Source organism: Chlorocebus sabaeus, chromosome 24 (genome assembly GCF_047675955.1).
Source record: "Chlorocebus sabaeus isolate Y175 chromosome 24, mChlSab1.0.hap1, whole genome shotgun sequence".
NCBI lineage: Eukaryota > Metazoa > Chordata > Mammalia > Primates > Cercopithecidae > Chlorocebus > Chlorocebus sabaeus.
In genome coordinates, this window is record NC_132927.1 from 83,136,201 (window position 1) to 83,208,289 (window position 72,089).

The window sequence follows — 72,089 nt, forward strand, 5'->3', positions numbered from 1 at the left end:
TTGATTTCAAGCTGCATTAGATTCCAGTACATAAATATGTGCCAAACTATTTAATTGTTCACCAGTAACAAAAGGTGATTTGTTTTCTCAGTTAATGGATTTTATAGAGAAAAGCAGCTCCTCAGCAAGGGAATGTAAAAAATGAGTAAACTATGATATTATCCTGATCTCATTAACAGCAAACATGAAAAACTACAAATAAAGAAAAAACATTCAACATATCTGAGTTGATACCATAGAGGAAAAGAAAACTCTGAAATCTGAGGAGAGGAGCCTGCAGAGAGAACCACATATTAGTGTACCTGAGGTGGATACCACGGGATGGTATTTAAGATAGGAGCAGGCCGATATGGAAATATTCAGAGAGTTGCTCGAGGATGCATGTGCTCATGCTGTTAGACTGTGAAGCTCCTAGTGCTTGCGGGCTTTTCCTACAGAATTGTTATTAATTATTCTTTCTGCACTTTATGCAAATGATCAGGCCAACCATAAGACTAAAGTTTATTTTGAAAACAACTCAGACCTATAATGATTACATTCTGACAAAAATCAGAACTGGAGAGAGAAAAGTTATGTTTCAAAACATCATACACTTGTCTTTAAATTCTAATCTCTTCAGTTGTTTTAAGTATGTGCCTCCATTTTAGACTAACTTTGCCTGTTCCTGTGAACCAACCAATGACCTCCGGCTGCAGCTCAGACGAAACAAAGGCATGGAGAATATAAACATCTGCATCAGCATTAAACAAAGGCATGGGGAATATAAACATCTGCATCAGCATTTTAGTTCTGAGCAATTATCCTGCAAATCATGCCAGGTGACGGGAAGAAACAGGGTGCCCCTAATCCAGAGGTATCTTTGAGAAAATAAGTGCAAGGGAGCTAACAAAAGCCCAGCCCCATGTCCAAACCTCAGCAGGCGTTAACTACAGCCCAGTTATCTGGGCATGTAGCAGCCTTGGAATTTTTTTTCAAGCTGTCCTTACCACCTTGTTTGGTTTTGATACATGTGTTCTAATAACCCAGTTTGTCTCTTCTCACCTTCAGGCCATCCAACTCCAAATGGTCATGCTGTGCAGGAAGCATGGTGCCAGCATCTTGGTGAGGACCTCAGAAAGCTTACAATCATGGAGGAAGGCAAAGGGGCAGCAAACAAATTACATAATTAGAGCAGGTACAAGAGAAGAGATGGGGAAAGTCCTAGAGTATTTTAAAGAACTAGATTTCACTTGAACTAAGCACAAACTCAATTGTCACCAAGTGTGCTGCATAAAGTCATTTACGAGGGCTCTGCCTTCATGACCCAATACCGCTCACCAGACCCCACCTTCAGCATTGGCAATTACATTCATAATGATTCGTAAGCAGAGCCATTTCTGGGAGTCATGGGTTTCCCCGAGAGGTAGCACTCACTTGCACAAGACTCAATTATATTTTGCAGCTTCCTTGCACAGCACACACAGCACAGAAATATAGGAACCTTCCACTCAATCCACCCTTCCTCTCTCCTTCACTCAGAGACAGGCTTCCCTCATATACGATCAACTTCCCAGCTTCATTCCACTCCCTCTGCATTTTCTCTCAAAGGGCTGGATGTTCTTCTTCTAAAAATTCAGGGAAACTTCATTCCGTCTTGGAGGTTTCTGCTTAGAAAACCAATAATAACACAAATGTTACTTGAAAGGGGTCCCAATTCAGGGTGAATACGCAGAGTAAAATGAAAGCGAGTTTATTAGGAAAGTAAAAGAATAAAGAATGGCTACTCCACAGGCAGAGCAGTGGTATGGGCTGCTGGTTGTCCATTTTCATGGTTATTTCTTGATTATATGTTAAACAAAGGACGGATTATTCATGAATCCCCCAGAAGTTTCCAAAGCTGAGTATTTCTCCCCTTTTTTAGACCATCTAGGGAAACTTCCTGATGTTGCCATGGCATTTGTAAACTGTCATGGCGCTGGGGGGAGTGTCTTTTAGCTTGTTATTATAATTAGTGTAAAATGAGCAGTGAGGACAAACAGAGGTTACTTTTGTCACTGTCTTGGTTTTGGTGGGCTTTGGCCAGCTTCTTTACTGTAATCTTCATCAGTAAGGTCTTTATGACCTGGATCTTGTGCAGACCTCTTATCTCATCCTGTGATTAAGAACTCCTTAGCTTACAAGGAATGTAGCCCAGCAGGTCTCATTCTTATTTTTCCTAGCCCCTATTCAAGATGAAGTTGTTCTAGTTCCAAAGCCTCTGACACAAACAATGTAGTGAAATATTTATAATATGAGCATCATTATATTGCCAAATATAAAATAAAATATCATAATGGCAACAAACAATTTTATGTGTCACCTTGACTAGACCACTGTCTCATCTACTAAATCACACACTAACCAAGGTGCTGCTCCCATGGCAAAATACAGGGGTTAGTAGAGCCTGCCATTATTCTTTCTTAAGTCATGAAGAGTGTTCTAAATAATCGAGGTGGGGCTGACTCAGTCAGAGCATAAGACGATGGGGCTCCGTGGTGAATGGCAGATGCAGGTCTTCCCAGGAATTCCAGCCTGCCTTTCCCGATGACCAGCAGTATTGATCTTAGGCTGCCTAGCCAGACCCTACAATTACTATTATCCAGAGCTCACAGCACCATGGAGTGTCCATCTTCAGCTCTCCTCAAAGTCACAGGTGAGAGTCCAAACTCTGTGACAGTGTGAAAAGCTCTACGTCAGTATCCCATTGGAGAAAACTAGTATTATTCCCTTCATGACTAATGTCCACTTCATTTTCCAAATGTCTCCATTCACAGAAGACAGCAGGAGAGTGCAGGCAAGGGTGAGTGAGAAAGTCCCCTCAGATTACCCAGGTCCTGCAGACCTGAGCCCTGGGATTTTGACTACAGATAACACATACTCAGTTTTCAGGGAAGAGAAGAAGAAAGGGAACTGTGAGAATCAAGTCTACAGGGAAGGAAGATGAATTAGCAGAAAGAGAGTCCACTGAATCAGTCTGAGTCAGATGTGCCCAGTTTTACAAGACGAGGGGGAATAGCTGTGAAAACCATGCGGTTTTAAGGACCCTGATTCTGGGTGAGCATCTCTCTTGGCTCCCATCAGAACTCAAAGCCTGTTCTAATCAGAGATTCCCATGGAGGTCTCTGCCCTGAGTCTAACTGGAAAACACTCTTCAGGTTCCCCTGAGCATCCTCAGGACTTTTATCCTGTTGACCACGAAATAATTATTTCTGCCCCCAAAGTGACACTGTGGGTTCTGTGGAGGTGAGGATGTGTCCTACTGTAAAAAACAAAACAAAACAAAACAAAAAAAACAGAAACAAAAAGGAAGAAGAAAAGTTTTGCATTTACAGACGTGAACTGTTAGTACAGATTGTAAATCTGGAGACGTTCCCTGGGGAAATTTGACAATGAGGAGCCGCAGACCATGACAGGAAGCCAGGCCTTAGCAGCACCGGCTCCTGCCCTGGAGACAGCCCCGAGCTCAGTGTCCGGGCGCCCCCTGGTGGTCACGGGGACCCCTGCAGGGAGGTTTGTGTCGCGGGCGCCCCCTGGTGGTCACGGGGACCCCTGCAGGGAGGTTTGTGTCGCGGGCGCCCCCTGGTGGTCACGGGGACCCCTGCAGGGAGGTTTGTGTCTGGGCTCACACTGACCTCGCCTCACTGTGTCTCTAGTACAGTAATACACGGCCGTGTCCTCGGCTCTCAGGCTGTTCATTTGCAGAGACAGCGAGTTCTTGGCGTTGTCTCTGGAGATGGTGAATCGGCCCTTCACGGAGTCAGCGTAGTATATGGTTTTACCAGTGTTACTAATGGATGAGACCCACTCCAGTCCCTTCCCTGGAGCCTGGCGGACCCAGCTCATGGCATAATCACCAAAGGTGAATCCAGAGGCTGCACAGGAGAGTTTCAGGGACCCGCCAGGCTGGACCAAGCCTCCCCCAGACTCCACCAGCTGCACCTCACACTGGACACCTGCAAACAAAGAGACATCCTGGTCAGAAACTGCCACACAAACCCACTGTTTCTCTCACTCATATCCACTCACACTCAGTCTCTCTAGTTTTCCCTGAATCACCTTTTAAAATAGCAACAAGGAAAACCCAGCTCAGCCCCAACTCCATGGTGAGTCTTCTGTGTTCAGGGCTGATCCCGAAGTGGAAATGCCTTGGAATCCAGGGCTAAGGCTCCTCTCTCAGAGCTGCAGGGTCAGGGTTCGGTTGGTTTTCATCAGTAGAGGGAGGGCCCTATTTGCATGTCTCCTAATACATAACAAGCTCTAGGTGGGACGCTTGAAGGCGACAGTGCCCTGCAGAAGTTTTATGACAATGTATTTGGAAAATATGCTGTCTTATGAAACTGTGCTGTGATAAACACTTTGCCATGATCACCCTATTTCATTTTTAAATATTTGTGTAAGCTATGTTACGTAGCAGTCAGTATTTTCTCCATTTACGGATGTGGAAGTGAACCCACACATGGAGAGGATTCTGTGTACATCTAGGAGCTCATGTCTGGAATGAGTGAACCCCAGTAACTCGCCCCGTGCTCCTCATCACTGGCTGTGACTGCTCCTTAACCAACTCCAGGACAAAGCTGGATGTGTTAGTGTTTTTATCAGAACCCACTTTCCATAATAAGAGCACATGTGGTTTTGCTGCACTCCTGCACTTGCCTGAAAATATGGAGAGAACTAGGGTCCAGGCACATTAATTTTCAGGTACTTCTGACAGTTAACTTATTTTTTCTGTCTTTCTAAGTTTCCATTTGTTTGCTTGTAATACATTTTATGATGCTTAATTGAAAGGTAATATACCTCACACATTTAAAATGTACAATTAATAAACACGATGTGACTGTCATCATTATCAAGAGAGTGGACAAGTGAATTCTTCTCAATATTTCCTCTTGTTCTACTGTATTCCTCCTCCTCTCCCCTTCTACCATTTCCCCAGGCAACTACTGATCTTCATTATGTTACTTTAGATGCATTTTTATTTATCAGAATTTATAAAAATGAAATAACATAGTATATATTCTTATTTGTTTGACTTATTTTACTCAACATAAATACTTAGATATTTTACCTTGTTGTTCTGTGTCTCAGGCATTAATTTATTATAAGTGATGGGTAGTATTCCAGTGAACACATTTACCATAATTTGTTTTTCTATTAAGCAGCTTAACAATATTTACATTCTTTTATTACTCTGGGTCTTACTAAAAAATCTTCTACACAGCTTGGAAATGGACATAGATGAATAATATATTTTACTTATTTTTTCAACAACAAGATCAACAATAACACATAGACAGAGAAGCTGGAATTTTTCAATTTTTTTTGGAGACTGAGTCTCACTCTGTCACCCATGCTGGAGTGCAATGGTACGACTTGCAAACTCTGCTTCCTGGGTTCAAGCGATTCTCCCTTCTCAGCCTCCTGAGTAGCTGGGATTACAGGTGCGCGCCACCATGCTAGGCTAACATTTTTGTATTTTTAGTAGAGACAGGTTTTACCATGTTGGCCAGGCTGGTCTCAAACTCCTGACCTCAGGTGATCCATTCACCTCGGCCTCCCAAAGCGTTAGGATTACAGGTGTGAGCCACTGCAACCAGCCAAATTTTTTTTCATAATACTTTAGATACTTGAAGTTTTAACATAAACATCAAATGTGAAATCTAGGGAGAGACAAGTTGAGACTTGTTGAGAGTAACAAAGCTGGGGTATGAGTTCAGTAGAGGCAGCATATGTCTAAAATGTAGGCTGCTACAAGATAAAAACACACTTATGCATTGGATTGCTTGAAGTCAAGTGTGGTAAATGTGCTATAGTGTGAATTTCTAAGAGACCACATCCTGAAGAGCTTTCCTATCCTATTGAATCCCTTTCCCCCAGAATGGGGACAGTCAGAGAAATCTTTCAGTCCCAATGTGTCTGTCTAGGAGGGAAAAAGTGCCCACACTTCTGAAAAGCATTCAGACCCACCCCACTGGAGAACTAAGAAATTACTCTGCAGGGGCAAGCCACCAAAAGCAGTATCTTGGGGGCACCGCTTAGGAACTGAGATGGGAAAAGGGGTCTTCACCTGAGTTCCATTGTGAACTACCTCCCCTCTCTTTCTTATTTAATCAGAGCCCTAATCTGCAGTTCAAGTCAGCAAATCTGGAAGGTGATAACACCAAAAGAGAACATTGGAGCTGTGGGAGGGAACAACTGGGGAAAACAAGAGGACTCCACCCCGGGGGAAAGAGCAAGAACACACAGACGGACATCTCATCTGGAGGAAGTTCAGAAACCCTGGAAAGCTGACACCCAGACTCAGGATCACAATATGAACCCAGGAAAGGTCAGAAAATCTCCCTTTATTCTATTGCTTTCCACTAGTTTCACAATTGTCACTTAAATAACATTTTAATCCACCTAAGGGAGCTGAACATGATTCTCTGGAAGAGGGAACAAGGTGAAGTGGCAAAACCAAGCAGGAAAGAAAAACAAGCTATCACTGGAGGATCTGAAGTCTCTGGTGGACACAGAAGAACAGATTTCAACTCTGACGTCCACTGCAAAAGAAAATGTCAAATGTAGCTCTGAGAAGATTCACAGACACTTCCACAATAAAGTCCTGGCAAAGATAAAGTGTGATCCAATACAGGCAGAAAATGCATAAAATGAAATAGTAGACCAATAACAACTGTCCATCCCAACATGTGTGGCTGTCAACAGTTATTACGTACATTAATGAGAAATACCAAAGTTGTAATAAATGAATGATCAGTGTGAGATTTGTAAATGATACAGATATTATAATGATCTAGTTAAACAATATATGTAAAGTAGCTCTAATTCATATGCAAGAATCTCTTAAAGCAACTGTGAACATAATGCAGGACTAAATAGGCAACTGAAATATCAAAATACTAAGAAGAAATCAAATGGAAACGCATAAGAAATCAAAAGGAATGCCGTATAAACATCGAGCAAGCTTTGGGCACAGTCCTCAGTAGAGCTGGCTCAGCTTTTAAATGAAGCCATGTGCTTAAAATGTCACTAGAAATTTCACGAAGTAAATTGCAAAGAAAAGAAAGTGAAGAAAGAAACCAAACATTAATATCAAAATTATAGTATATGTATATTTTAAATCTGAGAAGGAGAAATTATAAATACAGAGAAAATATTTGAAAAAATAATGGCTAAGAATTTTCCGCATTTTGTGAAAGACACTGAACTACAGATCCTAGAATCACAGAGAACCCCAAGCAGAGTAAACACAAACCGACACACACACACCATACATACACCACGGGCAGAGTGGTACACAAGAAAAAGCTTACACATCACAGACAACACACACCTTTCCTGAACTTTATTCATCCTACTTAGTTGTTTTAAAACTATTTACATTTTTAGTAATAAGTAGTAGTCTAAAATTAAAATATATTATTGTATGCCTAAGTCTGTCTATACTTAGCATGATCAAATACACAGTTTGGTGCAAATGAATGTAACTACATTGTTAGTTAATTCGCTATTTCAAAGAAAAATGCTATTTATTCCTGTCTCTGTGTTGAATCATCTGTAATGTACACCAATGAAATTATTTTTAATTAAAGAGTGTTTTAAGTGGGCATATAATAACTATTTATACTTATGGGTACATTGTAACATTTCAATACATGTGTGCCTTGAGGTATGACCAAAATCAGAACAATGAGCCAATTAATCAGCTCAGACACTAACATTAATTTGTGTTGGTAGCATACAAAGTTCTTTCTTCTGATTACGTGTAAACAGAAAACGTACAATTTGTTGTTAGCTGTAATCACCATACTGTACTGTGGGACACTACAGCACATCCCTCCTGTCTACCTGTGATTGTGCGTTTGTTAACGAAACTCTTCTTATCTCTCAGTTTCCCCCCATTCCCAGCCTCTCATAACCACTACTCTACTATTTACTTCTGGAACATCAACTTCTTAAAAAATTCCGTATAACACAGAAACGCTGTATTGTCTGTGTCTGGCTTGTTTCACTCAAGGTAATGGTGTCCAGTTCCATCCATGTTGCTTCAAACGGCAGAATTTCATTGTTAAGGCTGAATAATATTCCATTGTGTAAATATATCACGTTTTATTTATCCGTTCAACTGTTGATGGACACATACATTGATTTCATATCTTAGCTATTGTGATTAGGGCTGCAGTAAACATAGGTGTACAGGTATCTCTCCAATATTAGTTTTTTCTTTTAATTGTTTAAATAAGTATATGCTCAGCAGTTGGATTGCTGGATTATATGGTAGTTCCATTTTATTTTCCCTTGATGGCTGTACTAATTCACATTTCCACCAGTGGTCTATAAGAGTTTTCCTTTATAGGCATCCTGGCCAGATTTTGATATTTATTTATTGTCCTTCAGACAACAGACTTTCTAGCCGAGATGAAGGGTGAAAAGACATCTTATTGTGAATTTGCATTTTCCTGAATATTATCTACGTATGATCTGTTTGCCCTTTGCATGTCTCTTCTTTTCTTTTTTTGATGGGATTTTCACTCTTGTTGCCCAGGCTGGAGTGCAGTGGTGCGATCTTGGCTCACTGCAACCTCCACCTCCCGGGTTCAAGCGATTCTCCTGCCTCAGCCTCCTGAGTAACTGGGATTACAGATGTGCACCACAACGCCCAGGTAATTTTGTATTTTTAGTAGAGACAAGGTTTCTCTATGTTGGTGAGGCTGGTGTCAAATTCCCGACTTCAGGTGATCCGCCCACCTCGGCCTCCCAAAGTGCTGGGACTACAGGCGTGAGCCACAGCACCTGGGTTTGTCCAGGATTTTTCGGTCCTTCAGAGAATTGAACAGTCATCTCCTCCCCTGTTCTCACCAATTTTCATATTTGTGTGTGACCCTTGAGAATGTCATTGCCATGTCTCTACATAATAGGAGTCCAATCTGGCATGAAGCTGACGTGCTGGGTGTGTCAGTGTAGAACTGGGCAAAGAAACTGCCTGCATACATGAACTGTTGCATTATCCAGGCCTGGAGCTTCTCACGTCTAGGCTTTGCATTTTATCCGTGATTTCCTCTGTTGTTAGTCAGTACAAATGTTATTTTTAACTTTCTACTGAAATAGCCTCACATAATAATCTAGAGGCATAAAGATTTAAAAATAACTTATTTGGAAATTAACCCAGGTTCCAGGTGAGGCCATAGTTAGTTTGTGGTGATAGTGAGACAGGGAGAAGTATGGCTGGAAACTATGACTGTGCTCATAAATGCTTCATGTTAATAGGGAAGACCCTGGACATACAAGGGAATTAGACACTCCCACTGATAACCTCGACCTAATATAATTTTGTGAATCATGCTCAACAATAAAACTCTAGGTTTTTGACTAAAATTGATGTTACTAATGTAAGCTTTTCCTTAGAACACAGTCCTTTATCTGATGTAAAATCAGCCCGGATGGCAGAAGTGATTATATTTATTAGAATTTTCCAATTTGTCAAACTAGAAAATAAACACGTTTGAGAGCAGTGCATGGCATTGGGTTGCTTTGTGAACAAAAGAGCATCTCACATACTCTGGAACGCCCACCAAAATGGACAAGTTAGGGGACTCTTAGATGCATTCCTTTATCCCAGATTCTGGGCAAATATAAAGGCGGAATTCAATGCAAAAAGTGGTAACACTGAAGCTAAGAAAACTGCCGCCCCAGGTCATATCCTCAGAAGATAAAACTGCTGAGAGAGTCACAGATGTTATCACAAATATCAATGCTTAGCCCCGATTTTAAATAAAAATGAATGAAAATATCTAGTTATAATCTTTGCTTAGATAATTTGTGCCATATTATTACAAACGAATATTTTTTGTATTTCAACTCTACAATTTATAGACAGATTGGTTATCCGATTAAATGAACACTTTGAGGAATCAGCAGAGGTTGATTCTTGATGAGGTGTGACGAGCTAGCCACAAAATCCTGGGAGAATCCTAACATTGGGACCGAGACAGAATCGAGCCACAGGGCCCTTTGGACACATTTAGGTAAACTTTCCTCTATTTCCACCCTTAAGGGGATGTGAATATATTTTATTTATCATTTATCTGTGTTCTCTGTGTCTTGAAATAATTCTTTGACAAAAGGCTTCAGCCCTTTCAGTTGATTAAAAGCTTCTGCATTTTGTGTTTTTAGCCTGTGACCTGCCAGATTTTGCATGAACTGAGTGAAGCCTGGGTGGATACAAGAGAGAAGGGGATAAAGAGAGGTGGATTACTGAATTCAGATATATAGTTATATAGGAGAAATAAAACCTAAATGTCTGATAGATCAGTAAGGTGACTATAGTTAACAATAATCTAATGTACGCATTAAAATAGCTAGAAAACAGTCATTCCAATGTGCCTAGCATAAAGAAAATATACATGTTTAACATGATAGATATATCAATTCTGATCTGATCTTTACACGTTTATAAATGTATCAATATATTACATGTTCCCATAAAATAGGCATGTCTATTATGTGCCAATAAAATAAATAAATAATCTTTGTGGCATGTTTTTACAAAAATGTTAAAAAGCTCTTCAGTTTATATAAAAATACAAAAGCCCTTAAATAGCCAAAGTAATTTTGGGCAAAATTTAACTCATATTCTGTAATTTCAAAATCAAATCTATATAAATCAAAACCGTATAATGCTGACATTTAAACAGACATATAATCCGATGGAACATTGTGGACATCCTGGGAATCAACCCATTCCTTCCCAATAAACTGATCTTTGACAAATTGCCAAGGACACACAATAGAGAAAAAACAGTCTCTTCAACAAGTGGTGTGAAAACTGGGCATCCATATGTAGAAGAAAAAAAAATGGACCTTACCTCACACAATACAGAGAAATCAGGTAGAAACGGATTCAAGACTTAAAAGGACCTGAAAATGTGGTACAAAGGTATCCATGTATGGTTTTGAACAAAATGTAAATTAGTACAGCCATTATGAAAAACAACATGAAGATTACTCAGTGAATTGAACATAGAATACACCCACTTCTGAGTATGCATCTAGAGAAAATAAAAGAAGTGTGTCAAGTATATGTTCATTGTGAGATTATTCCCAATAGCCTAGATATGGAAAATAAGTCAATATCCATCTATGAACGAACAGACAAAATGTGGCTTACACCTACATAAAAGTGAACGTTATTCAGCCTTTGAAAACAAGGAAATTCTTACATTTACAACACATAGGGAACATTATGCCAAGTGAAATAAGCCAGACACAGAAAGACAAATGCTGCGTGATCTCATTTATATGTAGAATCTAAAATATTCAAGCTCTCCGAAGCGGAGTAGAATAGTAGTTCCCAGGGATTGGAAGGAGGAAAAAATTGGGTGATGTTTGTCAAAGGGTGAAAACATTAAGTCGATGTGGTTTGGCTCTGTGTTCCCACTCAAATCTCATGTCAAATTGTAATCCCTGCATGTTGAAGGAAGGGCCTAATATAAGGTGACTGGGTCATGGGGTGGCCTTCCTCTTTGCTGTTCTCCTGAAAAAATTCTCAAGAGATCTGATGTTTTAAAAGTGTGGCACTTCCCTGCTCACTTGCTATCTCTCTCCTGCCACCATGTGAAGAAGGTTCTTGCTTCCCCTTCACCTTCTGCCATCATTGTGTGTCCTGATGCCTCCCAGTAATACTTCCTGTTTAGCCTGCAGAACTGTTAGCCAACTAAACCTCTTTGCTTCATAAATTACCCAGTCTCAGGTAGTTCTTAATAGCAGTGTGAGAATGGACTAATACAGAAAATTTGCACCAGGAGTGGGTGCACCAGGAGGGACAGGACACAGGACACTTGCATTGCTTTAGCAAAAAGACTAGTGGCATTTTGCCCCTGCCCTAGAGGTCTGAGAAATGTTGAACTAGGGAGAGATGATTTAAGGTATCTGGCAGAAGAAATTTCTAAGTAGCAAAGCATTCAAAATTTGCCCTGGCTGTTTCTGAAAATATAAGTCATATGCATTCACGAAGAGATGGTCTGAAATGTGAACTTAGGTTGAAAAGGGAATCAGGGCATAAGAGGTTGAAAAAAAAATTGCAGCCTGTCCATGTGGTAGACAAGAAGATCCCATTTCTTGGGGAGCAATTCAAGCTGGCTGCAGAAATTTGCGTTAAGTCATGAGGAGCCCAAAGGGATAAATGTCTCCAGAGCATTTCAGAGATCTTTGCTGCAGCCTCTCCCATCACAGGTCCAGAAGCTCAGTAGACAAAGATGGTTTCATGATCCAGGCCCAGGACTCGACTGCTCTGTGCAGCCTCGAGACACGACAGCTTACATCCCTGTCCCTCTCATGCCAGCCATGGCTAAAAGGAGCCAAGGTACAGCTCAGGCCATTGCTTCAGAGCATGCAAACCCTAAGGTTTGCTTCCTTCCACGTGGTGTTGAGCCTGCTGGTGCACATAAGGCAAGAGTTGAGGTTTGGGGACCTCCTCCTAGATGTCAGATGATGTAGGAAAATGCCTGGATATTCAGGCAGAAGTCTGATGCAGGGGCTGAGCCCTAATGGAGTATCTCAACTAGGCCAGTGTAGAAGAAAAATATGGTGTTGAATCTCCCACACAGAGTTCCCACTGGGGCACTGCCTAGTGGATATGTGATAAGAGCGCCACCTTCCTTCAGACCCCAGAATTGTAGATCTACAACAGCTTGCATGGTGTGCCTGGAAAAGCCATAGGAACTCAATGGCAGCCTACGAGAGCAGCCATGGGGACTGTACCCTACAGAGCCACAGGTGGAGCTTCCCAAGGCCTTGGGAGACAACCTCTTGCATCAGTGTGTCCTGGATGTGACACATGAAGTAAATGGAAATTATTTTGGAGTTTTATGACGTAATGACTGCCCTGCTGGGTTTTGGACTTGCATGGGGCCTGTAGCTCCTTTGTTGTGGCCAATTTCTCCCATTTGGAATGGGAGCATTTACGCAGTCCATGCACCCCATTGTATCTTGGAAGTAACTTACTTTTGATTTTACAGGTTTATAGGTGGAAAAACTTACCTTTTCTCAAAGGAGACTTTAGAGTGTAGATTTTTGTGATAATGCTGAAATGAGTTAAGACTGGAAGACTGTTGAGAGGGGATAACTATATTTTGCAATGTGAGAAGGACATGAGATTTGTGATGGGCCAGGGGTGGAATGACATGGTTTCACTCTCTGTTTCCACCCAAATCTCATGTCCAATTTTAATGCCCAAGTGTTGTAGGAAGGGTCTGATGGGGAGTGATTGAATCATGGGGTTGGCCTTCCCCTTTGCTGTTTTTGTGATAGAGTTCTCACAAGATCTCATGGTTTAAAAGTGTGGCACTTCTCCCCTTGCTCCTTCTCTCTCTCCCCTGCCAGCATGTGAAGAAGGTCCTTGCTTCCCCTTCAGTTTCCATGATGACTATAAGTTTGCTGATGCCTCCCGGTAATGCCTCCTGTTAAGCTGGTGGAACTATAAGCCAACTAAACCACTTTTCTTCATAAATTAAATTTCTCAGTCTCAGGTATTTCCTTATATTTGGGTGAAAATGGACTAAAACACAGGTTGAAATAGTTCTAGAGATCAAACATACAGCAATGTGACTATACTAATGAATACTGTAAAACGTATCTTTCGCCAGAGAGTAAATCTTAGGTGTTTTTTTCACACACACACAATAAATTAAAGGCACAAAATGATAACTCTCTGAGATGATAGGCATGCCAATTACCTTGATCATGATGAGCATTTCCCCAAGTATATCAAGACATCAAGTGGTGTACCTTAAATACATACAATTTTATTTGTCGGTGATAGCTCCATAAAGCTGAAAAGTTATAATGCATGCTTACATTAACACATATTTTATCAAAAACATGTGAGAATATAAACAGAATAACTTGTATGAAGATATTTATAATAGTTTTGTTTATGATATTTTTATTGGAAACAAATTTAAATTCCATCAACAGGAAAATGGGTATATATAGAGTCACTTATTCACTTAATGAACCAATTTATTTATTTAATAAACTGTCATTTATTAATGTAATGGACTGATTCAGACATGAAATACCTACATGTGTATGAGTACATATGTATGTATTTATACATGATGACAAAACCTTGATAGATGCAATTACATGAATGAACCTCACAAATAGCAAAAGTAGCCCCTTACAAAAAATGATCTATAATATTTGATTCCATTTATATGAACTTCAAAACAAGAAAAATGGAGCTATAGTGACTGAAATCAGAAGATTTTTCTATTTGCATTTCTGTAATGATTAATGATGCTTAGCATTTTAAAAATATGTTTGCTGGTCACTTGTATGTATTCTTTTGTGAAGTGTCTGTTTGTGTCATTTGCCCATGTATTAGTCCATTTTCAAACTGCTGATAAAGACATAACCGAAACTGGGAAGAAAAAGAGTTTTAATTCGACTTACATATCCACGTGGCTGGGGAGGCCTCAGAAGCATGGCAGGAGGCAAAAGGCACTCCTTAGCTGGTAGTGGCAAGAGAAAATGAAGAAGAAGCAAAAGCAGGAACTGCTGATAAACCCATCAGATCTCGTGAGATTTATTCACTATCACGAGAACAGCACAGGAAAAATGGGCCCCCATGATTCAATTACCTTCCCCGGGTACCTCCTACAACATGTGGGAATTCTGGGAGATAAAATTCAAGTTGAGATTTGGGTGGGGACACAGACCAACAATATCAGCCCATTTTTAATAGGGTTATTTGTTTTTGCTTCTTGATTTGCATTTAAATTTCCTATAGATTCTGGATATTGGGACTTTCTTGGATGCAACATTTGTGAATATCTTCTAACATTTTGTAGGTAGTCTCATTATTCTGCTGATAGTTTTGTTTGCTTGTTTGTTTGTCTGTTTGTTCATTTTGCTGAGTGGAAACTCCTTAGTTAATTAGGTCCCACTTGTCTATTTTTGTTTCTGTTGCAATCACTTTTGGATACTTAGCCAAAAATTCTTTGTCAAAGCTGGGGTCGAGAAGAATATTTCCTAGGTTGTCTTCAAGGATTTTATGGTTTGAAGTCTTACATTTAAATAGTTCATCGATTTTGAGTTAATTTTACATATGTTGAGGGTAGACGTCCGGCTTCAATCTTCATCTTATGGCTAGCCAGTTGTCCCAGCACTATTTGTTGAACAGCACCATTTATTTACTTCCTTACTGCTTGTTTTCGCCTGCCTTCTCAAAGGTCAGATGATTGTAGCTGTGCAGCCTCAGAAGGTGCAACCACTCAGAATGGCTGTCACTAAAAAGTCAAAATACAATGGATGCTGGTGGGGCTGTGGAGAAAAGAGAACACGTATACTGTTGATGGGAAGAAGAATTAGTCTTGGCCACTTTGGAAAGCAGACTGGAGATGTCTCAAAGAACTTAAAACAGAGACACCGTTTTACCCAGCAATCCCACTACTGGGTGTACACTGAAAGGTAATCAAATAATTCTTTATTTCTGCACACATTTGTCAGAGCCCTCAAACTGTACATTGAAGATCCAGGCATTTTTATGTTAATTTTATCTAAAAAAAAAGTACATAGACAATTGTAGGCAATATTTTATAATGAAATTAAAACCTTCATAAAATATATATGAAAATTCAAATACAAAATGTAAATGTGATTTTTACAATAATTATTAAAATGTATTCAGCTATACTAGAATAAAATCCCAGAAATAAGAAAGATAAAAGTGATATATTTAAATGAAAAATTAATAAACACAAATTTCACAGATAATTATAACCTGTCTAAAAACATGTGGAACCTTTTATATTATTAGTTATGCAAAATTCAAAAACTAGTGATATATTTGAACCTGTTTTATCAGGAAAAATTACAAATATTTTGTGTAAAATCATAACTGGGACAGCCAACAGGAAAATAACAATATTTGCAAGCACATGTTTTAAATGTTAATATATTCTCATTGTTGGCCCAGTTATTAGAGCTGAAATTTGTAATTATATCATGGATTTGTTTGAGTCCTTGGAAAAAAGAATTTTAAGAGATGACTTAGAGTAGAGGAATAATCTCCAATACGGAGATATTAGTATCTCACCTGTAAATAAATTGAAAGTACATAATGTATGTAAAGTCCTGATAAGAAACCCTGTCCCATGGAAAAGGGCTTATCCTATTTGGTTGTGATACATTTACTGTTAAAATTATCACCTTCGTGATGTTTTGGAAAATTAAAGCAAAGCGTGATGAATTGAAGGTGATGTTGCTTGTTTGGTACAACAGCGGGGTGCAGATAATGAAGAGCCCTATGATCCCAAGGAGATGGCCTAATCCAAGGAGAGGGAGGCTCCAGGTCGTGTGGACTCACACTGGGCACCTGCTTCTGCCCGTCCCGCAGCCACTCCCTGAAGCCTTCAGGAGACAGGGGTGCTGATGGGCCCTTGAGACGATCCAATGAGATCCGGAAGTGAAGAAAAAGATAATGATCTGGGATAGATTTTAAAATTTAAAATAGAAATTTTATTGTAAATTCACAAATTACTGTTGTTTATATTCACAAGGTAAGAAGCAATGTTATGATTTGTGAATATAATGTGGACTAACTAAGAAAATTAAGAAATATAATTATCATTTATCACTTCAAATTCTGATCATTTATTGTGACATTTCAAATGTAGTCTTAGCTCTTTTGAAATGAACAATATAGAACTTTTAAATTAGCAAATATAAATCAATTCACGTAAACAAGTAAAAATAACAAATCAATTATGAATTACTCTAATAATTTATATGTTTGTCATCATTAAGTTTGTTTCTTTAGGACATATTTTCAGAATTATTTTATCGGAATGTTTAATATGAATACCTACACGTATATGCATAGGTCTGTGTATTTACGCATCTTTCTTTTTTCTTTTCTTTCTTTTTTTTTTTTGAGATAGAGTCTCACTCTGTCACCCAAGCTCGAGTGCAGTGGCCCAATCATGGCTCACTGCAACCTCCACCTCCAGGGTTCAAGCAATTATCCTGCCTCAGTTTCCCGAGTAGCTGGGATTACAGGTGTGAGCCACCATACCCGGCCTATACATCTTTCTGTGTGTATAAATATATGTCCCTATAGCTATGCAGTTGCTAATGTCAACAAATGTTAATAAAAGTCTGGAAGAATCAGTGCAAATAATTAGCAATGTATATTTCTTGAAAGTATGTATTTTAAAAATCTATATGGAATTTTAATAATATTTTAACACTAACGATAACAAATTCATAATAAATACAAGTAATGAAATATCACAGCCTAGAATGCTCCAGAGTTCTGCAAATACAAACCTGACTTTTCCAGCTGAGGACAAAGGAAACCTCCCCCTGCACCTGCTCCTGGGACCTGTCCCGTCCTCAGTGGGTCCCGAGCGCCCCCTGGTGGCCGCGCTCGTCCCTGCAGGGGGGTTTGTGTCTGGGCTCACACTGACCTCGCCTCACTGTGTCTCTAGTACAGTAATACACGGCCGTGTCTTCGGTTTTCAGGCTGTTCATTTGCAGAGAGGTGATGCTTTTGGAATCATCTCTGGAGATGGTGAATCTGCCTTTCACAGACGCGGCGTATTCTGCTGTCCCACCGTAAGCTTTGCTTCTAATGAAACCTACCCACTCCAGCCCCTTTCCTGGAGCCTGGCGGACCCACTGCATGTAGTGGTCACTGAAGGTGAATCCAGAGGCTGCACAGGAGAGTCTCAGGGACCCCCCAGGCTGAACCAAGCCTCCCCCAGACTCCACCAGCTGCACCTCACACTGGACACCTGTGAACACAGAGACACCAAGGTCAGAAACTGCCACACAAATCCACTGTTTCTCTCACTCATGTCCCCTCACACTCAGTATCTCTAGTACACCGTGAATTACCTTTTAAAATAGCAACAAGGAAAACCCAGCTCAGCCCCAACTCCATGGTTGGTCTTCTGTGTTCAGTGCTGGTCACGAAGTGGAAACTCCTGGGTATCCCAGGCTGGGTCTCCTCTCCCAGAGCTGCAGGGTAAGGGCTGGGCTGGATTTATCAGCAGAGGGAGGACGGTATTTGCATGTCTCTTACTATATAGCAAGCACTGGGGTGGGACGCCTGAGGAGAAGGCAGTACCTGGATAATATGACTGTGCCTTGCAGGAATTTGGTGACAATGATGGTATTTGGAAAATGTGTTGTCTTATAAAATCATGCTGTGATAAACACTTTGAACTGATCACCCTATTTTATTTGTACATACTTGTGTAAATTATGTTTTGTCACAGCCAATGGTTTCTCCACTTACACATGTGGAAGTAAACCACACATGGAAAAGGTGCTCTGTATGTGTCTAAGGGCTCAAGTCTGGGATGAGTAAGCCCCGGTACCTGCGCCTGTGCCCCACTTACTCCCTGAACCAGCTCCAGGACAGAGCTGGGGGTGCCTAGTGTGGTTGTGGAACCCACTTTCTGTAGTGAGAACATGTGTGATTGTGCTGCATTCTAACAGTCACCTAAAAATACAGTGAGAACTAGGGTTAGGCTAATACATTTCTAAGTATTTTTGAAATTTAACATACATTTTTTCTATCTTTCTATCACTCCTTTCTTGTCTAAGTTTCCAGTTGTTTGCTTGTGATACATTTTATAAGTTTAGTTTACATGCAATAAACTTTCACATATTTAAAGTGTACAATTGATAAACATGAGGTAACCGTCATCATTATCAAGGTGGACAAGAGAATTCTCAGCATTTCCTTTTCCTCTTCTATATTCTTCCTCCTTTTCCCTTTCTTTCTTCTACCATTTCCCTGGCAACTACTGATCTTTACATTGCTGCCAAGTCATTTTTATTTATCAGAATATATAAAAATGAAATAACATGGTATATATTCTTATTTGTTTGACCTACCTTAAGTGATTAGGTATTTCATCTTGTAGTTGGGTATAGCAGACTTTTAAAATTGTAAATATTGGGTAGTATTCTAGCAGACAAATTTATCATAATTTGTTTTTCTATTAAGCAGCTGAACAGTATTTGATTTTTTTTATTGTTCTAGGTCTTACTAAAGATCTGCTATAGAGCTTGGAAATGTACATAGAAAAGGAATGTATTTTTTCTGATTTTTACAACTGCATCAACAATAACGGATGAATACAGAAGATGGAATTTTGCAAATTTTCTTTAATATTTTTGATATTTAAAGTTTCAAAACAAACAACAAATCTGGAGTTTTGGGAGAAGTAAGTTCTTGTAGAGAGTAACAAAGCCAGGGTTTGAAATTAGCTAAGGCAGAGTCTGGAATATGAAATAGAAGCTATTACAAGATAAAATACAAATATATATTGGATTGTTTAAAACTATGTGTGGTGAGCATGTTATAGTGTGAAATTTTAAGGGACCACATCCTGAAGAGCTATCCTATCCTCTTAAATCCCTTTGCCCAAGAAAGGGGAGAGTCACGAATCTTCCTTCCCTGAAGTGTCTGTCAGGGAGAGAACAAGAGCCCACACTTCTGAAATGTGTTCAGCCCAACTCCCTTATTCCCGTTACAGAACTAAGAATTTACCCTGCAGGGGCAAGTCGCTGAAACCAGAATCCTAGGTGCACTTGTTCAATGCCTCAGGAATTGAGATGGTAACACCAAAGATCTATTGAGAAGCAGCTCCCCTGTCTTTCTTATGGAATCAGAGCCTTAGTCTGCAGGGCAGGGCAGCAGATTTGCAAGGTGATGACTCCGATGGAGAACACCGGAGCTGTGGGAGGGAACACCTGGGGAAAACAGGAGGACTCTACCCCAGGGGAAGGGCAAGGACACACAGACCAGCATCTCATCTGGAGGAGGGTCAGGAACACTTGTAAGGTCACATGCAGACCCGGGGTCACGATGCCTTCCTAGGAATATGGACCAAGGAATATGGACCTGGGAATATGGACCCTTTAGTCTAATTTAGAAATTGTCAGTTAAATAAAACACTTGAGTGCACCTGAGGGAACTGAAAGAGATTCTCTGGAGGATGAAACAAGGTGAAGAGACAAAGTCAAGCAGAAAAGACAAGGAAGGTATCATTGGAGGATCTGTAGTCTCTGGTGGGCATAGAAGGAGAGACTTCAATTCATTTTTGAAACCTTTATATCAGTTGTTAGTGATTTATGTGATAAAATAGTTGGTCTCATCAATGGCATCATATTATCCTCATCAGGGATGAGGGTCCATGTGGTACGTGGTGCAGTTCTGGTCATGGAGGCAGAAGAGATGCTCTGTTGAGGTGTTCCTGGTCCTTCAGAGGAGAATCGCAAAAAAGTCTCTTCTCCACTTCCAGACAATCTATAGTATGTGTGTGTGACCCTTGGGAATGTTGGCCCCATGTCACAGTATGACAGGAGTCCCCTGGGGTGTGAAGCTGACTTTCTGGATGCATCAGTGTGGAAAATTGAGAAAAGAAACTGCCCGGGAAGATGAACTGTCAAATTATTCAGTCCTGGAGCCACTCACTTCCAGGCTTCCTGTTTCACCAGGTTGTGATTTTCCTCATTGTTTAATCAGCCTAGGTTGTCTTTCTTCATTCTCTGCTAAAATAGGCACACATAATAATCTAGAGGCTTTGGGGTAAATAAGTAACTAATTTCAAAATTAGAGCAAGTCCCAAGTGAAGTCAGTTACCGTGTGGTTAATAATGTGGTAGACAGGAGACATGGCTGGATACTAAGAGAGTGTTCACGTCTATTTTATATTAGTTAGCAAAATCTTTTGTATATCCCTTAGGTAATACGCCCATTGCGACCTTTGATTTAGCATTATTTCTTGATGAGTAACACCTAAATAATAAGTGTGGTGGTTATTAAACCAATAATTTATATTACAAGTACAAACTTCCATTTGGGATCTATTCCTCTACCTGATGTAGAGGAATCTGCCCAGAAGGCAGAAGTTATTGCACTTACAGCTTGTTAATTAACCAAAGGACAGGATTAAATACAGATGTTTTACTGTAATGCAGAATTTTAAACTGTGCTGCAAGCAGAGGTTTTTAAATCTTCTGGAAGCCCCATCAAAATGGACAACAAGAAAATACACTTTTAAATAAATTCCTACATTCTAGAGACCTGATATATAAATTTGAAACCAAATGCAAACAAAGAGAAAAACAAAAATCTAGCATGGAAACTAGAATAATGTTATGGTGCATCATGTCTCCAAACACAGTCTTAACCTGGTGCATAATATTATCTAAACATGGAGGGCATTGCCACTGTTCATATCATACAGAATCAATCCCACTCACAATAATCTGGATATGTTGAAAAATGGCAAGTTTAAATAAAAAATATTTAAAAACTAATAAAATATGGAAACTCTCTTGGCCAAGAGTTATCCCACTAGCATATGGCATATCAGGACACATCAGTTACTGCCCTATGACTTGGGAGCTGGAAGATTCAAACATTTAGAAATTTTACCCTCATTGCTCACCTTTGTTCTATTGCATACATGTGTTACACAACATTGAAAATAATTTTTGTGTTATACTTACTCCATACACCAAAAGTTTAAGGTTGACTTTTTATGTCATCTTTTCACAGTATTTTGTGATCTTCAACCATGATATTATGTCTATTGGAACAAACATCAGAAAAAATATTGTGCTGTTGAAACATTTTGGCATAAATCATATCAGGCACTATTAACCAAAATACAGCAGAAAAAAATTCAGGGAGTCAATTATTGGGTTGATATTTTGCAACTAAAGGATCCATTCAGACCAGATGTGGTGGCTCATGCCTGTAATTCCACCACTTTGAGAAGCAAAACCAGGAATATCACATGAAACCAGGTGTTTGAGATCAGCCTGGGCAACATAGAGAGATCCCATTTCTATGAAAGAACTTTTTAAAAAATCAGCTGCGTTTGGTTGTGCACCCCTCTAGTCCTGGATACTCAGGAGGCTGAGACCGGAGGATTGTGTGAGCCAGAACTTCAAGGTTACAGTGAGCTGATTGTGCCAGTGCACTCCAGCCTGTGTGACAGAGTGAGGCCCTGTATCTAACTATAATAATAATAACTAAGAATTTTACATGATTGTACCTGTGTGACAGAGTGAGGCCCTGTATCTAACTATAATAATAATAACTAAGAATTTTTCATGATTGTACCTGTGTGACAGAGTGAGGCCCTGTATCTAACTATAATAATAATAACGAAGAATTTTACATGACTGTACCTGTGTGACAGAGTGAGACCCTGTATCTAACTATAATAATAATAACTAAGAATTTTACATGATTGTACCTGTGTGACAGAGACCTTGTATCTAACTATAATAATAATAACGAAGAATTTTTCATGATTGTACCTGTGTGACAGAGTGAGGCCCTGTATCTAACTATAATAATAATAACGAAGAATTTTACATGATTGTACCTGTGTGACAGAGTGAGGCCCTGTATCTAACTATAATAATAATAACTAAGAATTTTACATGATTGTACCTGTGTGACAGAGTGAGACCCTGTATCTAACTATAATAATAATAACTAAGAATTTTACATGATTGTAAGGCACCTCAAATAGAAGATACTAAACTGAGTAGCCTCAGGATTCCTCTGATGCTTCTGATGTTTTGGAGCAGACAACTCACCTAAGACGTTCCGAATAAGCGGGTGATTTTTCGTAGTGAAAGGTCTCCACACAAGACATTGGAACAGGACCCTTGTCTAATCCCCTGTCATTTTCCTCCTCCTTTTCATTATTAGTTGCTTATTCTTTTTTTTTTTTTTTTTTTTTTTTTTTTTTTTTTTTTTTTTTTTTTTTTGAGGTGGAGTCTCGCTCTGTCGCCCAGGCTGGAGTGCAGTGGCCAGATCTCGGCTCACTGCAAGCTCCGCCTCCCGGATTTAGGCCATTCTCCTGCCTCAGCCTCCCGAGTAGCTGGGACTACAGGCGCCCACCACCTCGCCCGGCTAGTTTTTTGTATTTTTTAGTAGAGACGGGGTTTCACTGTGTTAGCCAGGATGGTCTCGATCTCCTGACCTTGTGATCCGCCCGTCTCGGCCTCCCAAAGTGCTGGGATTACAGGCTTGAGCCACCGCGCCCGACCTAGTTGCTTATTCTTATAATCAGTCTTCTCATTTTTTTGTAGACCTGGTTATTGTCCACTCATATTGGACACTGATTTTTTTATTAATGATTTTTATAATTGCTACATAGAATAAGTCATCAGACTATTCTTTTGCTACTGATAACTTAATGCTTATTCCTCCATCGTCGCCCTTCTTTCCAAGATGAATCTAGTTGGGAATCACAGGAACTCCCTCATTTGATGCCATTTAGAGGTTCAAACCCCACAAACTCCTTTCTGTGAGTGAGACCCCTCACTCTGCCTCCACCACCAAACCACTAGAGCAACCCTGAGCCAGTCTCCTTTCTTGTTCCATTGAGCCATTTTGGACATTCCTGAGAGACCAGCACTAATCTCGGCAGACACCTCCAGAGGTAATCAACCTTTCCATATGCACATGGGGGAGTGTGCGGCACCCACAGATGTGACGTCCACACGGCATTTTAGTTGTGATCTCCTGATCTTTTTATGGTGTCAACTAGAACAAAAGCTGTTAGCTTGGTGTCACGGCTCCTAACCGCAGGACACACCTGTTCCCTGAACCAACTCCAGGACAGAGCTGGACATGCCTGGTGTGGTCTGATTAATTCCCGTTATGTAATGAAATCATGACATTATTTTCTTGTATTCTAGTGTTTCCATAAAATTATAGGTAGACTTAGGGTTTATTCATGCATATGTTCAGGAGTCTTTGATTTTTTGTATATATTTAATTCAATCTTTAATTCTGGGCTGAGAAATTTAAAATTTCTTGAGGTTTATGAGTGAAGTCCTTATGCCATTGTTCTGTGATTTTATTTTTTTATTTCTCATATATTTTATTCATCTCTGTCTCATTTTCTACCAAATTATAAGTGTTTAAATTTGTAATATTTTAATGAGGCAAAATCAGCAAATAGTAGCCCTCCCACAATGTGCACCATTTGACAGATAGTGACATAACCGTTACCTTTCTCAACATAGAAAATACTCAACTACCCTCAAAATATCCTTTGGTTTTCCTATAACTCCTGCTTCCTACACCTTCCCTTCTCACACCACATCCAGAGTCAATTACTGGTTTTCTTTATGTAACTTTAGTTTTCATTTCATATAATTTATAAAAATGGAATCGTATGTATGCACTTGTATTTTTTTGTCCTTTTTTATTCATCATACCTACTTGTGAATTCACCCTTGCTGTTGAGCGTATCCAGCTGTACCTGATTGTAACAGTGGGTGTTTTTCCAGTGAATGAATTTACCACAATTTGTTTACTGATTCAGCTGCTGATTGATATTTGGATTGCTTTCAGTATCTGGGTATTATTTAAAAAGCTGCAATCACCTTAGAGAAGTACACAGCTGAGAAACACAACGTTCTTATTCTTACAACAATATGAACAGCAGCTAAACTGGAAAAGCTGCAGTTTAATCAATTGCCTTCAACACATCAGGTAATTGAAGTTATGCAATTCTGTGTATGTGAGTGAGTTTGTGAGTGAGAAAGAAGGAGGGAAGAAGAGAGAAAGAAGAGAAAGAGATCCTACACAATTGACCATGATTTATGAGGTGATCAAATAAATACAATGACTTAGAGTCTTCATGAAAAAGGTCCGCATAAGATGGAGAGGACGACTCAATGCACCTACATATGGTTATATATTTATATAAATGTCATTTCCTAATAATACAAGGAATCATGTACGTGAGAACAAACACAGTGGCGGGTGTCCAGTGGTGAAATATGATGGCGATGCAAAAACCCCATCTCCAGCACCTTTTCTCCCCATTGCATCTGACTTGATGTGTGTCCTGAGCGCCCCTTAATGTCCTGAGAGCCTCCTGCCATTCCTGAGCTGCCCTGCAGGGAGGTTTGTCTGGGCTCACAATGACGTCCCCTCGCTGTGTCTTTTGTGTAAGAATCCGTGGTTGTGTACTCGTTGCTCAGGGAGCTCAGCTGTAGGAAAAACTGTTTTTTGGATGTGGATCTGCAGATGGTGACTGGACTCCTGAGGAGTGGGTTGGAATGTGCACTCCCTCATGACCTGTGCACCTGATTCACTCCAGTCCCTTCCCTGGGGGGCTGATGATGCAGCTGTGGCAGGAAGCACTGGTTGTGATGGAGGAGCAGACACAGCACAGGTGAGGGAGAGGGTCTGTGAGGGCTTCACCAGGCCGGGAGTGCACTGGGAATCATAGTTGTTGGCATGCACAGGTTCTGAACAGCATGTTGGAATTCACAGATATTCACTTTTTCGTAAGAATGGGGAGCTCCCTGTGTGGATGAGAAGGAGGAGCTCCCTGTGTGGATGAGAACGAGGAACTCCCTGTGTGGATGAGAAGGAGGAATTCACTTTTTCCAATTTGGGGTCCCCTTGAGCAAATAGTAGATTCTGAGGTTAGAATTAGACAAATATTTGGTCACATTTTTTCTTCAAACTTTCAACCAAATAGGAAAGATAACCTGCTGTCAGGAGAATGGGCATTGGATCATTTCCTCTATCTATGATAATGCTGATTTTCAGAATCAGATTGTCCTGTGATAGCCTAAAGCGTGTCATAATCCTGAATCCACAATTAGACCTGAGCAGCAATCACGGACAGTGGAAGTCGCCTCACATGAGGAAACATCTGACTCTGCAAAGCTGCACACGGGGGTCTCTGCAGGCCCTTGGTTATACAGGAACAGCTCCTCCCTCAGACTGAGAGTGAAGACAATGTGCTTTTTATCTGGGGAACATGATGGTTAGTGTGTGGAAAGAAGCAAACTCACTCTAAACCATATATTTATACTTGAACAGAAAGCAAAGTTTACAAGAAACAATGAACTTGGGGTAAAGTAGGAAATTACAGTTGTTTGCAGGCCACCTGCTTTCTTCTCCATGTCATCTAAGAGAACCAAGGAAAATCATGTTTCTTATGTTCATTTCCATAAACGGTGTTTCCACCCTAAGAACACACCTCTGATACCACCAACATCAGGGAGCACCTGGACCAGGCACCCAGCACAGCTCTCTGACATCATCACTCAGGTTTTGACAAAGAGACACATCCTGGAGCTCCTCCCAAACAATGACTGTGCACAGTGAAGATGCGAAGGTGTGGCTGCTGCTGGGCACATGGGGGATTTCTGATGGACAGCTATGCTCTGGGAGGAACCAATGGCCTTGATGGAATTAGCTTGGACCACAACGTAGTTGGGAAGCTCCATCAGACTCCCACCTTCTCCAGCACTCGTGCCACTGCACTCCATCCAGGACCACAAGAGCTTAACTCCATCTTACAAAACAAACAAAAAAATGGTAGCTCTGTGAGAAGATGGATATACAAGTTACCTTGACCATGATGGGCATTTCACAATGTGTATCTGATATGGTTTGGGTCTGTGTCCTGGCCCAAATCTCACGTTGTGTTATAATCTTCAATTGAGAAGGTGGGACCTGGTGGGAGGTGACTGGGTTATGGCGTGGGCCTTTCATTAATGGTTCAGCACTGACTCCTGGTGCTGTTCTCATGACAGTGCGTGGGTTCTCAGAAGACCTGGTTGTCTAACAGTGTGTAGACCTTCCTTGCTTCCTGTGGTTCCTGCTCTGGCCATGTGATGTGCCTGCTCCCCTTCGCCTTCTGCCATCATTCTAACTTTCCTGAGTCTCCCCACAAGGAGAAGCCACTTCACTTCCTGTAAAGCTTGCAGAACCGTGAGCCAACTGAACATCTTTTTTTCTTTTTTCTTTTAACCAAATTACTCAGTTTCAGGCACTTCTTTACAGCACTGTGAGAATGGACTAATACAATACCAAAACATCAAGTGGTCACCTTAACCTGTACATTTTTTAAAAATACTTTATTTCTACCTCAATAAAACTGAAAAAAAATTAAACTTACTCAAAGAAATACATACTTCATATTTTCTCAATAAAAGGGAGACAACATAGGAAAACTTACACTAAGGTATCTTTAACAGCTTTGCTTATAATATTCATAAACTGGAAACAAATTTAAAGTCCATCAACAAACAAAATAGATCAATACATTGTCATATATTTACTTAATGGACTGTCTCAGATATAAAATCACTCTCCTTCCTCCCTCTCTCTCTCTCCACATATACATGAAGACTTTGAGGTTTCATATCAGTCAGTCCATTAATTGAGTAAACGACACTATGTTGATCTAATTTCGTACATTAAATAGCATGAATTAACCTAAAAAATAGCAAAGTAGCCCCTTACCAAGAAAAGGTCTATAATGTTTGATTCCATTTATACAAAGCTCAAAACAGGGAAAAAAATAGATCTATAGTGTCAGAAATCGAAACCTTTCCCCATGCAGGATTTGACCACAGACACGAAAAAGACGCGCGTTGAGGGGATGGACTTGCTCTTCACGCTGCCTTAGGTGTTCAGTACAAGGGTATTCACATTTGCCAGAAACTCTCTAGTGACCCATTTCATTATGGATTACTCTAATTTATATTTAGTTCATCATCAAGTTTAATTCTTTAGGACATGTTTCAGAATGATTTTATTATAATGTTAAATAAAAATGACTACACATGTATGCAAAGGTTTGTGTATTTACACGTATGTCTATAGATGTAAATTAATGTCGCATAAGTATGTGGTTGCTGATATCAACAGATGTTAATAGAACTCTAGAGGAATAAGTGCAAATTATTAGGAAGAATTCTTTCTTGAAGTTATGTATTTTTTAAAAAATACCCCTACATATAACTGTAAAAATTACTAAAACACAAATATCAATTTAAAAAACATGTGATAAATAACCGTAATAAAATATCGCAACCTTATGAGGCTCCAGAGTTCTGAAAACACAAACCCACCTCCGGCAGCTGAGAAAGGAAACCTCCCCCTGCACCTGCTCCTGGGACCTGTCCCGTCCTCAGTGGGTCCCGAGCGCCCCCTGGAGGCCCCGCGCGCCCCTGCAGGGGGGTTTGTGTCTGGGCTCACACTGACCTCCCCTCACTGTGTCTCTAGCACAGTAATACACGGCCGTGTCCTCGGTTTTCAGGCTGCTCATTTGCAGATACAGTGTGTTCTTTGAATCATCTCTTGAGATAGTGAATCTGCCTTTCACCGATGCGGCGTATTCTGTCGCGTAATTGTTAGATTTGCTTCTAATATAGCCAACCCACTCCAGGCCCTTCCCAGAAGCCTGGCGAACCCAGCTCATGGCATAATCACTGAAGGTGAATCCAGAGGCTGCACAGGAGAGTCTCAGGGACCCTCCAGGCTGGATCAAGCCTCCCCCAGACTCCACCAGCTGCACCTCACACTGGACACCTGCAAACACAGAGACACCCTGGTCAGAAATTGCCACACATATCCACTGTTCCTCTCACTCATGTCCCCTCACACTCCACATCTCTATTTCTCCATGAATTACCTTTTAAAATTGCAACAAGGAAAACCCAGCTCAGTACAAACTCCATGGTGAGTCTCCTGTGTTCAGTGCCGATCACCAAGTGAAGACAGCTGGAAATCCCAAGGCTGGGTCTCCTCTCCCAGAGCTGCAGGGTCAGGGCTGGGCTGCTTTTCATCACCCAAAAGTGGGGTCTTATTTGCATGTCTCCTACTATATAGCAAGCTCAGGGGTGTGACGCCTCAGGAGAGGGCTGTGCACACAGTAGATGAGGGTGTCCGGGGGAGATTGGTAGTGATCCTATCATTCAGGAAAATATAATTTCATAATATGTGATTGTACCTCGATATTCATTTAGCAGTCATCATCTAATTTCATTTTTATGTATTTGCACACTGTATTTCCCCTTATATATTTCTGAAGTCCCTTGGCTTGTCTGTTTGAGTGATGTATCTTTCCTCGACACTCTGAAGGGTATGATGTCATCGTTCACAGGTGCAGTCCTGGATGTACACGCAGTCTCCACGGAAACGCTGTCATTTGGCAGTGTTGCTTTTGACAGATTTATTACCTCATTTTTCCGCTTGACAGTTTGTGTCTCTTAACATCCCATCTATTCTGGCAAGGGGACACTGTTTTGTAACATAAATTGATCAACAATCTGATGGAATTAAATTGGGGCTTCTTTTCAGGGGCAGTTTTTGAGGTTTGTCCCAACCCCAAAATGTTACTGATTTTTTTCAAGAAATGGAGTCTAGCTATGTTTCCAGGCTGGGCTTAAAATCCTGGGCTCAAGTGATCCTCTCACCTCAAACTGCCAAGTAATGGAACTCCAGGCAGTGCCACAGTGCCCAGCTGGTTATTCTTCAATTATAGATTTTCTTATTCTCTCTGTTAAAATGAGTGGACTATTGTTTCCTATATTGCTTTCATGGAGCTGTCAGCTTTCTATTTTTAATTACTTACCATGAAAGCTGCTAACATTTTAGATGAAGTTTAGGGTTGAAATTATCCTCATTTGACTGCTAATCAAGTCACGCCCTTTAGAGAGAGCTTCGTATCACTGTTTTTATGCCCTGCCTCTATCACTGTAAAAATATACCAGACTCTACCTTGGTGCAGAAGAAAGGGTTCAAGTATCTCAGAGGGACATTCCTGCTTTAAGTACAGGAAACTGCGTGGGAGTGGTGGACTCCTATGTTCTCATTGTGCCTCTCCCAGGAAGCTCCCCAGACCCTCTCGCCTGCAAGTAAGCTGACATGAGATTAATCAGGGTCTACCTGTTCTTGGCCTATAACACATGACATGGAAACTATGTCTCATGAGTGAGGCTGGGAGGAGAAAGGCATCCATCAAATCACAGACTGGAATTTAGTCTCCACCATAAGGACCTGACGCCATGACGTCAACTGAGATCTGGGGGAGAGGGAAGCACCACCTTCCTGTCAGTCCAGCCCAGGGTCAAGCTTCTGTCATCCTGAGATGTAAAGAAGAGGGTAATGCTCTTCTCTCAAGTATTCTGGGTCCTCACTGCACTTGCTGAGACTATTTGAGCTGCTGTGAGAGAATACCATGGACTGGGTGGCCCAGAAGTAACAGAAATGTATTTGTCCCGATTTTCAAGGCTGGGAAGTTCAAGATAAAGATGCCTTAGAGATTCGTATCTGGTGAAGTCCCAATTCTTTATTTATAGATGGCCACCTTCCTACCATGACCACACCTGGTGGAAGGAAAGAGGGAGCTCTCTGGGGTATTTTATCAGGGCGCTAATTCCACTCATGAGATGGAGCCTCAACACCTTTCAAAGGAGACCAAAGGCCCCGCCTCCTGCCACCGTCACATTGGAGTTGAGATTCCAACGTAGGCCTTATGGGGGTCATAACCATTCAGTCAATAGGAGCACATTATGTCAATCAATGGATTTCATTTACTGTGTGTTCTTAGAATAATTTTCCTTGATATTACAGGTTGAGTTTCTATAATTTTTATCAGATGAGGTTGCTTCTTTGGAAAGCTTGAAGTTTCTGACACCATCACCCTGGTAATGAGATAACTCTATTCATATTCGTGATTGAAGCTTCCTCATTCGGGTCATAAGCATTTGGAATGTTCTTCTCTTAAATTATTTGCCATGATGGAATAAACTTGTCCCCCCTCATCAGTGTTACCATTTGTTCAGAAATACATTTTTTATATTTTAATATCGCAAATTCACCTTTCTTTTATCTTTATCATGGTGTCTTTCTGTATATTTTTAAATTTGTAAGTGAATATGTTTAAAATTTAGGGTAATTTTAGATTTTAAGGAAAGCCCCCTGTAGTAGGGTGTGTTCTCGTGTACAACTTGCCCTGGTTCCCTCACACTGATCCGCACTCTGCCAATGCTGGGTCTCTCTCCTGCCGTCTGTGGGACCCGCTCTCTGAACAGTGTTCTGCTACCCACTGTCTATTCTGTGGTCTCCACACTTCCTGGCCTGTCTGGGATCTCAGCTCCTTTTCCTCAACTTCAAATCTACCTGGTTCCACTTCAGCACCGTGGCCTGGAAACTCGCTAAAGAAAATATTGAAGCGTGCATTAATCACACAGCTCCTTTTGTATATTTTCCCCCTCCCAGCAATCACTGTCCTTGTTACTTGATGTCACACTTCTTAAAATCATGTTTAAGAAATTTCACTGTGTTTTACAGTTATTTCTGGTGGAAAGTTACATCTGGTCTTTGTTGTTAAACCTTGTTTGAAAGTCATCTTGCACATAAATATTAGAATCAATTTTATGATGTTCAACAAGATTTATCTTGGAAGAAAAAAATAATATATATATATATATTCAAACCTAAATTCCAGGAGACATCTCTGTAGACATGTGTTATAATGGTTATATATTTATATATTTGGTAGAATTAATGTTATACTTAATTTTAAAAATATTCAAAATATCTATATATATCACATACGTAATGCACAAGTTCTATGATGCCCTGACACAAAACTTTATTTGTCTTTCTATGGGTTCTTCCCAAGGAAACAGGGGGAGCTGTTTTAGGCCACTGATCCCAGCGGTGCCTTCAGAGACCCTGCCCAGAACATGACCCAGCAGGGAAATGAGAGATTTCTGTCTCTTGCTTGGCATCCTGTCTCCTTCAAAGGGAAATCTGAGCTCTTCCTCTATCCCTGGGTTGGGCAGCTTCACCATTCAGGACACTGAGGGACAGACAGAGGGTATGTCAGGCCACAGACATCAAAGGCCACAGTGTGGATGAGGATTGAGGTGCTAACCTGCCCTAGTGAGAACAGAGACCTCCATGGTCAGAGCCACAGTAAATGATCTTAACCATGCGGGGATCTGTGTGCCTGTCTGAGAGAAGCGTCCACATGGGGACAACGTGTGCCTGTCTGAGAGTGAAGGCTCATTCATGAAGGTGTCTACCTAGACTGAGGTTGTGTTTGGGAAAATATTTCTCACTCACAAGATAATGAGAAACTTGAGTGATCTGTTTTTGGAAAAGAAAAATAGGTCATGTAGAAACCCCATGCAGGAAGAGAATCTGGACAATGTTTATGAAAACACACTTTACTATGAAGGACATTCCTATCTAAGAAGGAAAGCACTGTCTCTTTATAGCCTAAATATTACCCAAATTTGTCTTAGACCGCATAGAAAAATCATACTGATACGCTTTATAGATTAACTGGATACCAAAGATACTGGTGCCACTTATTTTTATGATACTTCACTAATACCCTATTAATTGACCAGTGTTCATCTAGAGACCCTTTCCCATGAAATGTTTTTGTTGTTGTTGTTTTTGTTGTTGTTTTTGAGACAAACTCCCGCTCAGTCGCCCAGGCTGGAGTGCAGTGGCGCAGCTTCGGCTCACTGCAACCTCCATGTCCTGAGCTCAAGCCATTCTCCTGCCTCAGCCTCCCGAGTAGCTGGGATTACAGGCACCTGTCACCGTGCCTGGTTAATTTTTGTATTTTTAGTAGAGACGAGGTTTCACCATGTTGGCCAAGCTGGTCTTGAACTCCTGACCTCAGGTAATCTGCTCACCTCAGCCTCCCAAAGTGCTGGGATTACAGGTGTGAGCCACCGCGTCTGGTCAAAATGTAATTATTAATTCAATAAACATTTATACCACGAGACAAATTGTCTTCCTGATGACTAGATATGCATGCTGATTTTGATATAATGATCATGATATTGACAATTAAGGTGGCATTCTCAGAAAAAAATGACCCAGGTTCAAGGAAGGAGTTAACTGCAGAGTCATACTTATGTCTTTTTTGCTTTGGGACAAGAAAGACATGAGTTAAAAACAACATAGTGTGTGGTCTCCTGAGGGCTCCATGCTGTGAAGGAAAAGAAGACAACCTTAGATGGTGATCAGAGGCTCCCTGGCTGGTTCCTCTCTGCAGCTGCTTCTCACTGGGTCTCTGCCTTGAGTGAGTTCTGAGCATCTCCTGCTGGTCCTTTGAGGTCTGTGCATCCCGGATAAAGGAAGCTTGAGGATCTGCTTCTGAGATGCCAAGTTGTTTGTCTGGTTCCTGGAAAAGAACTCGCCAGGGCTGGGAGCTGCACCTTGGATCTCAACCATGTGACCTCGCCTGTGTAGTGAGCTTCCTCAAAGCCTAAAGACAGGATCAGCTGAGTGGCTCTCCCTTCAGACGTTAGTGGAGGCAATTTTCTGCAAATCTAGTTGTAGTTTGACTATACAATTCAGCAATTATGTTTTTAGCAATGCACTTAAATGACTATGTCCACACAATGAACCATATATGGCTGTTCCTTTATATTTCCCAAATACTGGGGACATTAAAAAAAATCCTGATTAGTTCAGCAAGTTGTGGGGTTTGAATCAGGAAACTAGGGGTTAACATTTTCTATAACCAAACTTATAAATAAAAAAGATAAGAAAATGGAGTCAGAAAAATGGAGCTTCCATTATTACGTAGAATCTGATGGTAGTAATTTACGAAACAGAGCTGCAGTGAAATAAGCTACCAAGTGACCTCATTCTGAACTCATCTTTAGAGCTGACCAGCAATCACTAGGTGTGGGGCAGCTCGTAATTCCCCTACATAGAAAAACACCCTGACTCCATAAAACTGCACTTGGGGTCTCTTCAGGCTCTGAGGTGTGCAGGAGAAGCTCCTACCCCAAAGTTTGCAGTCAGTCAAGTTTCTGCTCTTTCCTTTGGGCCATGAGAGTTAGAGTAGACAAGGCCCAGACATGCTCTACTCAAGGCCTCTGCACATGGCTAAAAAAATGCAAGTGTGAAATGCATGCTATCAATCCATGAAACGATACCCATGAAAAATGTAATTGTTCCAGGACGTCGTGCAGAATGAAGAAATAATACAATTGGAGTAAATGTGAAAATTGCAATTGTTTGCAGACTGCACATTCTTCATATGCCTTCCAGTAAATTAAGTAAAAACATGTGTTCTCTGTAAAAGTCCACGGCATGTTGGCTCTGAGAATGCACCTTCCTCCCTCCACCCACAGGCAGAAGAATGCACTTGGATCATGCATCCAGCTACAACTCTCTGACGTCCATGTCTTGACTCATGCTGAGGCCCATGTCCTGTGCTCCGTTCTCCAGGATAGAGTGAGCTCTGCACTCATCTGAGGCGGAGCCACTGCAGGGAGTCATGGGGGTTTCCAGAGGGGCAACTTTGACTCGCATGAGACTCAATGATAATGTGGACCTTCTTTGCATGGCACAGAAATGTAGGAAATTTCCACCCAATCCTCCCTCCCTCTCTCCTTCACTCAGGGACAGGCTTCCATCACATGCCTTCAGCTTCCCCAGCCTCATTTACCCTCCACACATTTTCTCTCAAAAGGGTGGATACCCTGCTTCAACAAATGCATACAAACTTAATCAACTACTGGAGATTTATGCTCAGAAAACCAATAAGAATACACATATTTTAGCAAAATTATTTATGACATGAGTCTAATTCTAATTATGTATAACATGAGTCTGATTATATTGTCAAATATAAAATATTAATTTTTAATATTAAATTAATATTGCATTGATCAATATTAGTATTAAAATATTAATCAGTATAAAATATAAAATTTTAATCACGGTAATAATCAGTTGTGTGTCATCTTGACTGGAACATAGTCTCAGATATTCATCAAACACTAATCTATGTGTTGCTCTGATGGTATAATACAGGTGTTATTAAAGCCTGTCATCACTTTTCTCTAGGTCAGGAAGATTGTCCTAGATGAACTTGGTCGGTCTGATTTAATCCTAGCAGAAGAGAAGACAATGGAACTGTATGATGGACAGCAGATGTAGGGCTTCCCAGGAATTCCAGTCTGTCTTTCCTGATGGCCAACTCCATTGTCTTTGGCTGTGCCCACCCAAACCTTACAATTGCTGTCACACAGAGCTCACAGCACAACAATCTCCATCCTCAACTCTCCCGAAAGCCACAGGTGAGGGTGGGGGCTCTGTGACAGGGTGAGAAGCACAAGATCATCTCTACATCAGTGTCCCATTTGAGGACAAAGTCAGGGTATGAGATTACCTGAGGCAGAGTCTGCCATATGAGATACAGTCTATTTCAAGATAAAGCTTCTAATACATATTGGATTGCTTGAAGTCAAGAGTGGTGAATGTGCTCTAGTGTAAAATTCTCAGGGACCAAAACTGAAGAGCTTTCCCATTTTCTTGAATATCTTTCCCCGAGAAAGGGGACAATCACATAAATCGTTCTGTACCAAAGTGTCTGTCTGGGAGAGAATGAGAGCCTGAACTTCTGAAACACATCCAGACCCATCTCCTTCCTTATCACCACTACAAAACTAAGAAATTACACTTTAGGGGCAGGACTCTAAAACCAGCATCCGAAGGGCTGAAATAGATACTCTAGAGGATGGAACAAGGTGACAATACAAAGCCAGGCAGAAAATAAAAACCCATTGTTGCTATTGATACAGTAATCAGTTGCCTCTAGCTTAGGTAGATTGTCATTGATAACTGGGCTGGGTTTGATTCCAATCAGAGAAGAATGGGAGAAGGTAAAATGCCGTGGTGTTTCAGCAGGTTCAGCTCTCTCCGAGACTTCCAGCCTGCATTTATTTACGGCTGGTCTTATGAACACTGAACGTGCTTAGACATCTCTAGTAATTATTATCCCGTGTATCCCACAGAAAACTGGCAAGTCCGTCTGCAGCGTGTCAAACCTGAACACCAGACAGAAAGAGACTCTAAAGCACAGTGATGTTTATCTGAGAATACGCATTGCAACGGGAATGTGCAGCGTGTCACACCTGAACACCAGACAGAAACCTGAACACCAGACAGAAACCTGAATACCAGACAGAAAGACTCTAAAGCACAGTGATGTTTACCTGAGAATACGCGTTGCAACGGGAATGTGCACGGGCACATTGGGTAGGTAAATAAGGAAAGTGTTTTAAAGAAAAAATGAGGAGGGCCACATATACGGTTTTGAGACAATTAACCTGGGATAAAATGACCAATAACCAGGGTGGCATCAGTCTAATAATGCACAGGCAGCTCTGCGCAGATGTACTTGTAATTATTACTTGTACTTGTAGAAGGAATTATTTTAAGGTTGTGCTGGCCTTTGTGCAAAATTGTGGTTTTGCAGAATCTATTTATGACAGTTCTTGTTACAGGAGACATGTGTTTGAGAACCCTCCCTCATGGTCTGTCCAGTTCCATTTCCCAGGGTTTTAACACGAATTGTTCCATTTTGATTCTGACAACTTTCATAGTCTCTTTCTAACACTATGATAAGTGACTCTGCGACAATTTGCACAGCACAGGATCAAGTCCACATCCACATCTCATCCCCTTCACTACTGATGACCACACGCAATCTCAGATGAGTCTCCACACAACACCGTGGAATGACCTGAGTCATGAGAAGGAAAGAAAGTCCTATCAGCCTCTTTCACCTGGCTGCAGGAGCCACAGCCTGAGACCCACCTGAGCTCCCAGGAAAGGGCTTGAGGCCTGGAATATAGACCACATGGGTTACATCTCCCTTTATCAGGAAGCAGGAAAAGCAAATGGAAAAGTTAAAGCCAAAAGTGAAAGCCGCAACTTAAAAAAAAGAAAATGGATATAGCAAAAGAAATAACTAAACTAAATAACAACAACTAAAAAGAAAGAATACGGAAAGCAAAAGAAATATCAAAACAGTGCTGATACTGAATTTCATATTCCATTGTCAAGAGAAGGGTCATATATGGAAGCTGTGAGTTTCTATATGACACTGACCCTGGTACAGACTCCATCTTGGGTATGATCAGAAACCATAAACAGTATTTGAACCATGGAATTTCACTAAGGTTACTGTTCTGGGTCTGATTGGAGATGACCCACCAGAACACCTAAGCTTTTTCAGGACTGATCTTTTTGACATTGGTTGATACTTTTTCTACTCTGTAAGTGTCAATCTACATCTTGTGCATGGCAAAATATGTCCTCACATTACCATGATTATATATATATGTGTGTGTGTGTGTGTGTGTGTGTGTGTGTATAAAACAGTGGTACACACAGAATTCTAAAATGAAGAGGTTCCCTAAAGAAAGTGACAGAAGAAGATGATGAAGTCCCACATCCTGAGAGAAAACCAGCCCCTAACCTTCATGTGAACCTGCCTCTGGAGTGGACTCTGATCAGTGGACCTGAGTGACCCCTGTAGCTGATTTCCCCACAGCGTTCCTGTAGGGAGGTTTGTGACTGGGCTCACATTGACTTCTCCTCACTGTGTTTCTTACAGTAATAGACAGCCATGGTGTCGGCAATTAAACTTCTTATCTGCAGATACAGTGAGTTCTTGGTGTTTTCTCTGGAGATGGTGAATCAGCCCTTCACAGAGTCTGAGTAGTATGTGCCTCCACCACTAGCATTAATGTAAGACCCACTCCAGTCCCTTCCCTGGAGGTTGGTCCACCTAGTACATGCCATAGCTACTGAAGGTGAATCCAGAGGCTGCACAGGAGAGTCACAGGGATGCCCCAGGCTGTACCAAGCCTCCCCCAGAGTCTACCAGCTACACCTCACATTGGACACCTGCAAACACAGAGACATTCGTGTCAGAAACTACCACACAGATCCACTGTTTCTCTCACTCATATCCACTCACAGTCAATATTTCTAGTTCTTCTTGATTGTCTTTTAGAACAATAGCAAAGAAAACGCAGTGCATTCCTGACTCCATGGCATGTCTTCAGTGTCCAGTTCTAATTACTCAATGGAAGCACCTTGGTATTCCAGGGCTGGGGCTTCTCTCCAAGAGCTGTGGAGTCGGGGCTGGGCTGGTTTTCATCAGCTGAGAGAGGGCCCTAGTTTCATGTATCCTAATATACAGAAATCTATGGTTTGGGATGCCTGAGGAGAGGGGAAGGTCAAGAGAAGATGAAAGATTCCTGGGAGACTTACATTGAAAGTTAATATTGATCAATGAGATGATTATGTGGTTTTTACTTCTGTTTATATGATGAATCACGTTTACTGATTTATGTATGTTTGAGAATGGAATACAATACAGTCATGAGAATAAGATCATCTTATTTGCAGCAACATAGATGGAGCTGGAGGTCATTATCCTAAGGAAACTAACACAGTAACAGAAAATTACATACCATCTGTTCTCATGTATAAGTGGGAGCTAATCATATTAACACAAAGAAAACAACAGACACGAGTTCCTACTCAAGTGTGGAGGGTGAGAGGAGGGTGAGAATTGAAAAACTACCTATCAGGTACTATGCTTATTTCCTTGGTGACAAAATAATCTGTACATCAAACCAACATAACTCACAATTTACTTATAAAACAAAACTTGCACAGGTTCTTCTGAACCTAAAATAAAAGTTTAAAAACATTTTGGCTACTTTTTCATTATTAATACAACACCTGAATACACCTTAGCTATTGCAAATGCTCTCTAGAATATTTTTGTGTCCGTTTTTTATTATATTTTAACATAAAAAAACTTAGATTTATATAACTATACAAGTTAATAATGCATTTTGAAACTTCATAGTCACACCCATATATACAGACACAGACACACACACCCGGCAATGAAATATATATGTGCACAGGCAAAAATAAATGTATTTCCAAACATCAAAGTGACATACATTTGTTTCTATGTTATTCTATTTAATTTATATGGATTTATTTGTATTTATAGTTTAAGGTTTTAGTACAAAGTAACATTCTTCTATGAGTAAGTCTGTCTATTCCAATGTAAATTAAGAAATATATGTAAATGCATGTTTTAGTAAAACTTACTGTAACTGCCATTATTGGCAAATGTATCAATGAAATATACAATGGTATTCTTTACATACTCTGTGCTGACTTATTTCCCATTTTTACTAATAGCATACTTTTTAAATAAATGTTTTAATGCATTTAATGTTATAAATAAATATAATAATCAAAAAGGTAAACATCTCTATTAAAATTGTGTTACATGATTGGTTGAAATAACATACTTTACAAAAGGCATCACCTCTTTTCCAATTTAAATAGCATTTAAATATTAAATTAAAATAAAATATTAAGTATTAAATTAAAAAGTAGCTATTTCCAGTTTAAAGACTTTTTTTTTGCAATGGCTTCACATGAATTTTTAACATAAACTCAATAGGTTGTTTATTTGACAATATTCCTGAATGCCAGAGAACATCCGTAAATATAGAACTAATATCAGCCCAGGGTTCCCAGGATTAACTCACAATGGTAGCTTGCTGGAGGGTGGTCTGAGAGTGTGCAAACACATTAGGGATTTGGGCTTTATCATCAAAGCACTAGTGAGCCCCAGGACTGAGCACACGGGGCAGCAGGAACTGCAGAGCCCACTCTGTGGTACTTAGGGAAGGGAGGGGATGGGGTGGGGTGATGTCTGCAGGACCGTAGAAAGAGGTGAGGAGGGAGAGAGTCTGCAAATAGATGAGAATATTCTTGGAACAGTTGCCTGCGTATACTTGGTTGACTTCAGTGATCATAAAGGGAAGTGAACTGATTCACCAGACATGGAAGAGACAAAGTAAACAGACTTGCTGATTCCTTGAATGGAAACTGAGGATTATAAAAGATTTGGACAGAAGAAGGGAAGGTGGAGAAACAGACTGAGGGGCAGAACACCAGGAGCCACCAAAGTGGAGGACAGAAGCCCTTAAAGTGGGGTTTCATCTTCACAATCAGCAGATGAAAGAGAAAGAAAGTCAACACCATGCGTATGCTGAGTTATTGTTAGAAAACCTTTATAAAAGTGTGACTGACACAGCACAGTAACAAAATCTGTTTGTGGAAATAGTTTGAAGTAAGCATACACAATTTCTTCATTTTAAAATTGTACTGAGATACTATTGCTAGTATTATTACAAAAATATAAAGATTTAAAAGTTTAATCGAATTTCCTTTCTAAGTTGAGATTTTGTAGGTAAGAGAAACATGGATTCCAAGGAAGAAATGGCAAAAGACGTGCAGAAGACTTTCACTTCCCCAGGTCAGGAATCACAAAGCCTAAATAAGGAAACTGACCCTCCCCAGGGACCTGATGAGGGAGACACTGCTTCCTAAGAGAACCCTGATGTCCTGACCGCCCCCTGGTGTTCTTAGCGCCCCCTGGTGTCCCGGGGCCCCCTGTTGGTGCTGAGCTCCCCCTTGTGTCCTAAGCATCACCTTATATCCTGAGCGCCCCCTAGTGGTTCTGAGTGACCACAGGTGTCCTGAGCGCCCCCTGGTGATTCTGAGCAGCCCCTGGTGTCCTGAGGCCCCTGGTGGTTGCTGACCCTCTCCTGGTGATTCATAAGCGCCCCCTGGTGGTTCTGAGCGATGGTTGATGTCCTGAGCGCCCCCTGGTGTTCTTAGCGCCCCCTGGTGTCCCAAGCGCCCCCTGTTGGTGCCAAGCTCCCCCTTGTGTCCTAAGCGTCACCTTATGTCCTGAGTGCCCCCTGGTGGTTCTGAGCGACTGCTGGAGTCCTGAGCGCCCCCTGGTGGTTCTGAGCTCCCCCTTGTGTCCTGAGCTCCACCTCATGTCCTAAGCACCCCCTTTTGGTTCTGAGTGTCCCCTGGTGTCCCGAGTGCCCCCACGTGGTTCTGAGCTCCCCCTTGTGTCCTGAGCTCCACCTCAGGTCCTGAGCGCCCCCTGGTGATTCTGAGCAGCCCCTGGTGTCCTGAGCGCCCCCTGGTGGTTGCTGACCCTCTCCTGGGGATTCATAAGCGCCCCCTGGTGGTTCTGAGCGACGGCTGGTGTCCTGAGCGCCCCCTGGTGTTCTTAGCGCCCCCTGGTGTCCCGAGCACTGCCTGTTGGTGCGGAGCTCCCCATTGTGTTCTAAGCGTCACCTTAAGTCCTGAGCTCCCCCTGGTGGTTCTGAGCGACAGCTGGAGTCCTGAGCACCTCCTGGTGGTTCTGAGCAACCACTGGCATCCTGAGCGCCCCCTGGTGGTTCTGAGCTCCCCCTTGTGTCCTGAGCTCCACCTCATGTTCTGAGTACCCCCTTTTGGTTCTGAGTGTCCCCTGGTGTCCTGAGCGCCCCCTGGTGGTTGCTGACCCTCTCTTGGTGATTCATAAGCACCCCCTGGTGGTTCTGAGCAGACCCTGGTGTCCTGAGTACCCCCTTTGTGTCCTGAGCTCCCTCTGGTGTCCTGATCCTCCCCTTGTGTCCTCAGCACCCCCTGGGGTCCTCACCACCCTGAGGTGGTTCTGAGCACCCCCTGGTGGCTCCTGAGTCCTCCTTTGTGTCCCCACTGCCTCCTTATGGTTCTGAGCTCCCCTTGGTAGCTCTGAGCAGTGTCTGTCACACAGTCCCCTCCTGTCTCCTCAAACACAGATGTCCCCTAACTGTGTTGGGTTGCCACACAGATGTCTCCTAACTGTGTCTCTCATGGTAATACATGGCCTTCTCCTCAGCTCTCAGGTTGGTCATTTTGAGGGAGACCATGCTGACAAGGGTGTCCCTGATGATTCTGATTTTTCTTTGTATTGATGGAGGGTACCGCTAACAAATGCCACTTGATCACTCACTGTTGCCTCCCACACCAACCCCCGTCCTGAAGCCTGCTGGGTTGAGATCATGCTAGAGTCAATGAAGGTAAATTCAGAGGCTTTGTAAAAAAGGTTCTGAGAATTGTTGGGCTGTACCATTTCTCTTCCAGATTCCACCAGTGAACTTCATGTAGGACTTTTACAAACACAGAGGGAACAGACAGAGAAGCAGCCACAGGTAGGCATGATCCACAGGGACCCTACCTCTGAGAATAAGAAGAGAACCCCAGATTAGCACAGACCCTAAGGTGTGGACAGTGAGAAAGGGCACAGACATCAGGTGGCATCCGCTTCATGAACAGGGAATAAGCTGTCCATGGGCCATTTTATAAGCATGGGTGGGTGGCACATTTACACCTCTTTCTCACTGTGGACAAAGATGTACTGTTCAGCAGGGCTCATCCCTCTGCCTCTAGACTTCAGGGAGGGCAGGGTCAAAGAATCACTGAAACTGGATGCTCCAGCTTAATCTTTCCATCACTCTCTTCTTTTTCTCTACTATAAGCCTGGTTTAGTTATTTTTATGGTATCAACCTTCATCAACAAATAAGTCAAGGAAGTATATGAAAAGAAAGTGTTAGGAAGAGTTAGTACTTGAACAGGAACCTGTTTGCATGTCTCCTACTACAGAGTCAGTTCTGGGGTGAAATTCCTGAGGAAAGACTAATGCTCATAGTAGGTGAGAGTGTCATTTGTAGCATTTGGAAAAATATAATTTTCCAATCTGTCCTTAGGCAACTACTGATCTTTTTGTTGTTGTTGTTACTTTAGATTCATTTTCATTTTTTATAATTCCTAGAAATAGAATCATACCTTGTGCACTTTTGTGTGTTGGCTTATTTTAGCATACATTTTTGTGGATGCAACAATTTTTTTTGTATCAAAGTTGTATTACTCAGAGTTCTCTAGAGAAATAGAACTAATATAACATATGTATAGAGGAAATATAGTTTATTAGAATTTTCTCACAAAATTACAAAATGAAAGTTCCATGACAGGCTTTCTAAAAGCTTGGGAAGAAAAAGAAACTGGTAGTGGCTTAGTCTAAGTCCATAAGTCTCAAAACCAGAAAAGCCAACAGTGCACACTTCGTTCTCTGACCAAGGGCCTAAGAGCCCTCAGCAAGCCCATGCTTCACGCCCCATAGTCCAACTGCCAAAGAACGTGAAATCTTATGTCCAAGGGCAAGAAGAGTGGAAAAAGGCAGCCAGCAAGGAAAACAAAGCAAAACAAAACAAAAACAGAAGGCGGAGCAAGCAATGTTATCTCGTCTCCTTCCAACTGCTTTATTCTAGCTGTGCTGGCAGCTGAGTGGATGGTGTCCATCCATATTGAGGCTGGGTCTTTCTCTTGCAGCCTACTCACTCAAATGTCAACCTTCTCTGGCAAAACCCAAGAGACACACAAAGAAACAATACTTTCCCAGCCATCTAGGCATCCTTTAATCCAATCAACTTAACACCTAATATTAACTATCACAAGCCATTCCCTTGTTGTCACATCACCCGAACTCATGCTTGATCTCCAAATAAAGACCTGAACTACTTTTAAACATTTGTTTATGATGATTTTCACCTTCTTATTATATCTTCTTGAGTAGCTTAATAATCAACATTCTGAATTTCTTATCTGGTGTTTTAAAGACTTCATTTTGGTTCAAGTTTATTGCTGGAGACCTAGTGTGACCTTTTTGGGACCTTATAGCACCCTGTTTTGTCATATTACTTGAGTTATTTTTCTCATTTCCTCTCATTTTGGTAGACTATTTATTCTAATTATTATTGAATTTATGTTTGTTTTAACTGTTTCTTTTGTTTGTTTTTAAATTTATTTTTTCCCTTAATGAGATCCAGTCTTATTCTTTTACATGTGGCTTGCTAGTTTTCCCAGTACTATTTATTAAATATGGTGTCTATTTTCCAATTTATATTTTTGTATGCTTTGTAAAACATCAGTTGGCTTTACATATTTGGCTTTATTTCTGGGTTCTCTATTTTGTTGCAGTGGTCTATGAGCCTACATTATATCAGTACCATATTGTTGTGGTAACTGCAGCCTTGTGGTATAATTTGAAGTTCAGTAATGTGATGGCTCCATTTTTTTTTTCTTATTAGGATTTATTTGGCTATTTGGGCTTTTTTGGTTTCATATGAATTTTCGCATTTTTTAAATTCTGTAAAAAGTAATGTGGGTATTTTCATAAGAATTTCATTGAATCTGTAGATTGCTTTGGGCATTATGGTCATTTTCACAATATTACTTCTTCCAATCCATGAGCATGGGATGCATTTCCATTTGTTTGTGTCATCTATGATTTCTTTTAGCAGTGTTTTGTAGTTCTCCTTGTAGAGATCTTCTACTTTTTTGGTTAAGTATATCCCTAAATATCTTTTTGTAACTTCTGTAAAAGAAATAGAGTTCTTGCTTTGATTGTCAGCTTTGTGGTTGTTGATATATAGCAGTGCTACCAATTTGTGTACATTTATTTTGTGACCTGAGACATAAGTGAATTCATTTACTAAAACTGACAGTATTTTGGAGGAGTCTAGGGTTTTCTAGGTATATAATCACTTCATCTGTAAACAGTGATAGTTTGACTTTCTCTTTCTCAATTTAGATGCCTTTTATTTTTCTCTCATGAATGATTGCTCTGGGTAAAACTTCCGGCACTATGTTGAATAGAACTGGTGAACATGGACATTCTTGTATTGTTTGTGTTCCCAGGGGGGAATGCTTTTAACTTTCTCGCATTCAGCATGATGTTGGGTGTGAGTTTTTCCTATATAACCTTTATTAGAGATCAGTTCCTTCTATGCCTATTTGACTTAGAATTTTTATAATTAAAAACACTGAATTTTGTTAAATGCTTTTTCTGCATCTATTGAGATAATCCTACGGTTTATGTTTTTAATTCTGTTTATGTGATGTCTTACATTTGTTGACTTGTGTATATTCAAATAGCCCTTCCATTTCTGAGATGAAACTTACTTTTATCATGACGAATTATCTTTTGGATGTGCTGTTGGACTAGGTTAGCTATTTTTTGAGTATTTTTGCATCTATATTTACCAGGAAAATTCATATGTAGAATGTGTATGTGTGTGTGTGTGTGTGTGTGTGTGTACGTGCGCACGTGTGTGTTTTCCTGGTTTGGGTATCTGGGTTATAGTAGCTTTAGAGATTAATTTAGGGAGAATTCCTTTTTTCTAAATTTAAAAAAAAACAGTTTCAGAAAAAATGATAGCAATTTTTCTTTGAGTTTTGTGTAGACTTCAACTGTGAGTTCACCTGGCCCTGTTTTGTTGTTGGTATTGTTGGCAATTCTTGAATTACTAATTCAATCTCACTGTTTGTTACTCATGTATTCAAAGTAACGGTTTCTTCTTGATTTAATCTAGGAGAGTTGTATGTTTCTAGGAATTTTTCCATTTCCTCTAAGTCTTCTACATTGTGCACATGAAGTTGTACATAGTAGTCTCAAATTATTTTATGTATTAGCAGTGTAGATTGTATTGTCTCATTTCATTTCTAATTGAGCTTATTTGGATCTTTCCTCTTCTTTTCTTTGTTAATATGGCTAATAGTCCATGAATTTGATTATTTTTTCAAATAACCAACTTTTTGTTTCATTGGTGTTTTTGTATTTTTTGTTTGATTTTCACTTAGTTCTGCTCTTATCTTTGTCGTTTCTTTTCTTCTTCTGGCTCTAGGTTTAGTTTGTTCTGACTACTCCAGTTTCTTGAGGTGTGACACTGTTGCAGAAATTCAGGAGGGCAAGGGAGACCTCAGGGTATAGTAGGAGGATCTTTTATTGAGTTCACTCCTTCCCAGTGAACTCAACGTCCAAAAAACTGGGCCCTGAACAAAGACAAGGTTTTGCTTATATACCTACTCCTAAGTGGCACAAACGCGAATGTACAGAGGCAAGACAAAGGCTGTTAATCAAACTAACACAGGCTTATAACTCAAGTTTAGTGTACTCCTTACTATGCTGCCCAGATGGTCAGTATCTGCTTAGCTCAAAGGAGTCTCACAAAGACTCATCTTGCAATCCCCACTATGGTGTCTAGCTGGTTACAAGTCAGAACTGCTCAGGCTATACTGCGTAGATGAAGAAACAGGAACCTACAATCACTAACTATAGGAAAAAAATAAACTCCTAAAACTTACAGAGCAAGGAGCAAGGTATACTTTACATAGCAGAGGGGATGGGATTCGATGGGGAAGTTCACTTACACTAAAGGAGAGATAGGAAAACTTATGTCTTTTCATCCTTATGTTGAGGGAGTGCTGGGAGAGTCTTCAGAGCACATTCCTCTGAGCTGTGGCCCTTAGATAACATTATTGAAACTTTGCCTGTTACTGCCTTTGAAATGAGTCAGCCTAACACAGGCAGTTTATTTCTTTCTCTTTTTTAATTTCTATTTTCTTTTTTTCTTTAATTTTTTTCTTTTTTCCCACCTCATACCTCACCTTTGATGCCTCCTATGTATGAAATTTTAATAGAAGTCATCACTTCAACTTTGTTCTTCGTGATAAGGCAAGTTTTCTTCATTTGGTACAGCTTGATATTTAGTTAGAGCCATTAGTCAAGTGGTGATAGTTCTGTCAACTACGGCTTCTATAGTTGATTGGATGCCCCTGATGATGGGGGGTAAGAGGCAGGGGAGTATTAAACAGCCTCGTAATATAGCTAGTGCTATCCCTATTGATGTTTTAAAACCACCAAAGGTTGAAAACCAACCTCCAAAAAGGGAATCTAGAGACCATATTGGCTTCCAGGTCTGAACTGGGACATGAGTTAGCTTTCACATTCTCACAGTTATTTCCATGACGGCCTTTCCGTTATCATCAATTTCTAAACAACAATGTGTCAGATTAAACTTTCCGCCTACACCTCCTTCCTGGGCTAGAAGGTAGTCCAAGGCTAGCTTATTTTGATAACTGGCATTTCTCATCTTTGTGGCTTGCTAGGCCAGCAGGTGTAACGCATTTGCAGTTTCACTGGTGATGATTTCAAGTACTGCCTGCAACCTTATGATGCGGCTGAGCATGTAAATAGGGGTGCAGTATCCCTGCATCCCATCTTATGCCCATGTAGCTGGCCCATAGTATTGAATTATTCTTTCAGGAGGCCAGTGAGTATCCTTCCAATCTCCTATCTTTATATCCTTTTTTAGGTCTATATTCCTTTTGCTCCTTCCCTTAATTTCATCACAGATACCCTAAAACCTCTACCTGTTGTAATGGGTGCAGGAAGAAAGATGGTCTTATTGTCCCTAACACGCAGGCCCCTGTCCAATTGGCAAGTAATTGCCAGTAAACTCATGGCCCACAGATCCAATAGAGGCCAGAAGGTGCTTGCCAGGTGTTTGGTGCTTCTAGCTGATACCAGGAGTGGATTAAAGAGGGAAAACGGGAAAACGGGAAAACGGATTGCGACGTGGCAACCTGGTTGTATCTTTACCTTGCTTATATTTGCCCCACCATAAAGTTTTCCCTAATATCGCATTGTAATATTGCTGTCCTAGGCAGACTAATTCCCCTACTGGGTTTGTAAAGGCTTTTTCCCAGTGGCCAATGCAGAATCTTCCAAAGACAGATGATTTTAGCAGCCAGACACTTGAGCTCGCGAGTGCCGGCTCTGGGGATGAAAGGGTTAAAGTGTAATTTTCTTGAGGCAATAGCTCTTTTGCTTCCCAAGGCCACTGGTATCCCATATTTGTTCCTCCACAGACATAGCATGAGGAAACACCTAAGCTGTCAGCTGTTTTCAGCCAACCACGCGAACAGATCTACAGCTATAGGAGGACGCGCTTCAGGTATCTCCTGCTTAAAGTGTTCATTGAATGACTTAAAGACCTGGAACTGCTGCTGGGCCAGAAGGAATCGGTTTTCTTTACATATATATATGATATAGACATAGACTCTTGAGTCTATTTCTTGGCTGCTGCCTTGTACCTCTAGTGGCGCTTTTAAACCTGTAGTCCATACGGGCCGATTTGGCTCCAAGATGGTAAGATTCACAGGATTGCAAATGCTAGTTTTACAATCTGGTTCTGAAGGTATTTTGGTAAGCATGATTAGCCCTGGTGATTGTTGGTTAGTAGACCATGTGGCACAGCCCCAGCAAGTTGTTACCGGGGAACTGGTGGAGCAAGCAGGGGGTGCACACTTATTTTTATGGCAGCTATTACAGTACGCCATGGAACTGTGGATTACAGGAAAGAGTGAGTCTATGGATGTTATCCAGCAAATATCAAAATACAAAAATGTGACTCCTTTGTGGGAGAGAGAAACTTTGGTCTTGTTTAAGAGACTTCCTTCCCTTGACCCAGTGTGAATCTCAAACCAGGTCCCAGGTAAAAGCTTAGGGTGATAGTGTGCATAAAGCTAGCTATCCCCTGGGTCAGAAACTGAATAGTTTGTTTGGTTGCACGTACAAGTCCCCAGAGGGGTTTCTGTGCGTTCATAGTATGTATGGTACAACAAAGTCATAACTAGTGTATTTCCTATCCATGTAGTATGCATGCAGTGTGCTCATTCCTCTATAGGCACTTCCTCTCCTAGTACAGACATGGGGATCAACAGAAACAAGGCAAGGTGTAGTATTCTTACACCTAGCATTGGCAGGGTGGAGGAGATTTGTTGAAGCAATAGCACAGCAGTAATATAATTAATAATACAAATAAGATTACTGGGCCTAAGATCTCTGGCCGTATTTACTCATCTGATGATGACTCCTCAAGCTTCAGCTTCCAGTGCGACTAGAGCAGAGCTTGCTGTTTCCTCAAACTTCCGCCATGCATAGACTGCTCAGCTTCCGAAGTGAGCAGAGCAGGGCTGTTGTCGTCTCTGCTAGGAGCCCAGTCTCGTCGCAGGATCAGCTGGGTTGGATGGTCTGGGTCCTGCTGGCTAGTCCTCTGGTCCTGGGCTGCCGGTTTCAGCCAGTCGTGGTGGATCCAAGGCATGATTTCTGCAACTTTAACAGCAGTGGGAGTGAACAAAATTACAACATGGGGCCCATCACATATGGGTCCCAGAGTTGGGATTCCGTTTCTTAACCCCAACAAGGTCCCCTGGTTTGAAAGGGTGTACTGGGTCTGTCAGACTAATGGACATTCTTTCTTGTACCCAGCCATGCACTTTCTGCATAGTTAGCCCTAAAGCCTGCATTTGCCTCCTTAGAGTTCTCCTAACTCACAGAGATCACCTTTATTTGACCTGTGATTCGAGGGGGACACCCGAATAAAATCTCATAGGGTGAATACCTGGTTTGTCTTGTGGGGGTGCACCTGACTTGGAGGAGGACCACGGGTAAGACCTGATCCCATCTCAGGTGAGTTTCCTGACAAAATTTCTTCAGTAGCTGCCTGAGTGTCCAGTTCATGTGCTTCACTTTACCTGAGCTCTGCACCCTTTAGGTTGTATATAATTTTCATTTTATTCTTAATGGTCGAGTTAAGTCCTGCACTATTTCAGCCACAAATGCCAGTCCATTGTCTAACCCCAGAGTCAGGGGTAGTCCAAATCTGGGAATAATGTCTCTTAACAATACCTTGGTCACCTCTCATGCCTTCTCTGTTTGGGTGGAGAAGGCCTCGATCCATCCTGAAAAGCTGCGGACAAGCACCAACATGTACCAATAGCCCCCTGCTCAGGACAATTCAGTGAAGTCCATAAGCAGGTTTTCACACGGCACGGCTCTTCTTTCCTGAATTCCTGGGGGTTTGAGTGGGCCCTTGTCCAGGATTATTCTGAGCACAAGTTAAACACTGTTCCCAAACTGCTCAAGTGACAGCAGTAAGCTGGGGCACATAGAAGTGACAACTAGTAATGTCTCTAGTGCCGTTTTTCCCATGTGAGTCCCTTGGTGGAACTGTTTTACAAATCTGGGGGCCACCATTTCAGGTATGGCCAGCCTCCCACTGGAGAATTTCCACCACCTTCCTTCAACGTAGCTCCCATTTTCTTGGGCAAACAAAGCCGTTTCATTTGGAGTGTAGCTTGGGATCTCTGGGAGGGGAATCTCTGGGAGGACAGGCATAGCTAAGGCGTCCTCTTCAGAAGGTGGAGTCACCACTGCAGCCTGCTTTGCTTCTCTGCCTGCCTGTTTCCTTTCACCTCTGATGTTCCTGCCCTCTGGTGCCCCCTACAGTGCATTACGGCCACCTGCTTCGGGGCCCACACAGCATCTAAGAGCTGTAGAATTTCTGCCTTGTGCTTTATTTCTTTCCCTCCAGCAGTCAAGAGTCCTCTTTCTTTATAAATAGCCCCATGAACATGCAGAGTGGCAAAAGCATATTCAGAGTCTGTGTAAATATTTGCCTTTTGGTCTTTTGCTGGCCAATGAGCCCTTGTCAGAACCATTAGCTCTGCTTTCTGAGCAGAAGTTCCTGTAGGCAAAGACCACGCCTCTGCTACCGAGTCCAAAGTCACTGCTGCCCGCTCGGCGGGCCTCCTCTAGGATGAAGCTGCTCCCATCATTAAAATATTCAATGTCCGTGTCCCCAAGGGGCCTATCTGTCAAATCTCTCTGGCTTGAGAACACTTCATCTACTACATCCACACAGCAATGAAGGGGGCAAAGTAGCCGGGTTTAGGGTATTCACAGTCTCTAAAGTTATGCAGGGATTTTCACATAAGAGTTCTTGATATTAAATCATTCTCGGATTTGACAACCATTGGTGCCCCCTTTTGTCCATTAAAGTTATAACTGAATGTGGTACCTGGATTATCAGTTGCTGTCCCAAGGTCAGTTGATTAGCTTCTTGTACCAGTGAAGCAGTAGCAGCTAATGCCTTAAACAAGGAGGCCATCCGAGTGCCACACTGTCTAATTGCCTGGATAAATATGCCACCGGGTGGCGCCATGACTCTAGGACTTGAGTTAGGACCCCTATGACCATTTCCTTTTGCTCATGGACATATGAAAAGAAAGGCTTAGTCTGGCAGCCCTAAAGCTGGAACTTGAGTCAAGGCTCCTTTGATTTATTTAAAGGCCTTTCCCGGGTTGGCCTCCCAGAGGAGGGGCTCTTTCTCTCCCCGCTTTGTGGCTTCATACAATGGCTTAGCCATTAGTGAGAAAGTTGGGATCCAGATGCAGCAGAACCCAGCTGCCTTTAGTAACTCTCTTGTTTGTCGCCAGGTGATTGGAGAGGGAAGCACACAAACAGCCTGCTTTCATTCACTACCGAGCAATCTTTTCCCTTGGCTTATACAGAAGCCTAAATACTGGACACTTTCAGAGCAGATTTGATCCTTTTTACCTGACCCTTTATATCCTGCCTTCCATAACAGGGGCAGGAGGTCTTAGGTCCCCTGAAAGCAGTCCTCACAGCTTGGGGCTGCTAGAAGAGGATCATCAATGTACTGGAGCAAGACACAGTCACTGCTTGGTGGGGTGTAGGCTTTAAGGTCTGAGGCCAGTGCCTCTTCAAAGATTGTGAGAGAGTTCTTAAATCCCTGTGGGAGTCTTGTCCAAGTATACTGTGATTCACCCCCTTGCAAAGCAAAAATAGGCTGACTAATCGGGGCCAGCTGGAGACTGAAAAATGTGTCCTTCAAATCTAGGACTGTAAACAAAGTGGCACTCACTGGAATAGGTGCCATTAAAGTATAAGGGTTTGGCACCACTGGGTGGATGGTCACCGTGGCCTGGTTTACTGCACACAAGTCCTGAACTGGCCTATATTCTCCAGACAGCTTCCACACTGGCAAGAGAGGGGTGTTCCATAGTGACTGGCATTTGACTATGGTTCTCTGCTTGTGAAGCCAGTCCAAGTGTTTGTGGACTCTCCGTATGGCCTCAGGGAGGAGCAGTACTGATGGACCTGAACCAGAGTTGCTCCTGGTTTTAACTCCACTATAATTGGTGCCTGATTTACTGCCAGTCCAGGCAGGTTCCTTTCAGCTCAGACTCCAGGAGTTTTAGTAAGTAACCCATGCATTTAATTTACTCCTGGTTCTGTCTGGAGTCTTTCTTGTGTATAGTCTCCATTCCTCAGCCCGTGGGACAGTCAGGGTTAACACCATAGCCTCTGGGTGAGCTGGATTTAAAAAGTTACATCCCCTTGTGGCCCAAATGTAACCTGTGCCTGCAGTTTTCGAAGCAAGTCTCTTCCCAGCAAAGGAACTGGGCAATTTGGGAGGTATAGGAATTCATGTTGGACTCATCGTCCTCCTTTAACATACCTCTTTGACGGACAGAAAGGCCTCTTTTCTGAGACTCCAGTGGCTCCTACAATAGTTGCACAGTCCTTGGACGGCGACCCTATAGGTCGGGTCACTACCAAGTGCTCAGCCCCAGGATCTACCGTAAAGTCCACTGGTTGGTCCCCACTTCTAATCTGAACATAGGCTCTTGGGGGTCCAATGAGAAAGAGCCCGGTCTGTCCTAGTCCTCATATCCTTCAGCCCCAGCCAGTCCGATCAGATCCGTGCCTGGTTCCTCCTGCGTGCGGCAGCCCCCTGCTGGTGGCCTTCCCATACCATGGCCCTGACCATTCTCCTTGTTACCATTCTCTGGACACTCGTTCTTCCAGTGTCCTTTCCTTTTGCACGGGACACAGTGATCTCTTTCTAGTCTCAGCTGACTCTCGGATCCCCATCCAGTCTGGCCTCGTCCATGCCCTCACCCACGCCTGCATCCCCTTGCAAAGCCAGCTTCCTCTCCTGTAAGGGCAGCTGCCAGTAAATCAGCCTTCTTTGTAAGCCTTCAGTCAGCCTCCCTCTTTGCCTCCTGATCTCGGTTAATGCACACCTTGGTGGCTACTCAATAAGCTGAGTAGCATTCATACCCGTGAAACCTTCCATCTTCTGCAACTTCCGCCTGAAATTGCCCTGGGCCTGCCCTACAAATGCTGTGTTTACCACATGCTGATTCTCAGTAGTCTCGGGGTTGAACAGGGTGTACAGCTGATACGCCTCACAAAGTCTCTCATAAAACTGGTTTGGGCTCTCATCTGCTCCCTGGAGCACCTCCGAGATTTTTCCTATATTAACTGCTTCTCTCCCACCATCCTTCTGCCCATGCAAGGTTGCCTCTCAGTGCCGCTGCAGCTGCTGCCACTGGGATGCATCATTTGGGTCCCAGGTGGGGTCTGTTTCAGGGAACTGGACCCTGTGCATGTGCCTGGGCTTTAACTGTCTGCAGGGGCATTAGCTTCTAGCCACTGGAGGGCTGCCGGTGTCACTCTCTGCCATCCCTCCATATTAAACAGGGTCCAAAGAAGCTGTTTGCAATCTGGCCAGGTTGGATTGTGTGTCTGAAAAATGGACTGCATCAAGTCTATGAGAGCCTGTGGCTTTTCCGTGTAGGAGGGGGTATGATGCTTCCAGTTCAGGAAGTCAGTGGTTGAAGAGGGCTAATAAATGAAAGTTCACTCTCCCCACTGGATGTGGCCGTGCTCATCATAATAGACAGGTCCTCTCGTCTCCCTGAGGTGCATTTGCAGGACTCAGGTGCGGCCAGACCTGAGATGGCCTGCCTGACTTCCCGGACTTTCCACTTAACTTTCTGCAGCTCCAATTCCTCCTTCTCAGGAGAGGCTGGGGGTGTGTACCCATCTGGATTTAACTCCTCATGGGTGGTTGGTCTAACAACTGAACCTGCAGTGGGAGCAGTTGGTCTCGGCAAAGCGGGGTAGACTGGAACATAGGAGGAAGAGGAAATTCTGTTTCCCCCTGAGGTGCCTGCAGAACTGGTTTATCTTGGCTTTCCTGTGACTTTCCCTTTTTCTCTGCAGCTGCCAGCACAGCTGATTTTACTTTCATTTTGTGTTCAGCTGCTCGGGCCACAAGCATCTTACAATATGCTGCTGGGGGGTGCAACCACGCTGGTTGATTTTGTGTAATATTGAGCCATGAATCGATGTAGGGAAATTGATCTGGATACCCTTGCTGTCCTCCCACCCTCATCACCACCTTAAACACCTGGCCAATCACCTCCCTATCTAGAGTACTCTTGGCCAGCCAGCTGACCCCAGGAGAAGGCCATTCTGACTCACAGAGAGTTCTCAACCTTTGGGGGGATCAGCTTAGTTCCATAATCCCCTGCAAAACCTTTCTTAAAATTCTTTAACGTACATTCCAGTGGAGTGAGTTTCAACAATTTTCTTCCTATTTCCTCCCTCTGTGACGCACACTCACCCTGACTATCTTTTCGGACCAACCAGACCGTCTCCTGTTACAGGAGTTTTCAGGAGACTGTTACCGTCTCCTGTTACAGGAACACAGGAGAGTTCCTTATCCCACCACATATTAGCCACATCATCACTGTCCCTGGTGGCCCCAGACTCCACTGGGAGGACGCAGTCTATGCTGAGATCTGTGCCTCCCCTGGAACCGTCTCTTTCAGGCCCTTTCACACACTTGCCCTCCCCCAGTTCCCTTTCCTAACCGACTTAGCGAGCCTCTCTCGCGTATCCTGCGGTTGGGGTGGCTGCTTTCTCTGAATTAGTGAACCACTCTCCACTCTGGGAAGACATCAGGCTCCCCTCTGTCCTCATGGGACAGGTCCTGTCGTGGGCCCCTAAACTGGACAGTGGTTCAGTAGCACTGCCTCTGGGATCATCATCCTGTTACCCTTTCCAGGTTCCATTGCTCTGTCAGGGGAGGGCACTGGGGACTGGGAGAGCCAGTCTCTCCTCGGGTTGAAGTTCCTCGGAGGCCACCTGGGGTCACAGATAGACCCTCAGGCAAAGGAGAAAGCCAGCCTGTTGTCTCTCGTCCTCCTGGCTGCTCGCTTGCAAGAAATGTTGTGGAAAATCAGGAGGGCAAGGGAGACCTTGGGGTATAGCAGGAGGATCTTCACTGAGTGCACTCCGTCCCAGCAGACTCAACGTCCAAAAATCTGGGCCCCGAACAAAGACAAGGTTTTGTTTATATACCTGCTCCTAAGTGGCAAGAATGCAAATGTATGGAGGCAAGACAAAGGCCTTTAATCCAACGAACACGGGCTTATAACTCAGGTTTAGTATACTCCTTACTATGCTGCCCAGATGGTCAGTATCTGCTTAGTTCAAAGGAGTCTCACAAGGATTCATCCTGCAACCCCACCATGGCCTCTAGCTGGCTACGGGCCAGACCTGCTCAGGCTATACTGCTTAGATGAAGAAGCAGGAACCTGCAATCATTGACTACAGGAAAAACAGAAACTCCTAAAACTTACAGAGCAAGGACCAAGGTATAGTTTGCATAGCAGAGGGGATGGGATTCGACGGTTAAGTTCACTTACACTAAAGGAGAGATAGGAAAACTTATCTCTTCACATCCTTACGTTGAGGGAGTGCTGGGAGAGTCTTCAGAGCACATTGCTCTGAGCTCTGGTCCTTAGATAACATTATTGAAACTTTGCCTGTTACTGCCTTTGAAACGAGTCAGCCTAACACAGGCAGCTTGTTTCTGTCTCTTTTTCAATTTCTATTTCTTTCTGTCTTTAATTTTTTCTTTGTTCTCGCCTCAACATTAGGTTGACAACTTGTGCTCTTTCGGGCTTTTTCGTGTAGGCAGCAGGCACTATGAATTTTCCTCTTACCACTGCTTTTGCTATATTCTTAAGGTTTCAATAACTTGTTACCATTTAATTGAAATAATTTTTAAATTTTCATCTTTATGCCATTGTTAACCCAGATATTAATCAGGAGCAGATTTCTTAATTTTTATGTATTTGTTCAGTTGTAAGGGTTTCTTTGAGAGCTCATTTTTAGTTTTATTCTCCTGTGGTCTGAGAAGATACTTGATATGATTTCATTGTTTTAAAAATTCATCGAGACTTGTTTTGTGACCTATTATATGTTCTATCTTGTAGGATGTTACATGTACTGATTACAGGAATGTTTATTCTGCAGATCTTAGACAGAATGTTCTGTAAATATCTGCTACATCCATTTGTTTCAGTGAGTTGTTTATGTGCATTTTTTCTCTGTTGACTTTCAGTCTCGAAGATCTGTCTGGTGCTGTCATGATTGTATTAAAGTCTCCCACTGATTGTTTTGCTGTCTATCTCATTTTGTTAGCTCTAATAGTACTTGTTTTATGAATCTAGTTCCTCCAGGGTTTGGTGCATATAAATTTAGAATTGTAACATTTTCTTGTTGAATTGATCCTTTTATAATTGTATAGTGATCATCTATGTCTTTTTCTTACTGTTGCTTTGAAGTCTGTTTTGTCTTATATCAGAATAGCTACTCCTGCTCACTCTTGGTTTCCATTTTTGTGAAATGCCTTCTTCCACCCTTTTACCTTGAGTTTATGAAAATCCTTGTGTGTTAGGGGAGTCTTTTAAAGACATCAGATATTTCCATTGTGATTTTTTAATCCATTCTGCCATTGTGTATCTTTTATATGGAGCATTGAGGCCATTTATATTCAATGTGAATATTTAGATACGAGTTACTGTTCTCTTTGCCATGTTATTCTTAACTAGTGGTTTTTTTTTTCTTCACCGTGTTTATTGTTTTACATGCCCTGTGAGTTTCTATCTCTTAAGAGGTTCCTTTTATGTGTATAGTGGGCTTTTGTTTTGTAATACCTAACCTTGCTTTTTACTAACTTTGTTTTCAGGCTCTCCCCTTCTCCCCTAATCACCTAGCCTTGTTTCCACAGGAGTAAGCTCTCCCTTAGCTGAGAAAGCCGGACGGATGAACTCCATTTGGCTCCATCATTGGCAAGGGTTCAAGGACTCCTTACCCACTCCCTTCCTCAATTAGTTAACTTGTGTAAGACGCTCAACATATTAGAGTCCAATTAACTGAAAAGATACTGAAGCAAGCAATGTACGAAGTTCCCAGGATTTTGCTCAAGAGATAACACCATAAAACCTTGAGTCTGTGTCCGGCAGAGCCCCCATATATAACATCTTATGAAAGATTTAGAGCCCCTGCACCTGGAACTGTTTGTTTCTCTGTAACCATTTGTCTTTTTAACTTTTTTACATGTTTTTACTTCTGTAGACTTGTTGCAGCTAAGCTCCCTCCGCTTCCTAACCCGAAGTATAAAAGAAAATCAAGCCACTTCCTCCGGCTGAGAGAATTTTGAGCATTAGTCGTCTCCCCGTCACCGGTTAATAAAGCACTCTTAAATTCATCTCAAAGTGTGGCGTTTGTCTAACTCGCTCGGGTACAACAGTTTCAAGGTTTACAACTTCTTCTAGCATTTCTTGTACTGCTGGTTATGTAGTGATGAATTCCCTCAGCACTGGTGATTCTGAAAATGACTTTACTTCTTTTTGATTTATCAAACAGTTTGGCAGGATACAAAATTCTTGATTGAAAGTTGTCCTGTTTACGAAACTTAAAAACAGAAGTTTCATCCATCTGGCTTGTGAGGTTTCTGCTGAGAAGTCTGCCACTCTGATGGGCTTCTTTGTTTTGTTTCCTATTAGTGCTCTTAGAATGATTTCCTTCATATTGACTTTTGGTAGCCTGGTGACTCTAAGCTTGGTAAAGGCAGTTTTTCAATATATTTCCCAGGAGTTCTTTGAACTTCTTGGATTTGGATAGCGAGGTCTCTAGGCAGACCAGGAAAGTATTTCTCCGTTTTTCCCTCAAATAAGTTTTCCAAACAAATTATTTTTTTTCTTCCTCAAGAATATCAATTATGCTTAGGTTTAGTCATTTTACATAAACCCATATTTCCTGGAGACTTTGTTTACTTCTTTTGTTTCTCTCTAAATTTATTTTTCTCTGATTTGATTAATTCAAAAATACTCTAGTCTTTTTCTCTTCTTCTTTTTTTTTCTTATTTCTGCTTTATTATTCTTTTTGTCATCTAATATTTTTACTTTAACTTTTGTACTTTTTCTAGTCTATTGTTATATTTTTTTCTTCTACTTTTTCTAGTCTATTTCTAAAACTTTCCATGGCGTTTTGTAACTCCCTTACTATTTTCCTGAATTCTGTCTTTTATTTTTAGAAGTTCTGATTGGTTTCTCTTTATATCTATGTCTCTCTAAAAATTTGCATTTATATTCTGAACTGCTTTTATACATTCTCTTATGATGATTTTCACCTTCTTGTTATATCGTCTTGAGTAGCTTAATAATCAACATTTTGAATTTCTTATCTGGTATTTTAAAGACTTCATTTTGGTTCAAGTTTATTGCTGGAGACATAGTGTGACCTTTTTGGGACATTAGAGCACCCTGTTTTGCCATATTACTTGAGTATTACTGTAGTGGTAAGCCCCACACAGTTCCCACACACTTGGGGAGGCAGATCCACTCCCATGATGTTCCCCTGGCAGCAGTGAGATGAGTTCCAGTCAGCCTGTGATCAATACCTGCAAATAGCAGGAGTCATAACTGTCCCCATGGAGACTGCAGCCGTGGGTTTCATGCCATGCCCCTTCCTGTCTGCTGCAAAGCCGGGAACCAGCTCCTGCACCCATGGCTCCTGACCTTGCAGCCCACTTTTCACTCTTCCCTGCCCAGGCCCTGGCTAAGGGAGTTCGTCCCCACCCAAGGTTGTATCACACACCCCTGTTGACAGCTTCTTTCAACCTGTGACCACTGCCTGAAATTTTTGGCTGTTCTCCCCAGGGTCCTCTGTGAAGAACGTTAGGAAATGGTGGCCCTCAGACTGCACGGAGATCTGCGGGTTTGTGCAAGGGTCTTCCTGCCACTGCTTCTACTTTATATTCCATGACCCTCCACAGCGGGTCCTGGCACTGGGTGAGGTTAGGGCCTTCTCCTGAGGCCTGGACTTTCAGGATCCCAGGTGGGTGTGTGTATCCCAGAGGCAAACTCTCCCCTGGAACTCTGTGGACTCAGAGCCCTTCACCTGACTCACAGTGTGCGCTGCAGCTTCCTGCTTTTTTCAGAAAGTGCAGATTATTTCAGTGTTTCTGTTCAGTTCCTGCATTGCTTCTTGAAAATAAGTCCACCATGTTCATCTCTCCACGTTAGTTTGTCCTTCCAGCTGGAAGAGGGATGCTGGCAGTGCCTCTAACCTGCCGTCTTGGAATATAAGTTTGCTTTTTTTTAATTCTGGAAACTTATTGAATCTCTTCATTGCTTCCAACCGTCTTCGGTGGAGTCTTTCGAGCTTTTTATAAATAAGAGCATATAATATGAAAAAATATGTTTTATATTTATTCATTACTATATGGATGACTTCTATATCTTATTCTTGCCTAACTCTTCTGTCTAAACCCACCTGTGCTATGTTGAATAATATTAGTGGTGGTGAGGATCTTGTCTAGTTTCTAGTCTTAGAGGAAGACAAAATTTTCCTCATCGAGTATAATGCTAGATGTGGGTTTGTTATATGTTGTCTTTATTGTGTTGAGGTATATATTTTATACATAATTTGTTCAGATTCTTTATAATGATAGTGTGGCTGATTTTGTCAGCGACTCTTTCTAAATCTATTGATATGGACATATAATTTTAGTCCTTCAATGTTTAAATTTAATATATCACCTTTATTTTTGTAGGTTAAAACTTCATTGCATCCTAGAAATAAACCACATCTGATAATGGAGAATTCTATTGTTAATGTGCTGTTGAACTTTGCTTGTCATCTCATCACTTGTGAGAGTTTTTGAAACTATGATAATCAGGGATATTGGCCTGTAATTTTATTTACTTGTAGTGTCTTTTCCTTGCTTTGGAAATAGGGCCTTCCAAAATAAGCTTGGATGCATTTCTTCCTCTTTATTTTGTTGGAAATTTGAGTAGAGATTCTAGCTTTTTAAAAACATTTTAATAAAATCCACGAAGTTCTTGACTTTGATTTGAGATGTTTGAAAAATCACTGACTCGATCTCTTTACTCATTGGTCTGTTCAGATTTTTTTTTTAACTGGAGTCTCACTCTGTTGCCCAGTCTGGAGTGTAGTGGCTCAATTTTGGCTTTCTGCAACCTCTGCCTCCCAGGTTCAAGTCACTGTCCTACCTCAGTCTCCCGAGTAGCCAGGACTACGGGACTGCGGGCGAACACCACCACGCCCAGCTGATTTGTGTATTTTTAGAAGAGACGAGGTTTTTGCCATGTTGGTCAGGCTGATCTCGAACTCCTGACCTGAGGTAATCCACCCGCATGGGCCTCCCTAAGTGCTGGGAATACAGATATGAGCAACCACGCCCATCCCAGATTTTTTATTTCTCAGTGGTTCAGTTTTGATAGGTTGTATGTCTTTAAATATTTATGTATTTATTTTAATTTATCCTTAATCAAACAGGTTCTAAAATATCTGCAAGATTACTCACAGGAAATCTGCTTATGAAGGAAGTCTTTGTTATATCGAAATACTTACAAATTTGCACAAAGATGAATTACTCAGTGCATATTATTAAAAGGAAAACAAAAAAAACCAAGAAAACCGAGTAATAGTACAAAAAGGGATTAAATGATTTTCAAAAAGTAAGTAGAAAATAAAAGACGGAGGGAGTGAGAGTGGATAGGAGGGAGGAAGGCAAGCAACAATGATGAACTGTGTTAGATTTTCACTAATTAAAAGGCTATCATATTGAAGAGGTACCTATTAGACAGTCTTTGGATGTTAACCATGTAATATTCACCATGAACAACCTTGTAGAAGACACAGGAGCCCCCTCAGAGAATTCACCTTCCCTGGTCAGGTCTCCCATCCAGTTGCCTTAGGGGCTGGGAACCCTCCCACGTTGTTCTCGGGTTCTGGCTCCTGGGGACACACACAGCCAGTGTTTCCTCCCGGATGAATAGGGAGGTCCCTGGGGAGGGTGTCTCTGGCACCTCACTCTGCACCTGCACCATGGAGGGTTTTAGACGGTCTCTAATACACAATGAAATACGGAGGTGTCCGAGGCATTCAGGCCGCTCCCCTGCAGGTAGACGGTGCTGGTGGAGCTGTCGGCTGAGATGGTGACGTGGCCTTGGAAGGACGGGTTGTATCTGGTATCAGAGGTCCCAGGATAGATGCTCCCCATCCACTCCAGTTCTTTCCCGGGCATCTGGCGCATCCAGTGGATCCAGTGTCTGCCAAAGCTGAATGAAGTAATCACACAGGAGATGCTCGGAGACTCCCCGGGCCTTTGCACCTCCGCTGCAGACGGCACCAGCTGCACCGCCGCAGAGACACCTGTGTGGGAGACACGAAGTTTGCACCGGGCCCCCTTCTGCCCGTTCTTCTCTGTGACCTCAACCCCTGGGCAGGACTGACCTTGGAGCACAGCCAGGAGGAGGGCGAGGGTGACGGTGGACCCCATCCTGGAGGAGGACAGAAAAGGAGGCGCTGAGGTCCCAGCTGGTGGTGCAGGAGACTCACCGTGGAGGGGGGCCCGGGGTTTAAGTCGCGAGGTCCCCACCTGAATTTGCATAGTTTCCACCCTGGCCCGGAGGGAAGAGTCTACACGGTTTACAACCAGAACCGCATTGCACACAAAAGGCTGGCCTGAGCCTCCTGGGAGGGGCGGAATGATTCCTTTTCTTTTTCTTTCTGGAGACGGAGCCTGGCTCTGTGGCCCGGCTGGGGTGAGGGGCGCGATCTGGGCTCCTGCAGGCTCCGCCCCGGGCTCGGGCCGTTCTCCCGCCTCCGCCTCCCGCCCGGCTGGTTTTATTGCATTTTCCGTAGAGATGGGGTTTCGCCGCGTTGGTCAGGCTGGTCTCGATCTCCTGACCTGCTGATCCGCCCGCCTCGGCCTCCCCAAGTGCTGGGATCGCAGGCGTGAGCCGCCGCCCGGCCCGTCTCTCAACCTCCTCTCGTCCCTCCCCACTCCTGTCCCTGGTCCTGCAAGACCCAGGCCAGGGCCTCCCTTCTCCCACCCTTCTCTGTGACCCTGCGAAGGTGGCAAATCTAGAGGAAATCATATGTGTTGTAAAAAATGAGAAATACAACCAGGAAATGCTATGAAGACAAAATTCAAATGCACATATGCCTGATAATAAGAACTACCAAAAAAAAAAAAAAAAGAAAGACAGAAACCTACTTTCTATTCGCTGGCAATTTCCCATGAGTGTGACTACGGTCTGGGCACCCAGCAAAGGCAGGATCACCCTAGGGCTTCAACAGTCCTCCACTTGATTAACTTGCCAGACCTTCACCCACGCCAAATCACACATTTTTCCTGGTCATTTTGTCTCCTAGATTTCTACACTCTGCCAATGCGACATAAATAGGGAATATTTGTTTAGGTCTCTGAATTGCTGAGGGACCTGATGCAATCGCCTTTGCTGCACCCAACTCCTGGTAGTTCTAAGTCTTTGTGTCAACCCCAGCACCTTCTTGTTTAGCTCTTTCACTTTTTAACATTTATTTTAAACGGGTACAACAGTTTCAAGGTTTACAACTTCTTCTAGCATTTCCTGCACTGCTGGTTATGTAGTGATGAATTCCCTCAGCACTGGTGATTCTGAAAATGACTTTACTTCTTTTTGATTTATCAAACAGTTTGGCAGGATACAAAATTCTTGATTGAAAGTTGTCCTGTTTACGAAACTTAAAGACAGAAGTTTCATCCATCTGGCTTGTGAGGTTTCTGCTGAGAAGTCTGCCACTCTGATGGGCTTCTTTGTTTTGTTTCCTATTAGTGCTCTTAGAATGATTTCCTTCATGTTGACTTTTGGTAGCCTGGTGACTCTAAGCTTGGTAAAGGCAGTTTTTCAATCTATTTCCCAGGAGTTCTTTGAACTTCTTGGATTTGGATAGCTAGGTCTCTAGGCAGACCAGTAAAGTATTTCTCCGTTTTTCCCTCAAATAAGTTTTCCAAACATATTATTGTTTTTCTTCTTCAGGAACATCAATTATGCTTAGGTTTACTCATTTTGCATAAACCCATATTTCCTGGAGACTTTGTTTACTTCTTTTGTTTCTCTCTAAATTTATTTTTCTCTGATTTGATTAATTCAAAAATACTCTAGTCTTTTTCTCTTCTTCTACTTTTTTCTTCTTATTTCTGCTTTATTCTTTTTGTCATCTAATATTTTTACTTTAACTTTTGTACTTTTTCTAGTCTATTGTTATATTTTTTTCTTCTACTTTTTCTAGTCTATTTCTAAAACTTTCCATGGCATTTTGTAATTCCCTCACTATTTTCCTGAATTTTGTCTTTTATTTTTAGTAGTTCTGATTGGTTTCTCTTTATATCTATGTCTCTCTAACAAATTGTGTTTATATTCTGAACTGCTTTTATACATTTGCTTATGATGATTTTCACCTTCTTGTTATATCTTCTTGAGCAGCTTAATAATCGACATTCTGAATTTCTTATCTGGTATTTTAAAGACTTCATTTTGGTTCAAGTTTATTGCTGGAGACATAGTGTGACCTTTTTGGAACATTATAGCACCCTGTTTTATCATATTACTGGAGTTATTTTTCTCATTTCCTCTCATTTTGGTAGACTATTTCTTCTAATTATTATTGAATTTATGTTTGTTTTAACTGTTTCTTTTGTTTGTTTTTAAATTTATTTTTCCCCTGAAGAATGAGACTTTAATGATTATAATTAATTACAGCCTAATTTGGTTTCTGGTCCTTAGAGTGGTGAAGAATCTGTAAGAGTTCTGTGGTTATGGAGAATGTTTGTATGATCGCTTTCCTATGCATTGGTTGCAGTAGAAATCTGACCAGTGTGTGAGCCAGTTCACTGTCTTCTGTGGGGTTCGAATGGTTGAGGTCTATCAAACCTTAGTTCATTCCTCTGTGGCATTCACCTATTTATTTATTTTCCCCCAGTGATTTTTTTGCTGGTTTGATGGTTCAGGCTTCAGACCAGTGGGGGGCTTGTCCCTGGATAGAAACCAGCTGTGGCTAAATCAGGTGGTAAATGAAGTCCCAGCCTCGACAGAGGTGGCTGGAGGAGCTTTTAGTGAGTCACACTGAGGTCTTCTCTGGGGCAAGGGTTGGAGCCACGTCAGCTCTCTGGCCAGGTCAGTAGGAAAGTTATGCATCTCTATGTATAAGAGACACTCCTGTCCCAGGATTCCGGCTATTCAGATCAGACCGGCGTGTCTTTTCCTCTGTACACATGTTGAAGTGTGAAATGCAGAGGAACTGTGACTCTGTGTCTGGTGTAAGCCTGAACCTGGAGAGTGCCCTTTCGGGGGCATGCGGTCACCACGATGTGTTCCAGAAATGCTGTCTATAGTTGCGCCCATGCTGAGCTCTTGTGGGAGAGACCCCACGTCTGTCTACAGCGGTGTACACGGGGAAAGACTTCCTCTTCTTCAAGTTTTTCACATGCACCAGGACTATCTGACTGTTGAGACAGAGCTGAAGACTTTCTCTGCTGAGCTCAGCACCGTAACTGTGCCTCTGCTCAAAGAAGTTTCCCACCAATGGAGGGATCTAGAGTTCAAGGCCTGCCATCCAGCTTCTCTTGTCCCATAGGGTGTTCCCGCAATGTGGTGCACTCCCTTCCCCTAGGAGGAAGAGAACCTGGGAGCCATACTACTGTGAGTGTTGCTGCCTCTGTAGGTCTAGCCGCCCAGTGAGGTTGACATATTTCAGGTGGTGTTGGGGAATATATGTAAGGGATCCGGTGGTGTGCTGTGTCCTCAAATTTTTCAGCAGTGAGCAGTGAACCAGGTCTGATGGAAGTGGCAGAGAGAGATGGAGACTCTGTGAAATTCCCTGAATATTGATAGCCTTTGTGTGCCGGCTTTCTTGAATGCTGGTTATAGTGGTAATGAACTGTAACGAACCGGTTACAGCGGCAGTGAACTGTAACGAACCGGTTACAGCGGCAGTGAACTGTAACGAACCGGTTACAGTGGCAGTGAACTGTAATGAACCGGTTACAGCGGTAGTGAACTGTAATTAATTGGTTATAGCGGCAGTGAACTGTAATGAACGGGTTATAGTGGTAGTGAACTGTAATGAACTGCTCACATGGACAGACTCAGGACCTCCTGGTCATCCAGAGCGGTGCAGGCAATGGTGACAGCTAAGATCACACAGTCATTTTCTCCTTTCTGGGTGCAGTGTTAGTTTACCAGGAGATACTGTGATGGACTGTTGACTGGCCTCCTACTTGGAGGTGGTGCTTTCAAAAGTGCACCAGCTACAGCATTAACAGTTGGGGTTCTGCTTGGCTTTTGTTGCCCAGTAATAGGGGCATAGGGGCTACTATGGATTCTCAGGCAGTGGGTGTGGCCACGTCACTCAAAAAGGTGCCATCCTTTGTGTTAAGCTGCCAGGGCAGGGCCAGGTGGGTTTCTGCTCTGAGTATCCTTGTGCAGGGCAAGCAACGGCCTCTGTTGGTGTGGGGAACACAGGTGTCTCTCAGGCCACAGGTTGATGTTCCAGAGGGGAGCACGGCTGCCTCTGCTGCACAGAAGTTTGTGCTGGGAGTGGAGAGTGGCAGGTGCTGGTAAGCCCCACACAGTTCCCACACACTTGGGGAGGCAGATCCACTCCCATGATGTTCCCCTGGCAGCAGTGAGATGAGTTCCAGTCAGCCTGTGATCAATACCTGCAAATAGCAGGAGTCATAACTGTCCCCGTGGAGACTGCAGCCATGGGTTTCGTGCCATGCCCTGTCCGGAGCTGCGCGCCCCGGCCATAGCGAGTAATTATTGACGATTAGATGCCTGAGCTCTATTCATTTCCACCTCTCACCTCCTTCCCAGATTTGTCTTTTTCCCTGTATTAAATACCTCACACAAGATGGCGCTCTTCCTGCTTCCTCTTCACCCATCTTTCCCGCGCGCGCGAAAATTGTTACTTCGTAGCAAAATGGTTACTTCCTAGCGCAGGCGCAACATGACGACCGACCGTTGAAACCGAAACCTGCCTGGCCGCGCCCTCTGAAATGAGATCATTTCCGCCTTGGCCCAACCCCTTCTTCTCCAAGTGTATATAAGGCACTGCATTACTGCCATTAAACGAGACTTGATCAGAGCACTGTCTTGTCTCCATTTCTCGTGTCTCTTGTTCCCCAAATTCCCACTCCCTCCTCCAGGGCCTGCTTCGACGATCCCGCGGGCCGGGATACGTGGCGCCTGAACAGGGACCTGGAAACGAGGGACTCCGTGAGGAAGAGGACGCCAAAGGACGGTCGACCGCTAATGAAGACAAAAGAAAGTGAACTCTTCCGATCACCACGGGAACCTGCCGCGTCAGAATCGAAGGTAAGTGACGCGTCCGAAATGGGACAAGAATTAAGCCAACATCAGATCTATGTAGGACAATTAAAAGAGGCTTTAAAGATACGAGGAGTAAAGGTTAAAGGTAATTATTTGTTTAAATTTTTTGATTTTGTAAAAGACACTTGCCCTTGGTTCCCACAGGAAGGAACTATTGATATTAAAAGATGGCGTAGAGTAGGGGATTGTCTTCAGGACTATTATAATACTTTTGGGCCAGAAAAAATTCCTGTGACCGCCTTCTCTTATTGGAACCTCATTAGAGATTTAATAGATAAGAAGGAGGCCGATCCGCAAGTCATGGCTGCGGTCGCTCAGACAGAGCATATTTTAAAGGTTAGCTCCCGCTCTAACCTTACAAAGCCTCCGCAAGATACGGAGGAGGATCTCATTTCCCTCGAAAGTGATCATGAGGAAATCAAGTCTCCTTCTGTAACAGATAAAGAAATGCCACACGAAAACAAACCAAAAAAATACCCAATTTTACAGATGCTTCAAAAAGAGGAGGAAATTAATAAGCCTAATCAATCAGACATAAATTGGGATGATTTAGAGGAAGAGGCGGCTAAATATCACAACCCTGATTTGCCTCCCCTTACTTCATACCCGCCCCCATATAATAAGACACATAATGAGGCTTCTGCGCCCATTGTTATGGCAGCAATAGATCCCAAAGAAGAATTAAAACAAAAAATTGCTCAACTAGAGGAACAAATTAAACTTGAAGAGTTACATCAATCATTGATAATTAGGCTCCAAAAGCTAAAGACAGGAAATGAAAAAATACCCAACTCAGACGCTATGGAGGGTTCCTTGCGCCCACCTCAGTGGCCTGGACAACATGTTCAAAAAGGGGGGTTAGTTGTTAGCCGACATGGAGAAGACTCCTCCCCCAAAGACGTTTTTCCGGTCACTGAAACCATAGATGAACGGGGACAGGCTTGGAGGCATCATACTGGATTTGACTTTACTATTATAAAAGAGTTAAAGACTGCTGCCTCTCAGTATGGGGCTACTGCTCCATATACTCTTGCTATAGTGGAATCTGTAGCTGAGAATTGGCTCACTCCTACAGACTGGAATACCTTAGTTAGGGCAGTCCTTTCTGGGGGAGACCATTTAATTTGGAAGTCAGAGTTCTTTGAAAATTGTAGAGACACGGCTAAAAGAAATCAACAGGCAGGAAACGGTTGGGATTTTGATATGTTAACTGGTTCAGGTAATTATGCAGACACTCAGGCCCAAATGCAATATGATCCTGGATTGTTCTCGCAAATCCAGGCTGCCGCTACAAAAGCCTGGAGAAAACTTCCCGTTAAAGGAGATCCAGGGGCCTCGCTCACAGCAGTTAAACAAGGACCTGATGAGCCATTTTCAGACTTTGTGCATAGACTTATGACCACGGCAGGTAGAATCTTTGGAAATGCAGAAACGGGTGTAGATTATGTTAAACAGTTAGCTTATGAAAACACTAACCCCGCCTGCCAAGCGGCAATCAGACCTTATCGAAAGAAAACAGATTTAACAGGATACATTCGCCTTTGTTCAGATATTGGGCCCTCATATCAACAAGGCCTAGCAATGGCCGCCGCTTTTAGCGGCCAAACAGTAAGAGACTTCCTCATTAACAAAGGTAGAGATAAAGGGGGATGTTTTAGATGCGGTAAAAGGGGACACTTTGCAAAAGATTGCCATGAAAACCAAAATAAAAATCCAGAAGCAAAAATTCCAGGCCTTTGCCCAAGGTGTAAAAGAGGAAGGCACTGGGCAAACGAATGTAAATCTAAAACTGACAGTCAAGGAAATCCTTTATCCCCTAGGCAGGGAAACGGGATGAGGGGCCAGCCTCAGGCCCCGAAACAAGCATATGGGGCAGTCAGCTTTGTTCCAGCCAGCAACAGCAATCCATTTCAAAACTTAGTAGAGCAACCCCAGGAAGTGCAGGGCTGGACCTCAGTTCCACCTCCCACACAGTACTAACACCTGAAATGGGACCACAGACCTTAAATACTGGAATATATGGACCTTTACCACCTAATACTTTTGGGCTGCTTTTGGGAAGAAGTAGTGTCACCATGAGAGGCTTACAAGTCCTCCCTGGAGTTATCGATAATGATTACGAAGGAGAAATTAAAATTATGGCCAGAGCTATTGATAGTATTATTACTGTCCCTCAAGGAGTTAGAATAGCTCAGTTAATCCTGCTACCTTTGGTCAAAACAAATAATAATATCCAACACTCTAATAGAAATATAAAAGGTTTCGGATCATCAGACATATATTGGGTGCAACCGATTACAAATCAAAAACCCTCTCTAACCTTATGGTTAGACGGGAAGGCATTCACTGGACTAATAGACACAGGGGCTGATGTAACTATCATTAAACAGGAAGATTGGCCCTCTCATTGGCCTACTACAGAGACTTTAACTCACTTGAGAGGAATTGGACAAAGCAGTAATCCTAAACAAAGTTCTAAGTACCTAACATGGACAGATAAAGAAAACAATTCAGGCCTTATTAAGCCATTTGTCATCCCTTACCTACCTGTTAACCTTTGGGGGTGAGATCTGCTCTCTCAAATGAAAATTATAATGTGTAGTCCAAATGATATAGTTACTGCACAAATGTTAACTCAAGGATACACCCCTGGCAAAGGTCTTGGAAAAGGAGAAAACGGTATTCCACAGCCTATACTGGTTTCAGGACAACTTGATAAAAAGGGGTTTGGAAATTTTTAGCTCAGGCCACTGACATACCTGCACCCCAAAGGTGCGCTGACCCCATTACTTGGAAGTCAGATGAGCCCGTTTGGGTTGATCAGTGGCCTTTACTCAATGATAAACTAAGTGCTGCCCGACAGTTAGTGCAGGAACAACTGATAGCAGGACATATTGTGGAAAGTAATTCTCCTTGGAATACACCTATTTTTGTTATTAAAAAGAAGTCTGGCAAATGGAGACTCTTACAAGATTTAAGGGCGGTAAATATCACTATGATCCTTATGGGTGCCTTACAACCAGGATTGCCTTCACCAGTTGCGATTCCTCAAAAATATTTTAAAATCATTATTGACCTTAAAGACTGCTTTTTTACAATTCCCCTTCACCCTACTGACCAAAAAAGATTTGCCTTTAGTCTTCCATCTACAAATTTTAAACAACCAATGAAGCGCTATCAATGGAAAGTCTTACCTCAGGGTATGGCCAATAGTCCTACCTTGTGTCAAAAATATGTAGCTGCTGCTATAGAGCCAGTCAGAAAAACATGGACACAAATGTATATTATACATTATATGGATGATATTTTAATAGCAGGGGAAATTGGCGAACAAGTCTTACAGTGCTTTGCCCAACTCAAACAAGAGTTAACAGCAGTCGGACAACAAATAGCCCCAGAAAAGGTACAATTACAAGATCCATACACCTATCTTGGTTTTCAAATTAATGGACCTAAAATCATTAATCAAAAGGCTGTTATACGTCGTGATCATTTAAAAACTTTAAATGATTTCCAAAAATTACTGGGAGACATAAATTGGCTTCGGCCATACTTAAAACTCACTACAGGAGAGTTAAAACCTCTTTTCGATATATTAAAAGGAGACTCTAATCCAAAATCCCCCAGGTCCATTACTAAAGAAGCATTAATAGCACTCCAACAGGTGGAATATGCCATTGCAACACAATTTGTTACCAGTATTGATTATTCTCAGCCATTAATATTCATTATTTTTAACACAACAATAACCCCTACTGGCTTATTCTGGCAGAGCAATCCCATTATGTGGGTACACCTGCCCTCCTCCCCTAAAAAGGTTTTGTTGCCTTATTATGATGCCATAGCTGATCTAATTATCTTGGGAAGAGAAAACAGTAGAAAGTACTTTGGAATAGAACCCTCTACCATTATACAGCCCTACACTCAATCACACATCCATTGGCTGTTAAAAATACTGAAGCCTGGCCAATTGCTTGTGCTTCTTACACTGGCACCATTGACAACCATTACCCACCTAACAAACTCATTCAATTTTGCAAACTTCATGCATTTGTGTTTCCCCATATTACCAGTAAAGAACCCCTCAATGACGCATTACTAATTTTCACTGATGGATCTTCCACAGGACTTGCCGCTTACACCTACAATAATGTAGTCATTAAATTCCAGACCACTTATACATCAGCTCAGCTAGTCGAATTGCAAGCTATAATTGCAGCATTATCAGCTTTTCCTTGTCAGCCACTTAACATTTACACAGACAGCGCCTACCTGGCTCATTCAATACCCCTCTTAGAGACCGTGCCTCAAATTAAACATATTTCAGACACAGCTAACTTATTTTTACAATGTCAACAACTTATTCAAAAAAGGACTACTCCCTTTTTTCTTGGGCATATCAGAGCACATTCAGGATTACCGGGACCTTTAACACGAGGTAACGCAACAGCTGACATGGCAACAAAAACCATAGCCACAGTCACTACAGACAATTTACAACAAGCACAAAAAGCACATGCCTTACATCATTTAAACGCCCAAACCTTAAGACTCATGTTTAAACTTACTAGAGAACAAGCTCGACAAATAGTTAAACAATGCGCCAACTGCATAACGTATTTACCTGTTCCTCATTTAGGAATTAACCCCCGAGGACTCATCCCCAACGAAATTTGGCAAATGGACGTTACTCACCACTTAGAATTTGGTCAACTAAAATATATCCATGTATGCATAGACACCTATAGTGGATTCATTAGTGCAACTCTCCAAACAGGAGAGGCCACCAAACATGTCGTAGCTCATTTATTACACTGCTTTTCTATTTTAGGAATACCCAAACAAATTAAAACAGATAATGGCCCTGGTTATATAGCCAAAACCTTTTTACAATTCTGCAATACCCTACAAATTAAACATACCACAGGCATTCCCTACAATCCCCAAGGACAAGGTATAGTAGAAAGAGCCCATCTGTCATTAAAAACTGTTATCACAAAATTAAAAGGGGGGAGCTGGTACCCCGTGAAGGGTACCCCCAGAAACATACTCAATCATGCCCTGTTTATCCTTAATTTTTTAAATTTGGACAGTCATGGAAAATCTGCTGCCGACCGTTTCTGGCATCCTGAATCTCAAAAACAGTTTGCAATGGTAAAATGGAAAGATCCACTTGATAATTCATGGCATGGCCCCGATCCAGTTTTAATTTGGGGAAGAGGCTCAGTATGCATCTTCTCACAAAAGAATGATGCAGCCAGATGGCTGCCTGAAAGATTGGTAAGACAAATAAATCATAACCATTGTCAGTCCAGGGAAGATAAATCTCCCTGAGAAGTTTCTTCCTTTTTGTTTTTCAGGAAATGAAGCCTAACATGAGATTCCTTTGGAGAATAATCGCTCTATATAACATAGTGACAGTCTATGCAGGTTTTGGTGACCCTCGTAAAGCAAGAGGATTACTACGAAAACAATACGGCCAGCCTTGTGACTGCAGAGGGGGACAAATATCTGAACCTCCGTCAGATAGAATCACCCAGGTGACTTGCTCGGGCAAGACAGCGTACTTAATGCCAGACCAGTCGTGGAAATGTAAGTCTACCCCAAGAGACACCTCGCCTAATGGACTGCTCCTAGAATGCCCTTGTAGCTCTTTCCAATCTTCTGTACATAGTTCCTGTTATACTTCCTATCAACAATGCAAATCAGGCAATAAAACATACTATACGGCCACGTTACTAAAAACACAAACTGGAAGTACCAATGACGTACAAGTATTAGGAACCACTAATAAACTTGTACAATCTTCTTGTAACGGCCAAAAAGGAAAGCCTGTTTGTTGGAGCACTACTGCTCCCATCCATATTTCTGATGGAGGAGGCCCATTAGATATTGCAAGAATTAAAACCGTCCAAAAAAAATTAGAAAAGATTCATAAAGCTCTATATCCTGAACTTCAATATCACCCCTTAGCCCTGCCTGAGATTAGAGATAATTTTAGGCTCGATGCTCAAACTTTTGATATCCTCAATGCTACTTACAATTTACTTCAAATGTCCAATACAAGCCTAGCCCACGATTGTTGGCTTTGTCTTAAAATGGGCCCCCCTATTCCTCTAGCTATACCTAACTTTTTGTTGTCCTATGTCAATTACTCAAATGAATCCTTGGTAAATAATTCCTGTCCTATTATCTCTCCCCTCTTAGTTCAACCGATGACGTTTTCTAATTCCTTTTGCCTCTTTTCACCATCATATAATAGCACTAAAGAAATTGATCTAGGCTATGTTGTGTTTGACAACTGTACCTCCATAATCCATGCCACCGACCCTTTGTGTGCTGTAAATGGCTCAGTTTTCGTCTGTGGAAACAACATGGCATATACTTATCTACCTACAAATTGGACAGGGCTTTGTGTTCTGGCCACTCTTCTCCCCGACATTGATATCATTCCTGGAGATGA

At 42.0% G+C, this 72,089-nt stretch overlaps 3 gene segments (V, D, J or C); all 3 read right to left on the reverse strand.

Annotated features, from left to right (window-relative positions):
• Positions 1-3,555: 3,555 nt before the first annotated feature.
• LOC119618235 (immunoglobulin heavy variable 3-23-like) lies at positions 3,556-28,712 on the reverse strand. The segment is given in 2 exon segments: positions 3,556-3,971; positions 28,517-28,712. Coding segments are annotated over 2 exon segments (597 nt in total).
• On the reverse strand, positions 17,402-18,163 carry LOC140710148 (immunoglobulin heavy variable 3-49-like). The segment is given in 2 exon segments: positions 17,402-17,813; positions 17,917-18,163. Coding segments are annotated over 2 exon segments (447 nt in total).
• Positions 28,713-60,303: 31,591 nt separating the features above from the next.
• On the reverse strand, positions 60,304-60,747 carry LOC140710055 (immunoglobulin heavy variable 5-51-like). The segment is given in 2 exon segments: positions 60,304-60,620; positions 60,702-60,747. Coding segments are annotated over 2 exon segments (363 nt in total).
• Positions 60,748-72,089: the final 11,342 nt, after the last annotated feature.